General features: G+C 39.4%; 1 pseudogene; it reads left to right on the forward strand.

Annotated features, from left to right (window-relative positions):
- Positions 1–17,429: 17,429 nt before the first annotated feature.
- On the forward strand, positions 17,430–18,809 carry LOC124974298 (N-chimaerin-like; annotated as a pseudogene).
- The last annotated feature ends 53,280 nt before the right edge of the window (positions 18,810–72,089 follow it).

A 72,089-nucleotide genomic window follows, 5' to 3' on the forward strand; every position in this document is an offset into this window, starting at 1 on the left:
GGCAGGGGGTATAACCTGGAAGGACAGAGGAGTGGTTTGCACTCTTGTGCCCACAGAAGTGAGATGAGCCAAGGGCAGAGGCAACCAAACTTTGACCCAATCAAAAGAGTCTCATTGGAACCTATTCCACCCCTGGTTGTCAGGCTGTGGACCCTCTCATTGTGCCAATGGACTGTCATGAGGTGAACCACCGGAAATGGAAGTAATCAGTAATTACAGGCAGGACCATGGTGGGATCCTGGGAGAAACTCAGTAACAATTTGTCTGTCAGGTGAAGGAAGAAAAGGGAAAGCTTTGGCTATTTGATCCCATGTGCTTCAGAGAGCTAGTGGGTTCCACCAGTGTGCTCTTAACAGACTGATAAGCCATGAAGTTGCCAATGCAGATGATTCCATATGTTCTAATTCCTGGACTCAAGATCTCTACAGAAGTGAAAATAAAGCTGCTCCTGGGACCCAAGTGAGGTTGTCTTGAGTTTTGAGCAATGCAGGAAGTCACTGCTTAAGTGGCTGCCCTCCTTCCTAATCCCAGAGTGTGAGGCCAACAGAGGACAGAGTTGACTCCTGGACATGTTGCTCAATGGTGGAAGTGGCTAAATTACTTCACCTTTTTTGTCACACCCTATTCTTTGCAGCTGTGTATTTAATCTTGATATGCACAGCTTCTATTTGTAGCTTAATCTGACTTTCCAGAAGTACCCTGTACTGATGTTTACAATGAGGCATGCCATTACCATTAGAATAAGTAAAGCTGCCTTTCTCAAACAGGACAGTCTTCTGTTTTTCCTAAATTACAAACTATTTACACCTCATTTATGGTGTGGAAAGAGATCCCACAAAGCAAGAGCAATTTTCTACTAAATATCTACCATTATCTGTGAAAATTCTGACATGCTGGGATACACACAAATTTATTCAGAGGTCCCATCTTAAAACTAAGAAAATTGAAAACGTGTGCAAAGATGTCTCGAATGTTTCTCTCTTCTGCCAACATTTTTGACCTGGAATATTAGCCATTTACACTTGATTTTGTGTAACTGACAAGTTCAAAGCACACTGGCAATCGTGATCCACTATGTCTATCTATACAGTATCAGCATAGAATGGTCAGGGTTCTCTCCATATCTGCACTCAGTATTTGTTAGATTGCAAAGAGCATTCATGCAAAGCCTCCTAAGAGAGAGGGAGAAAGTTGTTTTGAAAGCATTTATAAAGTTAATTCCATTTTACACAGACATGAGCACACATTACGGGTTAGAACTAATAAGTGAATTCAGCAAAATTTCAGGATACAAAATCAACATGCAAAAATCAGTTGTCAATATATACTAATAATAACCTGTCAAAATTAAGAAAACAATACCATTACAACAACATTGAGAAAAATTAAATGCTTAGCAATAAATTTAACCAAGGATATGAAAGTCCTTTACACAAAACTATAAATGTTGCTGAAAGAAATTTAAAAAGCACTAGTAAGTGGAAAGACAGCCTCGCTGATGATCTGAAAGACTTAATATTCTACAATATCAATGCAGCCCAAAGTTGTTTACAGATTTATTTCAGTCTCTACCAAATCCCACTCACATTTATTTTTTGCAGGCAAAAACATAAATTCATCCCAAAATTTAGAAGAAATATCAAGGGACCCTGAAAATTACCAAAACAATCATGAAAAAAAAAAGGGGCCTCATACTTCCTGATTTCAAAATATGCTACAAAATTAGAGTAATCAAAACAAAAATGTAGTTTTGCTGACTTAAGACATCTTGACTAATGGAACCAAAAAAAAAAAAAAAAAGATCCAGAAATAAATTCCAACATACACAGTCAAATGATTTTCTGCAAAGGCGCTATGATGTTTCAATGAGGAAAGGACTTTTTTCAACAAATATCTACATGCAAAAGAATGAAGTTGGACCTTTACCTTTTACCACAATTGATTAACAATTAATTGGTATTTAATAACTCAAAATCAAGGACATAAACTTTATTGCACTGAATTTTACAATTTACCTCCAGAGCACTGTTGAACAATTTAACAACTATTTTTTTAACACAACACTGAAAATACAGGCAATACAGAAAAAAAATTGGTGATGAAACATGTTATATCAAAATTTAAAACTTCTGTGCATCAAAGGACACAAAGAACAGAATGAAAAGGAAGCCCACAGAATGAGAGAAATTATTTGTAAATCATGAATCTGATAAGGGATTAATATCCAGAATATTTAAAGACCTTCTACAACAACAACAACAAAAACTAGTCCAAACAGGCAAGGAACTTGAGTAAACATTTCTCCAAAGAATATACATGAATCACCAACAAGCACATAAAGAGAGGGTCAACATCTCTAATCATTAAGAAAATGTGAATCAAAACCATAAAGAAATTCTACCTCAAATAAATTAGGATGACTACTAAAAATTTTTAATATTAAATAAAAAAGCAGAACAGAAAATAACCAGTGCTGGTGAAGATATGGAGAAATTGTGAGTCTTAGGCACTGTGGATGGGAAAGTAAAATGGCACAGTCTCTATGGAAAGAGTATGATGGTTCCTCAAAAAATTAAAACACAATTATCACATGATCCCGAAATTCTACTTCTGAATAAATACCCAAAATAATTGAAAGTAGTCTCAAAGAGATATTTGAACCTCCATGCTTATAACAGCATTATTTACAATAGGCAAGATGTAGAAGCACAAAAGTATCCATCAACAGATGAATGAATAAGGAAAATTTGGCATATGCATACAATGGAGTAGAATTCAATCTTCAAAGGGAAGGAAATTCTGACACATGCTGCCATAAGGAAAGGTTTTAAGACATTGTGCTAAATGGAAGAAGCCAGATACAAATGTACAAGAACTAGATGGTTCTCCTTGTGTGGGGTATCTAGAACAGACAAATTCATAGAGACAGAAAGTGGGAGAAGGGAGAATTGTTGATGAATGGACACAGATTGAGTTTGGGATGATGAAAAAGTTCTGGAATTGAATAGAAGTTATGGTTACGCCATGTGAACATGATCAATGCCACTGAACTTATACACTTAACAGTGGGTAAGGTAGTAAATTTTATGTTTTGTGTATTTGACCACACTAAAAATTAAATTAAAATAAAAATTGTATTCCTTTTGAGCTAGGATTCCTTAACATGATTTTGTCTGAGGTTGGTGTGAATAACAAAACCAATGACCAGTAAGGTGACACCCAAAGTTCCCATCTTAATTAACGCTTGGATTGAGGAGACTAAGGCAGAACAACTCTTACTTTTCTATTTCTGCATTTTTGAAACTACAGGAAAGCAGATTTTGACTCAATTGGAATCATTAACATACCAAAACCAAAATCTAAATCAACACACAAAAATTAATGGAAAAAAGTTGATATACATCAAAACAAAGTAAATAAAGGCAAAACACTTAAGAAATCCTACAATGAATAAAGCTAAATGGCAGGTAGCTAGAAGAAGATAAAGTAGGCTTGGAATTCCCCTAGGTTTCTCTAGCACTGGGCCTCAGTCCCCAGGGGTGATAGAGACCTCCCACATGAATTCCCACCTTGGTAAGCAGGTTGGTTTGTAGCCCTTGAAATCAGGTCCACATAAGGGTGGGTTCCAGGTGGAAGATGGAGAACTTGCTTGCAGTCCACCACCCGCCTGCCAGGATGTGCAGCCGGTGTACATGCAAGCGGGAGGAGAACGCAGGCTGGCTCTCCTGGGCGCAGACTGCAAGGACTCAGCCGCATGTCCTGTGCAAGCAGTGGCCTGACCCTAACCTCCACCTACTCCCGCATATCTCTCTAAACCCTGCGATCCTGGGTAGGCCACTCAGCTGTCACAGCTCACTCTGCTGGCCACCACCTACAGCAATATAGGGCCTTTAAGGAGGCAACTTTAAGGAGGAGGTGGCAGCCGCTGCAGGAGGGACTAGTGTTTAGGCTTCTGCACAGTTAGAAGGAGCGCAAAACGATGGGAGGTTTGGTCAGCCAAGAGGCTAGTAATCTAGTACAGATTCCAAGAGTTGCTATTTGAGTGGGCAGAATGTCCCTCCCCTTCAAAATTTGCAGAATCAGCAAATACTTTCAGTTGCGCCAGGATCAGATTCATCAAATGGAGTGGTATCCAATGTTCAATATCAAGTAATTCAACAGATTTGTCAACACATGGTCAGCAGGTTCAGATTGGTTTCACAGGCTCTTCAGATAATGGTGGTATAAATCAAGAGAAAGCAGTCAAATTCAGATCATTCCTGGCTCCAATCAAACCTTACTTGCCTCTGGAACACCTCCTGCTAATATCCAGAATCTCATAGCACAGAATGGCCAAGTTCAGGTTCAGGGAGTTGCAATTGCTGGTTCATCTTTCCCTGACCAATGTCAAGTAATTGTTAATGTGCCTCTTGTTCTGCCAAGAAGTATTACATCGGTGCCAATCAATGTTGTCAATCTAGATCCTTTGGGACTCTGGGAAGTTCTCGGACAGTGACTGCAGGCATTAGTGCTGATGGATATTTGGTAAACACAGGATAAGCTGTGGATATTTCAGACAATTCAGAAAGGACTGGTGAGCAGGTTTCTCCTGATATTAATGAAACTAATACTGACACAGCTTTATTTGTGCCAAAATCCTCTTCATCATTGTTGCCTGTTACAATAGAGAGTACAAGTTTATTACAACAAAACACAAACAGCTTGACTACTTCTAATGGGCAAGTCCATTCTTCAGAACTTCAGGGAAATTATATCCAGTCAACTTTTTCTGAAAAGACCCAGGCTCAGAATATTCAGTCTAGACTGCAGATGTTACACAGGCCATGCACTGTTACTTAAAGAAACCCAAGCTTACCAATTCTCTAACTCCTTGCAATGTCTTAGAATTCAACCAGTCTGATGTAACATTGTGTATCTGTACCTTCCAATAAGTTCTCTCTGAGAAAACTGAAATGTGAAATGCCCAGCCAGCCTCTGCTGCCTGTGGCAAGACTCAGTGTTTACAAATCAACTCTGAAAAATATTGGTTCTAAATTGCCTTGGAACATGAAGGAACCACTAAAAAAAATTACAGATCAAATTTTAGACTGCAGCTCTTCCTCCTGATTTGCCTTTTTCCTTCTTTGAATGCCACCAAAGTCTCCTGTTGGCTATATTTTATTTCATGCCCTGGAAGTTCAGCATTTATCATATAGTACTGCCAAGCTTTTACTCCAGTGCTGTTTGGCAATGCATTTTTTTTAAATGTTAGTTTTTAATTTGGGGTGGGAGAGGAGGAACACCAATATCCTAGCTGTTATGATTCTTTGGTGAAGACATTGCATGTTGTTTTCTGTGGGCTGGTAGGGAGCCAAAGGGTGTGCTTGGTATGCCTGGAGAAAAACAGGAAGCTGTTACAATTGGCTACATGTATGCTTGAACTTCGTGATTGCTTGACCTTTAACAGGATTGGGTGGACATATCTGATCAAAAATGCTTATGCATGAGACTACTTATATATTGAAGGTGAGACTGCTTTTGGGGGGTTGTTGTTGTTGGGATCCGAATAAAGAAGAAGCTGCTTCATGACAATCTCAGGTGTACGTGTCTTTATGTCCCGCTGGACGGCGACATTTGGTGGCCCGTACGGGAAACGGTGAGAACTCAGGTAAGTAATAAGGAAGAAAATTTTTCACTAGCACAGTCAACTAGCAGTCAACTAGCAGGCTTTCCTATTCAAGGAAACAGTGGTCTTAAGATACTAATGGAAGGCACCCCTAGTGAGGGAACTTAACAGAAGGCTGTCCCAAGAGACAGCAAAAGACGTCCTGTAGTAAATGAATGTGTGTAAGGTGTTAGTTGTGTTAATATTTTTGTTACTTTTTCTTGTTTGGTTTCTTTTTAAATTTCACAGATTCACATGGAAGGTTCTCCTAATGACTCTCCCTCTTGATACTTTGCCTATATGAACATTAGTTCCTTTCTGTCTGACTTCCAGGGAACCAAAATTTCAAGAACAGCTAAGAGAAGGGGAAGAGATATTAGAACTTGTAGAAGAAGAACAATGAAGTCGAGCTTCTGAAAGAGAAAGTAGATGTTCAGACTCAGAACAGGGATGTGACTCTGAAGAAGAGGAACTATCTAAGACAGAGCTAGAAAAGAAGTTCTCTGAGTGGCATTTAGTCCCTACCATGCCACGCCCTCCGGCGTATAATCCAGGTCACCACTCTTTTCCAAGTTGTAGGGATACATGTACTTGTTGCACAGGGGTGGCCCCAGACAGTGGGCTGATGTAGAATCTCGATCAGTGTTCCCAATATTCCCAGTATTCGAAGATCAAAACAATCAGAGATATCATCAAATATTAGATATAAAATTAGTGAAACAGTTAAAAGAGGCAGTTGTGTCTATGGAGTACAAGCTGCATTACCTTTCTTTATTAGAGAATGTTGCAAGTCAAAATCTTACTCCATACTATTGGGGTAATTTATCAAAAGCATGTTTATTTGGGGGACAATATCTTATGTGGAAGGTGGTCAACCAGGAGTTATGCTCTGATACTGTCCGATGTAATGCAGTTGCGGGTAATCCTCAATGGAATCTAGACATGCTGACAGGCCAACGACCATATGAAGGGCAAGGTAATCAGATTAATTTCTACCCCAGTGTGTATCAACAATTAGTGCTGCTGCCACTAAAGCTTGGAAAACGTTTCAGGTGCTGGTGATATTCAGGGACAGTTATCTAAGGTTATTCAAGGCAAGAATGAACCCTATGCTGATTTGTATACAGATTGATTCAAACAGCAGGATGTATAGTTGGAGATGTAGACCAGGCTATGCCTTTAGTCAAACAGCTTGCATATGAGCAAGCAAATAAATGGTGTAAAGAACCAATAAGACCTTGGAAAAACAAAGACCATGGAGTCTGTTTAAAGGCTTGTAGGGATATTAATGAGGCTTTTATTCAAGGTCAGGTGATGATTGCAGCACTTGCACAGGGTCTTAGAGGCAATGCTAAGTCCTGCCCAGGCCAACAGTGTTATTGGTGCAAACAATATGGACACATAAAAAAAGGACTGCCCCCAGGGTTCTGTGCCAAAATTATGTCCCCAATGTAAAAAAGAGAAACACTGGGCAAGTGACTGTAAATCAACTAGAGACAAAGATGGTAACCCTTTACCTCCAAAAAATGGAAATCAGAGCCCCTGGTCTCGGGGTCCACAAATACACGGGGCTATCCAGTCCATACCTCAGACCCATTACCACTTGAGTTCCCAATTGGATAAACAAGAGGAAGCACAGGATTGAACCTCTGTGCCTCTTCCAGAGCAGTATTAGGTGACATTAACTGGATTAGAACTTACTTTCAATTACCCACCTCAAGTTTGGGCTCCCTGTTTGACACTCTTAAAGAGGGGTTGCCAAACAAATTAAAACAGATAATAGTCCTGGATATACGTCCCAGGCCTTTAAAAAATTTTGTTCCACCTTTGGTATTCAACATGTCACAGGAATTCCCTGTAATCCTACTGGACAAAGCATTGTTGAGCCTGCCCATTTAACACTTAAAAACATGCTTTATAAACAAAAAGGGGGAATAGGGGAATCATACAGATCCCCAAAAGACAAATTATCTGTTACCTTGTTCACTTTAAATTTTTTAAATCTCAATTCTGAGGGCCGATCGGCTGCTGACCATCATTCAGAGCCTAATAAAAACCATCTACCTCAAGTGGTCTGGAAGGACATTCTATCGGGACAATGGAAAGGCCCAAATCCAGTATTAATCTGGACTCGAGAATCTGTTTGTGTTTTCCCGCAGGATGCACAATTGCCAATTTGGGTGCCTGAAAGATTGGTCAAGGTTTCCTCAATAGAAAACCAAGAACAACAAGAAGATGTGGAAGTTCCTCCAACTGCTGTTGTTGATGATCCCTCACCATGTTAATGGAGGAACCGTGCGTTACCTATGGGGGACAGTAAAGGGGTGACCTTGCCCTTTGCTCCTTACTAACTCTTCCAATCTATATCCTTCTATTCTTACCACTAATTCCACATTAGGATTACATACTGTACTCTTTTCTCCTGACTCAGCACCCTTCCTAAATGGCTCCTATAACTTAGCAAGTTATGTGGGACCCTCCCCCCAAGTTTGGCTATGCTAGACCGGTAGTCAGAGATGGGTAAGTTTCATGAAGAGCTCATACAAACCTAAGACAGGGAATGAAGATATAAGCTTCCTTTTCCGATGATGGGTAAGGATGTTTCTCTGTCATGGACAACCTAAGACAGGCACGGTCTTTTTATAAACAAACAGGGGGAGATGTGGGCTGGCAGCAAGCCAAAGGGTGTGCTTGGTATGCCTGGAGAAAAACAGGAAGCTGTTACAATTGGCTACATGTATGCTTGAACTTGTGATTGCTTGACCTTTAACAGGATTGCGTGGACATATCTGATCAAAATTGCTTATGCATGAGACTGCTTATATATTGAGGGTGAGACTGCTTTTTGGGGGTTGTTGTTGTTGTTGGGATCCAAATAAAGAAGAAGCTGCTTCATGACAATCTAAGTTGTACACGTCTTTATGGCCCACTCGACAGCGACAGTTTTCACTACTGTACACTTGACCTGCACATGCAAGAAAAAGGTGGAATGTTTAAAACACCATAATCAACTCAGGGTACTTGCCAATCTGAAATAAAGTGGGATGGGGAAGTGTCTCCTTCAGATCCAGGGTACTAAAGTCCCTTTCACTGCAGTGAGTGAAAGGCAGATCTTCTTGAGAAGCCATATATGAATAGCCAGTTCACTTGGTGAGCATGAATTCTGAGCAAGGGAAGCAAGTTGCCTCATCCATGCATCTCCCTGTGGAGATATTCCTGCTGATAATCATGTTTGTGGGTCAGGGTGCAATCTTCCCCTGAATGAGGCTAGAGATTTTCTGCCAGTAGTTACTTCCCCATGTTAGTTTCTGATTGACAAATCCATTAGATGTCATTGCCTTCAGTCTTGTTTCAGTTGAGTTTACCTAGGCTCCATTTCATCTGTGTGGGCTTACTTCTGCTCTGACAATTATGTTTGTCTAATGGTTTAATACTCAACAAATTAGCTTACAGTTTCCACATTCTCAGGGGGGACATCTTGGTGTTGCTTCTGTTTTACTATCAGTGTAATAAATCCATTGAAAAGTCATGTTTTGTTATGTATATGTGGGAATCACCTTTTATAGCCCTGTTTTTTAAATGGAACCTACATTCCTCAAACTATGAATTTTGTAGAAAAACGTGAGGATACAAATATTAAGATCACATTTTAAAAAAAATAAGTAAATATGGAACAATGTAAAATCCACATGAATTTTTAAGATAAAATAGAAGGTTTAAAATAATTATTGAGCATGTAACAGTCCTTTGATGCTCTTGGCCCAACACTTGACTGGTGAGGGAGTTTCTTCTTTAAGGTTAAGGTCCATGTGTTCCATCCAGCGGAACCGGCACAGAGAAAGGAGACACCATTAATCTTTAGTTTGACGAGATTTATTGTGTCCTCCCTGTTTCTCTGTCTTCTTTGTTCTCCCTCTATCTTCCTCCTTCTTCCCTCTCCCTCTCTCCTCCCCCAGGCTCCTAGCTTATCAGCCAATTATAGCAAAACTTTCTCTCACTCAGGAGAGCATGCAGAGGAATGCCAGCATAACACTATAAATCACCAGCTGTCCACATGCGGCATGATATTAGATAGCCAATCCTTGAGCTTGGTGTTAACATGTCATAAGTCTCCAAGGAACTAATAAGCAAGTAGCCTTTTTGGGTACTTCCTTATTTTGGTAGCCAGTGCCCTTTGGCTCACTGCCAGGCACCATCTTGTCCAAAATGGCCCTCAACATCCATGGAGAGAGAATCTTGACAAATCCTTGCTTAACAACAAAAATGGGTTTCTTATTAATATTTGTACTCACTGTAAATGTGATAGTGTTTAATGATCCTCTTTTTATAAACAGTAAAAATTACATTTTATGTCCTTTGCAAACATGGGAAATATCCTTGTACCTGAGGTACAGGTTAGATGTGCTAGTAACTCCTTCAAGGTTTCAAAAAGGGTTTCTTTTTCTCACAATGCTTTCTTGACTTTTATTAAACTTGTATTTTCTTCAAACTTTAAAATTTTCACATCAGAAGTTTCCAGTGTCTTCAAACACATTTAAGTATTTTAATGTATAAACTTTGCTTAATTCCCTATCAGTACCTGCTGATTGAGAAAACACACAATGACCAATATTAACTAATATGAATTCATACTGCTTTTAAGGACAGATACACACTAGTTCCTACAGCATCAACATACATTTAAAACACAGAATAGACATGTGCAAGACAGTTGCAGCCATATCCTGCTAAGGTTCTAAAGATGACCTGTAATTTTGAAAACCACAAAGTGTCCATTGTCTACAGGTGGGAAGATCCCTACTCTGTGGAGGGGGTGAGTTGGCAAAGGACACATAATGGGTCTCTATCTTCCTGGTTTCTGTGCTTAACTTAGGGCTGCTGTAAATTGGGCTATCAATAAATATTTGTTGAACAAATTAATGTTGAATTAATGTGTTCCCTTTTGACATTTCAAACTATCACTAAGAGAATTTATACTGAAACTAATCTGTTTGTGCTGAAGTCATGTGGTAAGGAATGCTGGGACTAATGACACATTAACTAACTCAGGCTGACTCCTTACTTCCTGGCGAGTGAGCAAGATCAAGGCCTCGAAGTCGGTTTCAAAGGTTAATGATGATAAATCGGACCACCGTCAGGGATTGGTTAACAACAGTTCCGTGAATGTGATCAGCTTGTGCTTGCCCTATAGTCTTATGGGACTCTCACCTGTGTGAACTTCCCATGCCTTGTTGACCTTTAAGCTGATTGGTTCCCACATAGCCACCACCCTACATAAAAGCTGTGTGATTTCCTCAATAAACAAGTTCCTGCTGTGACTGGTCTCCCTGATGCATCTGTCCTCTGCCAGGAGGACTGGGAGCAGGCGGTCAGTAGGCCCTAACTATACTGGTCTGACCTTGTTGGGGAGTGTCCCCTTCCCTTGTCACTGGTCAAGAAGAACAAGGGGCTTAAGACCCCAACAAAGCAATATCTGTGTTCCTGTTGTGTACAGAGCATGGCACTGAATGTAATAAAACAGGTATTAAAATTTTATAAAATCCTGTTGAAAAGTCATGTTTAAGATTTAATTTGACAAAATAATGTTTTGTTAATATTTTTTCAAAAATGAAGTTGGGTTATATAACCAGTGTTTTAAAAAGTTTAAAATGTATATTGAGGCATGTGGGAGGTAAGTAAATGTTATGGTGAATTATCCCTTTTCTTGAATGCTGGAGGACAAAAAAAATGAGGTTTATTGCACCTTAGCAGTGATTTTTGTCCAATCTTGTTTCCCAAAACCATATGTCTGCCAGGGCTTTAAGCCATCATGTAAATTATCATTAAAGGATATCATGCAAACAACAAAATCACTTCTATAGTATTGATACTCAAACAATATAGATATTAGTCATAGAAAACTGGAGGTTTTAGATATTTATAAAGCTTTTTTCTTACGTCTAGGAAGTCAGTCTGCATGTAAATACCAATACCAACCATTTTATTTATTTTTTTTTGCTTCTTCCCTTAAAATTAAGTTACTCCCTTGCCCTCCATCTTTAAAGGCATCCCAGGAAACTTCACATAACTCAAAGGAAAGTTCTTTTCATAACCTATGAGGTCCAGCATACAATATGCAGGTTTCTAACCTCCTCCCTAGCTCCAGGCCTCAACCAACCTCATCACATCCTGACTACATACTCCAGACAGCATTGTGAACCCAGGGCATGTGCACTTCCTGTGCACTTTGCCTGGAGTGGTTTCCTCAAGAAGTCACAGCCCCCTTCCTGCACTAATTCATGATTCCTTTCAAATCTCACCTCCTCAACAAGGCCTTTGCTGACCACTGTATCTAAAGACATCACATCTCACCATCTTCATGCATCCAAAATATGTTATATAACCAATTATTCACTTGGTATTTTCCCCTCTGAAGAGAAGCTCCATGAATTCACATACTCTTCATATTTTAGTCACTGTATCCCAAGACTATTTGGAAAATACTTGATGAGAGAATGAATGGATGATAAAACTCTTGATTTGATTTCATGAACAGTAGTTGACTCCACCCAAAACTTGTACAAATTGTCCTTTGAGCATAGAAAATCAGGTTTACAGAGAATGGCATCCCTCCTCTGCATACAACATTGTATGTCACACTATCCCATATACCTACCACATATATCCCATCTTGTACACCCAGCACAATGCCTGTTCTCTTCCTTGTACTGTGCTGTGACTTTGTCCTTTCTTCCTCAGCCCCCTGGATTCCCTAAAACCCTTGGATAGGTGATAGGCAAACCATCCCAACCAGGTAACTGGGTTATCCCACAGGAACAGGCTATCCCATTTCAGAACCTAGCAGATGTCTTCAGGGAGAAGTACAGGGGAAGCAGAGAGAGGAGAACAAAGGACTATTGGTCTCTCTCCTTCACCTCTCATCTCCCCTGGACCCAAGATTTCTCTGAAAATAAAATACTATTCTCAATTGCAAAGCTGCTGCATTTGGCTAAATGTAAGAAAGAACATATCACTAACCCAAACTCTCTGAGTGAGATGGACTGCCAAGGAGAACTGGGGGATTCTCTGCCCCAGGAAGCCATGAGGCAGAGTGGTGTCAAGGGATTCCTGCATCAGGCAGGTGGCAAAGTACAAGCTCCAGGGGCACTCACATTGCTAAAATGCACCAGTGTTAGCTCTCTGGGGAATTGGCTGCAGCTGCTACTTTATAGGCTACTAATTGTTGAGCATTAACACAGCCCCATCATCACCACATAATAATAAACTCTTTCCTGCCTTTATCAGCTAGTTTTTGATGCACAACTAACAATCCCAGAATTTAGTAGCTTAAAACAACAACCATGCTGGGCACTATCAGTGGTAAATGCCTGTAATCCCACTGACTCAGGAGGCTGAGGCAGGTGGATGCAAGTTCAAACCAGCCTCAGCATCTTAGTGAGACCCTAAGCAACTTAATGAGACCCTATCTCAAAATAAAATTTAAGGACTGGAGATAGACCAAGTGGTTAAGTGCTTCTGGGTTCAATCCCCAATACAAAAGAAAAAATATATTTCATTTTCAGTCCATAGATTCCTGTTTTGAGCTAAGCTCACAGAGGCAGCTAGTCTCTATTCCATATGATGGTAGGAACACTTGCTTGTGTATTTGCAATCAGCATTCAGTGGTCTCATTCATGTCTGGTAGGTGGAAGAGCCAATGGAGAAAACCAGATCTTGTCACTCTCATCTAGCATGGTTGGTGTGGATCCTTCATGGTAGTGAAGCAGTGAGAGGCAAGTGCCAATTTCCACTTACTTCTCAAGCCTCTGCTTGATTCACATTTACCAACACCACACTGGCCAAGTCACATGGGCACACCCAGATTTGAGAGTAAAAAATGCATAGATCTCCTTTTTTTTTCTCTTGGTACTGGGGATTGAACTCAGGGCCCCTTCACCACTTACCTCATCATCAGCCCTATTTTTTGTATTTTATTTAGAGACAGGTTCTCACTGAGTTTCTTAGCACCTTGCCTTTGCTGAGGCTGGCTTTGAAGACATAATCCTCCTGTCACAGCCTCCCCTAGACATCATTTCTTGACCAGGAAGCTGCAAAACTTATGTTGCAAGGGGTTTCAACATGAATGCAAAGAATCTGTTACAAAGCTTGCAATCTACCAAAGTGCCTATCTCAGCACAATGCCACATCCAAAAGAAACATAATCCTAACCCTCAAAGAAAAACTTTAAACTACAAAACATGGCAGGAACATCTCCTAGAAACTCTTTTACCCATTTATATCCCTGAGGTCCCAAATTTCAAGGCAACTGCCAGAGCCTTCATTCCATCTTATCCCAAATTCACAGTCCCTAAGGACTCCCTTATTCCATGTCCCATCCCACTTCCCACCTGCCTCCTGCCTTTCACATTGCTTTCTGATTTTACCCTTCTTCCCCACTGACAACTTCCTTCCATTCATGAATCTTAATCAGAATCACAAGTGGCCAGCAGCAGAGAAATGCAGACAAAATCCTTCAGAGGGCTCAGGAGGACTATATGACTGACCATATTGGTTTGCATATAGCCAGTGAATTCAGAAATTCTAAATGACAAATCAATCCCTTCCTTTCTCCCTCTCTACATCTTTCCTTGTTCCACTCTGTATTTTCTCCTCTGTCTCACTCTCCTCCTCACTCTATATTTCTCCCTTTATATATATATATTGCTCACTCACTTCTCCTCCCTTCTTCTCATTTGAGCATTGTCTTCTTAAGTATTTATTACATTAATTAAAAATATACTGCTATGGAGTTGAATATCTTATATATGATTAGAAGCCAGCTTTTTTACTGCTTTGATGAAATGCTTCAGAACTTTTGTTCATTTTATATTTAAGTATTATTTGCACACTAATTTGTACACATTCTTTACACATTAAGGAAGATTTATCTTTAATCAATGATAATAAACTGCACATGATTTCCCAGTTCATTATTTTTGTTCATTTATGATATTATTGTATGAGACACAAACAATTTTTGCAGAAGTTATCAATGTTTTATTTTATGGTTTCTCAGGTTTTTGTTATACATAGCAATGCCTACATTACTCTGATATTTTTTTTTCATTTTTCTTCTAGTACTTTTCTGAGTTTTTTTCCTTCTACATTTTAGGCCTATCTATAATTTAATTGGAATATGTGTGAGGATGGGATTCAAGTACATAATTTTTTCCAGCAGCCTCTACATTTCAGTTTCATTTCTTGGATAAGCTTTTTCCTAGTGATTTGAGCTGCCAAATTTTGTCATATCCTAAATATATCATTGATATATTTCTGAATTTCTTATTCTTTGAAAAACTTCTATTTATCCACAAATACCATGAATTATTAATTGAGTATCACTTCACAGTGTACCTTGACATCTGCTCAGATTAGTCTTATTTATTCACCATCATGCCCAACCCAAAACCCATCTGGCTGTTTTTAAGTTCTCTTTGTCTAAACATTCTACAGTTTTCTTGTGATGGGTCTTGATGGGGATTTCTTTTCATTTATCTTTACTATTTACTATTATTCTTTCATCAATCTACCACCCCATTCTTTTCTCTTCTCACTTTCTGAAAGACCAATTACACTTTTGAAATACAAGAGACTTTCTTGTAAAAGAGACCTTTTTCATCTTTCTTCTCATTTTTTATTTCACTGCCTCTCTGCACTATAGTTCTTTATAATTTACTTGTTACTATCTACAGTTTTTAATTCTCTCTCCCACTATGTCTAATTTTCTGCCACACTCATCCACTGACTCCTTCAATTCTTTTTGTTTTGATTTTTTTTAGTTGTCAGTGGACCTTTATTTTATTTATATACATGCAGCATTGATAATTGAACCCAGTGCCTCACACATGTTAGGCAAGTGCTCTACCACTTAGTTACAACCCCAGCCTTGGTCCTTAATTTCTATTACTAAATTTTTAATATCTAAAAGTTCTGTTTGATCTTTTTTAAAGCCATCATTACAGCTTATTACTGTTTCCTATTTCTGTAAGATATTTTAAAGCTCATTTGTATTTGTTCTTATTAGTTATACATGAGAGCAGAATGCATTTTGACTCATTGTACACAAATGGAGCACAACTTCTCATTTCTCTGGTTGTATATGATACAGAGTCACACCATTCATGCAATCATACAGGTACATAGGATAATAATGTCAATTTCATTCCACAACCTTTCCCACCCCCATACTCCTTCCCCTCTTGTCACTCCCCTCTGCCCAATCCAAAGTTCCTCCATTCTCCCCTTGCCCCCCCATTATGGATCAGCATTCATATATTAGAGAATATATTTGCCTTTGCTTTCCATGGGGGGGTTGACTTATTTTGCTTAGCATGATATTCTGTAACTCCACTCATTTACTGGCAAATGCTGTAATTTCATTCTTTAAGGCAGAGTAATATTACATTGTGTATATATACCACAGTTTCTTTATCCATTCATTTATTGAAGGGCATCTAATTTGTTTCCATAGTTTAGCTATTGTGAATTGAGCTGCTATAAACCTTGATGTGGCTGTGTCACTATAGTAGGCTGATTTTAAGTCCTTTGGGTATAGATTGAGGAGTGGGATAGACAAAAGGTGGTTCCATTCCAAGTTTTCTAAGGAATCTCCATATTGTTAAAGCTAATTTTTAAAATTATTTAAATAAAATTATTTTGCATGTATATAGTCTGTGTCTGGAAGCTCAAATAGCTACAGGTGTTTGACTCTCCTGTTTAATTTTGCTAGCATTAATTATTGATGACTTACTTCCCAGAATTTGGTAATCTTTGACTATGTTGTTTACTGCCTTTGAAAAATCTTTTGTACAATATCCCTGCAGCCTAGGATGAAAGTGTCTGCCTACATAACTGACTAGAGTTTGCTCTTCCTTTCCTTACTTTGTGTAGTGTCAAGGTAATTCTCACTGTGGCCTCCTGGGATGGGGAAGGTAGCAGATTTACCTCTGGTTAATACCCTGAGAGCAAGTTCCTTTCAGGAGGTCCTTTGAGGAGTTCCAGCTTAATGGGGGGGTGGGTAGTTTCTTGAGAACCCCTTTTCACCTTGATTAGTTCAGGTCTTTGACTTTTGTCGTCTTCATCCTGAGTCTATTAAAAATGCAGCCAACTCATCAGAACCTGATCAAAAAATGTGGCCAGGGAAAAGCTAGTCCCTTGGTTACCTTGTTACCTTGTCAGCTTTTCAATGCCTTCAAGAAGAATTTTATTTAATTTTTAATATACATTATCATTGTTTCCAATGGAAGGGTTTATCTCAATAACAGAGCCTCCTACGATTATAAATGGAATGTCTTAGTTTTTCTTACAAGTTTTAGTAATACCACATCTAGCTTTTTAAAATTCTGTATTTTTATTGACTTCACATTCCATTAATGGCTTTGTTTAGGGAAGAGTTTAATGTTTTCTTTATGTCTTCCTGTTTAAGAAGATCGTGTGGCCAGGCCATGGATACTGAGTGTGATGTGCCTCGCAGGCATTGTAGCCAGCGTGCTCGCCCCATATAGTCATCAGTTGACAGCCACAACCACAGGCTCATCAAGGCTAGCAAGGCTCCCTGCGTCCAGGTGTGCCCAACAATAAAGCATCCCTTTTTCTTGCAGCAACCCCAGCATCCAGACCTGCAGCTTCTCCTACCATGCCCCTGAGGCTACCCACTCTCTGGAGGACCATGCGGTGATCTCTGACCTGCCTGGGAGGAGCGCATGGACTGGCCGGAGGAGGCCAGCAGGCCATGAGAGCCTTTACAATGGTTCTGACCCTGTTTGATACAGAAGAACATAGACCTCCTATTTGGAAATCTTACCTAATCAGCTGGAACAGGAAGCTCCTCATCCATGAAGGATTGATTACCTGTACTTGTGAGGTAGAAAGCAGACCAAAGTATTATGGAAGAGAATTTCATGGCATGCTCTCCAAAGAGGTAGTTTGGCCTGCTCTTCAGTGTAGTTGAAGGGAGCTACCTCATTCTGGAGAGTCAGCCGCAACCAGGAACCTACACTCTGACTTTAAGATTTGGAAGTCAAACCAAAAACTTAAGATTCTACTACAATGGAAAACACTTTGTTGGGGAGAAATGCATTGAGTCCATCCACGATCCAGTGGCTGATGGCTTGATTACTTTCTATATTGAAACCAAGGCAGCAGAATACATTACGAAGATAATGATAAATCCAATTTATGAGCACATAGGATACACAACCTTAAACAGAGTGTCAGCATCAAAAAACACATGGCAGCCCTGAAAGAGACAAATGATGAGAGAGAGATGCTGCAGACCAGGATGGGGTATCAGAGAAAAGTTTGACATCACTTGTTAGAACAGCAACTCTGAAAGAAAATGAGCAAATTCCAAACTATGAAAAGGGTCACAATTTTAAGGTCCATACATTCTGAGGATCACACTGGTGTGAATACTGTGTCAACTTCATGTAGGTCCTCATTGCTCAGGGAGTGAAATGTGCAGATTGTGGTTTGAATGTTCATAAGCAGGGTTCCAAGATGGTCGCAAATGACTGTAAGCAAGACTTGAAGCATTCAAAGAAGGTGTACAACTGTGATCTTAGGACACTGCTGGAAGCCCACTTCATTAAGTGATCAATGGTGGTGGACAAGTGCATCAGAAGATGGAGTCTAGAGTTCTTAATTCTGAAGAACTATATGGAGTATCAGTATTTAGTGACCTATTGAAGATGTCCAATGACATTTGACAGAGATGGTGAGAAAGCAGATATTTCTGTGAATGCATTTGAAGATTGCAGCATTATCACTAGTGCACTTAAACTGTACTTTAAGGATTTGCCAATTCCACTCATCACATATGATGCCTACCCTAAGTTCATAGAGTCTGCCAAAATTATGGATCCTGATGAGAAATTGGAAACCCTTCTTGAAGTACTGAAACTCCTATCACCTGCTTACTTGGAAACTCTCTGATACCTCACAGTGCATCTAAAGAGGGTGACCCTTCATGAAAAGAAGAATCTTATGAGTGCAGAAACCCTTGGAATTGGTTTTGGTCTAAACCTTATGAAATTACCAGAAATGGCAGCATTAAACAATATTTGATATTTGATACCAGAGACTGGTGGTGGAGATGCTTATCAAAAATGTAGACATTTCATTTTAATTTTTGAATTTTAGGAAGAAAGAAATGTTTTATAGATGAAGGAATGTTTTATAGTAATTTAATAAACTCCATTAACTGAATTATTTCTTGGTTAGAGGTTTGGGTGAATAACCAGATTAAAATAAAGAAACTTTCTCTTGTTTTTGTAGTGCTGCTCAGCTGTCCTTGTAAAACAGTGAACACATGCTTTCTGCTTCTAGTAAACCTGGGTGTTTATCTTAAGAGAAACTCAAACTTTTGTATGATTACCCGCTACTTGTTAAGGAAACCCCATACCAAGAAAACACAGATCCAAATCGCCTCCCCATCCTGGGTAGTCTGTGATTGTGATTCAGCATGTTTCACAGGGTAAACCTTCGTACTTTGCTTTTGGGGTTCATGCCTTTGGTTTTTGATGCTTGTACAAACATGCACACACAAGTGGATATACAGCACCCCTGTCTGTCACATTACCATGGACTGTATCATATACTGAATTTCCACAGGTGGTTTATTTCCAGTTTTTCTTAGCTCTTTCCTAACATAGTACTTCCTTTCCAACAAAAGCAAAATGTGTTTTCATATTTGTTACTTTGATAAGTTGTCCTACCAATAAAAATGTACAACACAGACCATCTTCTGTTAAATGATCTTTGGTTTTCAGTTGTAATTTTGTATTTCTATCAGGTGTGCATTTATTAGTTTATTAAAATTGGTTTTAAACATCTTTCTCATTAGCATTTTGAAGTTGTTTTCTACATAATTTATATTTTTTTGTTAAATTTTTACTTTAAGAAACTGCACATGGTGCTTTGTTTTCTTCTGTTATCTTAATATAAATATTAAACCTTTGAAATTTTCCCAGAATTCTTCTTTAACTCTATCCTATAGGTTGTGGTATGTAGTAGCTTAATTATTTTTATTTTAAAAATATTACTTAAATCTAAACCTAATGAGAGAGTTGCACAAGATTATTTTAACAGTACCTTATGGCAGATTTTTTTCTTCTAGTTTTGTTACCCATTTCTAAATAAATTACTGTGTGATCAGAGAAGTATAAGTGTACTCATTCTAATTTTGAGAATTTTTTTGATGTTGTCTTTGTGATCTTGTATATGATCAACTTTTGTGATTTTTGCAAAGATACTTGACCAATTGTATTCTCTGCTTTCAGTGTATAGAATTCAATATATATCAATTACATTTATTTTATTAGTTACATTATTTTGTGCCTATTTGCACTAAAACACACAACTGATAGGGAACCAAAGTCTTACATAAGAGACAAAGTTTTTGCTTTTGTGAATTCAAAATTCGTCTTCTGATTTTTGACTTGACAGTAGTGTGAGTATAAAATTATTTGGTCATATACTGCAAACATTATTCAAATATGTTTTTTACCTACTAAGAGTATTCTTGGGGCAAAACCTAAGACCAGTCTGCTTTTTATCCTCAAGGTAATTTGATCTTGCTACCAGAGTCAAAAATATGTATGAATATTTTTAAAGTCCAATAACTTTTCTAGGATATACCTTAATTTAAATCCTTCTGTGTTAATTTTTTTCTGCAACAGAGTAGTTCCTTTCAATCTCAGTAGTCCCATCTTTAACATATGGAAAGTTTTAAATTTTTTATTTGTTAAAGTAGTATTACATTGACAGTTTCATTTTTTTCAGGTATATTTTACCTACTCTTGGACTACTAATCTTTTATAATCCTTAGTTCATTTCCATTTAATTTCACTAATTTTCCTCAATCCCATCCTGTGGTTACTTGCCTTGATCTCAGCAGAACCTGTCTTCTTGTGCTGCTTCATTGTAATCTTTATTTCCAGGTTGCCATCTTTGCTAAGTTCTGCCAAGTTTTTGCCACTGCATATTCCTCCTATTGTCTTACTATAATTTCCTAAACTATTACATATGTGATTTTTGGTGATTGTTTTTATTTGTTTTGAATTGAGCTCCTTTTCAAAGTGATCAATTTATTAAGTTGCTTTTCTCTCTTAAAATTCATGATGTGTCACAAATTTCATATTTTGTGGGAATATTTTTCTAGTGGAATTTTTCCAGCTCTAACTTGTTTCTTTTATCTTGTTTCATCAACCTTATTTCAAATACAGATAGTGTGTTTCTTCCTTTTTGTACTCAACCACATGCTCCCTGCCATGATATGCTGTTTCACTGTGGGTCCATGGGGACCAGTGGGTCATGGATTGAAATTTCCAAAAGGGTGTGCCAAAATAAAACTTTTCTCTTGTAAGTTAAATACTTTTCTTAGGGGAAAAAATGTTAACTAGCACACATTTGCTCTATTTGAGTCATAAAATCACTTAGTTTTCCAGAACTGTGGTCACTCACTTTCCTTAAGAAGTGGTACTCCATAATAAAAGACCTCATTCAATCTGCATGTGCCACCATCACCACCACTGCCATTGAATTCAGTAGCTTCAACCTACTCTTTTAATTCAGTAGGGCTTGGAAAATCAAAAAGTGTGAAGAAACTTCCAGAATGGGACAAATTCTATAAAGGGCAGGTTCTTAATGGTCATCAGCATACTTGAAGGTACACATCTTCTATTTGAGACAAGGAGTTCCTGTATTGTTCTTTTTTGGAAAAAAAATCATATTTTGTAGTTTCCACTTATACACTTTTTGTTGTTTATTTTTCTTAATTTTAATTTTTACAGACTTCATTTTGATTCATTATACACAAATGGGGTACAACTTTCATTTCTATGGTTGTACACAATGTAGATTTACACAGTACATGTAATCATACATATGCATTGGTCAATACTCTCTGTTTCAGTCTACTGTCTTTCCTTCCCCAACCCCCTCCAGTCCCATTTTCTTCTACACCAGCCAAAGTTCCTCCATTCTTCTCTTGCCCCACAACTCCCACCCCCATTATGTATCATCATCCACTTATCAGAGAAAACATTCAGTCTTTGATTTTGGGGGGTTGGCTTATTTCACTTAGCGTGCTATTCTCCAACTCCATCCATTTAGCAGCAAATGTCATAATTTTATTCTTCTTTATGACTGAGTCATATTCCACTGTGTATATGTACCACAGTTTCTTTATTCATTTATCAATGGAAGGGCATCTAGGTTGGTTACATAATCTAGCTCTTGTGAATTGAGCAACTATGAACACTGATGTTGCTACATCACTGTAGTATGCTGATTTTAAGTCCTATGTGCATAATCCAAAGAGTGGGATAGCTGGGTCAAATGGTGGTTCCATTCCAAGTTTTTTGAAGAATCTCCATACTGCTTTCCAGAGTGACTGCACCAATTTGCACATCCACCAGCAATGTATGAGTTCCACTTATACATTTTTATACTTTATAAGAATTTCACACTTAGCATAGTACTATCGTTTGGATCTGGAATATTCCCCAAAAGCCCATGTGTTAAAGACTTGGTCCCTAGGATGGTGCCCTTGGGAGTCTTTAGGTGGAGGAGCCTAGTAGAAAGTCCTGAGGTCATGGGGTGTTCCTCTGTAGGAGATAATGGGACCCCACTTCTTCCCCCTCCTCTTTGTTCCATGGCTTGTGATATAGCTGATTTTGCTCTACCATGTTCTCTTACCATGGTGTGCTGCTTCACCCCAGGCCCAAAACAATGGGACCAATTGATCATGGACTTGAACCTCCAAAACTATGAGCCAAAATGCCCTTTAATTTTTATAAGTTTTTATAAGTGAGTTATTACTTTAACTTTTATCTTTATTAGTTAGTTATCTCAGGAATTTTGGGGGCCAGCTAGTCAGAACATAAATGTTGTGGAAAGTTGCACTTTGGTTTTACTTTAGAGTGTTAATATAGTCTACCTTTAATTTTCATTTGATAAATACATTTTGGGGGGCATCAGATATGCTCCTGGTTTTAAGACAATCTGCACAGGTATTTACTATTGTATTAATTCTAGAACAATCTGTGAGGTTGTCATTAGCAGGGCAGCAACAGGTTACTAAACACAATCACATTCACATAGGTAAACACACTCTTCTCTATCTTGTTTCTCTCAGATAAATACCCTAGGCTCAATGTTCTAACCAGTAGTTCTAGGAACAACTTCAACAACTGTTTCACCAAAACAGGAAAACTCTTTATTCTTTTAAGAAAACAGATATAAATTCAAAATTTTGTTGAGAAGATACAAAATTCATGTAGATCTAAATTATATTTTATAGTAAATTGCTTGTGAATCCTTGTAACCTTTTCCTTGATTTAAAATAAAAGGCAACAGGTAATGCAGACTCTGCCTCTTCCTCAACATATTTTCTCAGTCAGAGATTTCAGACTGACACCTTCAGCCCCAGGATCACTGAAGCATGCCATGAGGTAGTGTGGGGGAGTGAATGATATAAAATCTTCACTCCGTTCAAATAGAGAAACTCCATATGTATTTTGTTTTATGTTTTTGTGTCTTTAAGTTCCATGCAAAAACCTTAAATCATATATGTCAATCCTGGTTATTGTCATCTCTATTCTTTTATCCTCAGTATACAAGTTTGTGGTGATACTGAGGGTCACAGGTACATATCTGTGTTATAAAGAAGTATTTCTAATTCTTTAATTCCTCTCAGGTTAGTATTTTAATTAAGAATGAGTCACAGATATAAACAAAGAAGAAGAGGTTAAAAAATTTACTCTCAAGGTCTTTGCCGACTTCATGAATCTGAACTCAGTGGTGGATTCATACTCAATTGCTTTTCTTCTTGCCAAACTATTAATTCTACATTTGGGGACCCAGGATAGCAAGCTAATGAGCAAGCTTATTCTCCAAAGAATCCAGATAGGGGTCAGCATACAGGAAATCACTCTCCAAAGCAGATAGTTGATTTTATCTTTGCCAGTGAACCAGTGCTTGAGCACCAATCACTACTTACTCTTATTTGTGGCAATGGCATAAAGGTTTAACATATGAGGCATACATCTCTGTCTGTGTGTTCTGTGCCTGGGGTAACTCCATATCACTTTCTAGGAATAGTATTGAGATTTACTCAACTACTCAAATGAATTTTTAAAATCAGTCCACTTCCAGGTGCACGTTTAAGATGGCACATTTAAGGTGAAGGTCTTTACCATGAAATCATTGGTTCACTTTCAAATAAAAAAATATTGGAAGTCAATGTACATATACAACCACTTAAAATACACACAAATGTTAGAGTATACATGATATATCTCTGATTTTTTTTAAAAAATCACTTAACGTGTAGGTGAAGATATTTTGAAATATTTTGGGTAAATTTACGTACATAATTTGCCAGACATTGACTATTTTGTGATAAACAAATGTTCGATATTGCTTATGACTTCTTTGAACACAAAATTCTGGGTATTTATACAGAATACACCAAAATAATCAGTAGTTATTATAATAGCAAATGGCAATAACAATGGGAGCTCATTTTTATTGAGCAATTATTATGTTTCAGTTGCTGTTCTAAGTACGTACACTCAGGAAAAAAAAAAAAAGCCATGAATCAGGCACAGCTTTTTTGCATGTTTCACAATACAAGGAGACTAAAGCAGAGATTAGATTTTAATTAGATAAATATACACAGTTAATAGGTTATAATGTCATATTCAGGGTCTCCCAGTGTGGTAGGTAGTAATACACATGCCTTTTGTGCTTCTTAAATTCATCTCTTAAGGCTTAGTTTGTGACTTATCTATATCCTTAGAAATGAGTTGTAGTAAGACTCAAGGACATTGTGAAAAATGTTGACAATATCCTCTTATTTAACAGGGACTGGAAACATTTCTAACATAGTACAACACCACTTGAATGACTGAGTCAAAGTAAAATAAAGTTTTGTGAATTTCTATTTCATTTAGGTAATAATTTACATTAATGATAATTAAGCTTTAGAGAATGTTGGTGATACCTTTCCCTAAAACTCAAGGAAAATCAGTATAAGGAATTCTGTTTCAGTGCAGTATTTTTGACACATATTCTTCATTCTTTCTTGTTTTTGGAAGGGGGACTAACTTACTATTAATATATTACAGAACTTTACAATGGTTCACATTGTTCCAGGCACGGTGGTGTAGGCCTGTATTCCTAGTGGCTCAGGAGGCTGAGGCAGGAGGATCGAGAGTTCAAAGTCAGCCTCAGGGTCCATGAGGCCATAAGCAACTCTGTGAGACCCTGTCTCTACATAAAATACAAAATAGGACTGGAGATGTGACTCAGTGGTTGAGTGACTCTGAGTATCAGACCCCCTAAAAAAGTGTGGCTAAAAATTCATTTTAAAAAGGTTTGATAATTTCTGGATGAACTAGGAATTTTTTAATGTGCATTTGAAAGTGAAATTCTACATGTAGCTTTTGTATCTCTTTGTCGAATATAGGAATCAAAAAAAGTTCTTCAGTTTTGGCTTTCCCAAAAGGTCTTGCTCCTTGATGGTTCCATTACCCTGAAATACACAGTGAAGGGTTAATGAAGCCTCTGGAAGGTATGAACCCACTCACCCATCTGCCAGAGACCAGGGTCGGACAGCCTTTCCAATCATACTGGAAGAATACAAATCTCATTAAAGGGTCAAAACATATCATTCCAGTGACAGTCACTCTTCAACAAGCATGTCTGCTGGCATTGCACATTCAAGAGGAGTGGAGCAATATGGATACTGAATGACCCAAGTATAGGCATACTGATGAGGGAAGTGGTTTGCTAGGTAAGCAGGGTTTAAAAGCATGTGCCAAGTTTATTATTTTTCCCACTGGAAACCAAAACCAGGATGCCCCAAACTGGCCAGGAAATCACAGCAGAAATCTAAAGAGCCCACCAATAGAATTTCCCATGTTTGAACCATTTGTTAATAAATTCCTATTCCTAAAACAGATATCTGAGATGCAAAAATTTTTCCAACACCCATACAAGTACTTTCTTTTGCCTATAGACAATATTTGACAAAAAAAATATGTGTTTGTGTGTGTGTGTGTGTGTGTGTGTGTGTGTTTACAACTGTTACTGATCGCTCCCAAATTCCTGGGACTCGTTCACTGTAGTCTAGTAAGTGCATCACATGGAGAGGAAATGCACATCAACAGTTCCACTGGCATTCTGAGCTTCTGATGTGGCAGAGGAAGATGAAAGGACCACATCAGCATTTCTCAAAACATTTCATCAATTTCTATCATAATTTATTTATCAAAAATCAGGCCTGTGTTCTACCTCCCTGTCCTCAGGGTCAGTTGGACATTTTAATTCTAAGCAGCAAATTAGGAGAAATGAATCCTCCATTCTTTTCACAGTGACAGCTCAGAGGGGCATACCTTCCATTGACATGGTCCAGGGATGGGCCCCAAACACACAGTGCTAGAGGGCTGCATGTGTACCCTTTGAGAGGGGTATATCTCTTGCAAGGAACTCTTCTCCTAACCATTACCTCAAAGTTTAGCGGGGAATGCAGGTCCCTCTGGGATTCTGGTGGCAAACTGGACTTTGTGAGTTCTCTTTGGGGAATGCTTCCTGCTGGAGACTCACATTGTTTTTTCCCATTGAAACACTAGTTTTTGGGGAAAAAAAACAAGATGGAAGAGTGGGCATATGGAAGCAGCTGGCACTCCTCCTCCATCCTGGTTAGGATGAGTTGCTGGGTGCCCCTCTTTCAGCTTCAGGGAAGGAAGGAGGTGGCCTATGTGCAGGAGTCCAGAGGGGCCCCATTCATGGCACCCATGACACTCTTACCCCAATGCCTGGACAGCACTTTCTTGTTCAGTAGTGAGTGAGGGTGGCCCCCTTCTTCCAGGTGCTTTTGTGTTTCTGCAGGAACATAAGGTCATTGTGTGAGTGACTCATGCCTGGGTCTTTCTGTAGGTGCCAACAGCAGAAAAGTATCTTGGCACTCCTTCTTAAAATTCCTCTTGCAACTTATTGGCAAAACTAGACTGTGAGTTGCTCAGGGAGATCTTGTTTAGCTTGTCCCCATTGAGTTCAAGCAGGGTTGGCCCACCACATGCTCTTGCCAGGTGATGCTTCTCCAATGCCTTGGGATCCAGATCATTCTTCTGGGTCTCCAGGGCAGATGAGACCCAGCCTGACTCATCTTCCACTGGGGGACAGAGAGCACAGTTGCCTCTGTGGAACTCAGGCCAGACAGAGCATCCTGGCAGTTGCTGTCTGTGGAGAGTTCATTATTCTGCATCAGGGCAAAATCATGGTGCTGAGCATGAGGTCTTGGAGATCCCTGAAGTGATGATAGTGCTCTTATTCCATGGTGACTTGAGTTTCAGCTTTGAAGATTCAGTGAGCTACCAGATGGCAATTTCAGTGACCTGATCGAAGGCATTCAACATGAGCAATTCTGTACCTGAAGAAGAGAACGTCTTGCTGAAAGGTGTACCATGTCATGAGATGACCTGGATGGAGATGTCCTTCTCAATTACTTTTACCTAGATGGGGATCTTTAGAGGAGACTCAGAGCTTAGATGGGACACCTCCCCACTTTGTAGAGAGGCTTGCTCTTCACAGCAGTGATAGTAGTGACCACATTCCCACATGGCATCACTGTGAAGTCCTTTTCTATCTTGAGAGCAGCAACAGGGGAGGGGTTTTCAAAGGTTTCAATTCACTGATTTCTATGTAAGAAAAGTGCTGTGACTCAGCTGAGCTTTGAAGTGATGATGGTGGTCCCAATGACCAGCGAGAATCTCTGCAGTCCAGGAGGCTGCTTCTTCAACAAGTCCAGAGAGAAAGTGGTCATGGTCAGTAGACTTTCTGAGGACCACTAGACCTGTGCAGTCTGCACGTAGAACTCATTGGACTTGCTGTTCAGGTCTGAGGTGAACTCTTCCTCCCAAGTGAGTTGAGTAGTGTTCTTGGTTAGGGTGCTGGTGAACCTCAGAGCAGGATCATTCAGCTGGGCAATGCACATAGGGTTCACACTGCATAAAGCACCATTATCACTTAGCAATGAGGCAGGGATGTTCTTCACCAGTGGTTTTAGTTCATGAGCCCATGGACATTTAGGAGAACAGGATTCTTGAGCAATAGATGAAGTGCTTTGTAGACTCTGCTTCCTTTATGTCCATGGGCTTGGTACTGAGATATTGATGGTCATTCTTGGCATGTGGATGGAGGACCACCTAATATGGATGTCTTCTTTCTTTACTTTCATGTAAAACTCCAGTTATAGATGAACAAGTGAGGGCTGCACTTCATAGAGATGGTGTCCGGAGCCCACCACTGACGGCACTGCACTTACCACGAACTGAAGGGTCTTGTCCACCATGTGACAGGCCACCACCTTCTGGACCATGCTAGAGACTTATCCAACTGCCAGCACCAGGAACTGAGGCCTTGAGTCCTGCTGAAAGGAGAACTATAGAGGGAACCCATTCCTTTTGGCCTCATGATTCAGGGAGATCACCAAGACCACCTGCCACAGGTTTCTTCAGATGTTCAGACTCAGTATCCAGAAAGCAGAGTTCCAACTCCAGGCACTTTTCTTCTTCAGGCTTGATGGGCCATGGCAACAGGAGTCAGGTCCTGACCAGTGCCCATTGCATCAGGTAAAGGCACACTGTGACCAGTGACATGATGAAGAATGACACCAACATGAAGCACTGAACCTCACCAAGCCATCAGTCCAGGTGGGTCATGGTTGTGGTGCATACTGACCCTACTTTCCCCAACTTCCACAGCAGTACCCATGCCAGAACACAGAGCATGTGGGTGGTGAGTTCAGGACATTTTCTGTTGGTCGAGGACTGGAGGGGATGTGGCAGACCCAAACAGGATGAGGCATAGAGCTCAGAGATCCAAGACCACATTAGGTGAGCATGAAGGAAATTCACATCTGGAGTCCATGGGTTCATGGATCACAATTGCACCCCAAGTCTGGTACACCTGGGAAAAGTGAATGTGGGAGCAGACCCTGTAGTTGAAGTGGCTAAATAGTGCATCTCTCTTCATTCTTTTATGAAATAAATTTTGGGAAATATCATTGTTATTAATAATTCATAAATGATTTCAATTAAGGCACCATCCACCTAACAACATTCTTTGTAAAACTACAAAAACATCATCAAATGGAAGACCAAAGACACAGGACAGTAAAAGCAATCCTGAGCAAACAGAGCACTGCTAGAGAATTCTCAATACTCAATTTGAAATACACTGCAGAGACATGGTAACAAAAACAGCATGGTCCTTGCATAACAGCAGACAAGTAGACCAACAGAGTGAAAAAGATGACAGAGCACCTAACGTACACAACTACAACCATCTGATTTCTGACAAAGGTGACAAAAACACATATGGGAGAGAAAGGACAGCTCCTTAAACAAACAATGCTGGGAAGACTAAATATCCACATATAGAAAATGGAAACTACATCACTATCTCTCACCCATCAACTCAAAATGGATCAAAACCATAACAAAATATCTGAAACTTTGAAAATAATAGAAGAAAACATGGGGAAAATACTTTAAGACTTTGAAACAGGCAATGTCCTCCCAAATAGTTCTCTAGTTTTTGCTCAGGAAATAAAAGCAAGGATCAACAAATGAGACTCCATTGATTTAAAAAGCTTCTGTGCAGACAAACAAGTAATTTCTACAGACAGACTACAGAAGCAGAAAAATCATTGCCAGTCACTCTTGAAAAGAGAATGAATGTACAGAATATATATAGAACTCAAAAAAATTAACACTAAAGAAATCAAACAACCTAATCAATAAGTGGACAAATGAAATGAACGGATACTTCTCAAAAGAAGTGCAAATGGACAATAATTATGTGAAAAAAGTTTCAATGAATTTAGCCATCAGGCAAATGCAAATCAAAACTACATTGAGAGTCAAGGAGCGAGCTGGTGGGTGAGTCAGGCCACCTGCATTGCGGAGCTAGCTGAGAGGCACCCAAACTACATGCCTTGTGGAGTCAGGCGGTGGGCAGCCAACTTTCCCAACCACCAGGCCAAAGACAGACTTCATTACTGAGCGAAGCTGTCCGACCACAACACCGAGGTCTGTTGCCATTGCAGAGCAAGCTGGTAGATGAGCCATCCTGCCTGCATTGCTCAGCTAGCCAGAGGTTTCCTTATAGGCTGGTGCAGGCATTTTGAATTTTTTCTGAGGACATGGCCATCATCATTGGAAGGGTAGCTCCCTTCCTGAGACACTTACAGGAGGCTAGAGGACCTTTGACAAGACCCAGGAATCAAGAAGAGGAGGTATTGAGAGACTTGGGACAAACTCAGAGCACCAAATGAGTCTCTCCCACTGGTCAGCCTCCCTGGATGGGGCAGGAGTCCTGAACCACATGGAATTTCATGGAGTAGAGTGGCCCAGTGAGACTCCCCTGCTGGACCTAAGAACCCAGTCAACTGAGAACATTGCAGAGGAGGGCCACAGAGTGAGAAGCTTTGATGCAGAGTAGGGTCTGAGGCCCAGGCAGTAGCTCCACTCCCCAGAGAACATAGCAGGGGAGGGTCACTCAGCAAGGGAGTCCCTTGCAGGGCCATGCTCCCCAGCCCAGGTGGTAGGTCAGGACCCTGGGTATGTCGCAGAGGAGGGCTTCCAAATCTAGGTGGTAGTTCTGGACTGAAGGGAACATCTCAGAGGAGAGCTGACCAGCAAAACTTCCCCACTAGGTGAGTCTTCCCCATTGGGCAAGATTTTCCCACCAGAGCAGTAGAACCAGAGACACAGGCCCAGATCAGACATGCCCCAGTCTGCAGTCTAGTCCCACTTTGGCTGATGATCAGTCAGCAAGTGGAGGTGCCTCTGCCCACTGACAGGGAATATACCCCACCTGAAGGCCAACACCCCTAGGGGGGCAGCAACCTAGGGGAGCACTGCATTATCAAGTTCCTCTAAGATTTCATGCTACTGAAGGCTAAGAGGTGAGTTATTGGAAATCTACAGAGACAATATTAGTCAATAAAGGATATCTGCAGTATTTCAGGGTTACACTACTAGAGGCGAAGATACCTGAGCAATATGAGAAAACAAGGGAAGAAAATGTCAGAAGCAAACCTAGATGGTATAGCAATAAAATCCAATGACAGCATGGATTAAGAAATGTCAGAAAGGGAGTTCAAAATGTACACAATTAAAACAATCACAGAAGCAAATGCAGGCTTTGAATGATTGCACCACTCAACAGTTAAAAGAGCAAATATGGGAAGCAAAAGATCATTTCAATAAAGAATTAAAGATACTGAAAAAAAAGACAGAAATCCTTGATATGAAGGAAACAATAAACCAAATTAAGAACTCCATAGAAAGCATAACCAATAGGATAGAACAGCAGGAAGACAGAACTTCAGACATTGAGGAAAATATTTAAACTTGAAAACAAAGTTGACCAGAGAAGATGGTAAGAAATCATGAACAAAATCTACAAGAATTTTAGGATATCATGAAAAGCCAAATTTAAGAATCATTGGGGTAGAGGAAGGCACAGAGAGACAAACCAAAGGAATGAACAATCTATTCAATTAAAAAATATCAGAAAATTTCCCAAATCTGAAGAATGAAATGAAAATCAAGTACAAGAGGCTTATAGGACTCCAAATATACAAAATTACAATAGACCCACACCAAAGCACATCATAATGAAAATTACTACCATACCAAATAAAGACAGAATTTTAAAGACTGTGAGAGAAAAGAATCAAATTACATTCAGGGGGAAGCCAATATAAATATCAGCAGGTTTTTCAACCCAGACCCTAAAAGCTAGAAGGGCCTGGAACAACATTTTTCAAGCTCTGAAAGAAAATGGATGCCAACCAAGAATCTTATACCCAGCAAAACTTACCTTCAGATTTGACAATGAAATAAAATCCTTCCATGATAAACAAAAGCTAAAAGAATTTCCAAAATTCTTTTGTTAGCAGAATATTCCATGAGGAACAGAAGAAAAACAATGATGTAAATCAGCAAAGGGAACCCTAAAGGAACAGCCAAATAATGGAGAAACCACATAGTGTTAAAAAAAAAATTAGCCAAATGATCGGGAATACAAATCATATCTCAATAATAACCCTGAATGTTAATGGCCTGAACTCATCAATCAAAAGACATAGACTGGCAGATTGGATTAAAAAGAAAGATCCAACAATTTGCTGCCTGCAAGAGTCTCATCTCATAGAAAGAGATACCCATAGACTAAAGGTGAAAGGATGGGGAAAAACATTCCATGCACATGGACACAGCAAAAAAGCCAGAGTATCCATTCGCATATCAGATATTGTGAACTTCAAGCCAAAGTTAGTCAGAAGGGATATAGAAGGACATTTCATACTGGTTAAGGGAAGTATAAATCAGCAAGACATAACAATCATAAATATCTATGCCCTAAATAGTGGCTCATCCATATACGTTAAACAAATCCTTTTCAATTCCAGAAATCAAATAGAAAACAACACAATAATACTAGGTGATTTTAAGACACCTTTCTCACCACTGGACAGATCCTCCAAACAGAAATTGAACAAAGAAACCATAGATCTCAAAAACAATCAATAATTTAGACTTAACCGACATTCATAGAATATACCATCCAACAAAGAGCAAATACACTTTCTTCTCAGGAGCACATGGATCCTTCTCTAAAATAGACCATTTTTTATGCCACAAATCTAATGTTAGCAAGTACAAGAAGATAGAGATATTACCTTGTATTCTATCAGATCATAATGGATTGAAATTAGAAATAAAAGACAGAGTAAAAACAGAAAATACCTGAACACCTGAGGATTAAATAATATTATTTGTATGATGGATGGATAACAGAAGACAACAGGAAGGAAATTAAAAAATTCATAGAGGTAAATGAGAACAAAGAAACATCATATCAAAATCTCTGGGACACTATGAAAGCAGTACTTAGAGGAAAATTTAATTCATGGAGTGCATTCAATAAAAGAAGAGAAAATCAACAAATAAATGACCTAACACCACAGGCCAAAGCCCTAGAAAAAGAAGAACAGAGCAACACCAAAAGTAGTAGAAGACAGGAAATAGTTAAAATCAGCTGAAATCAATGAAATTGAAACAAAAGAAATCTTAAAAATTGACAAAATAAATAGCTGGTTCTTTGAAAAAATAAACAAAATTTATAAACCCTTAGCCACACTAACAAAGAGAAGAAGAGAGAATACTCAAATTACTAAAATTTGGAATGAACAAGGAAATATCACAACAGACACAAGTGTAATACAAAACATAATTAAAATCTCTTTTGAAATTTATACTCCAACAAAATAGAAAATCTTGAAGACATCAACAGGTATCTAGAGACATATGAATTACCTAAACTGAACCAGGAGGACATACACAATTTAAATAGATCAATTACAAGTAATGAAATAGAAGAAGTCATCCAAAGTCTAAGAAGTCATCCAAAGCCTACCAACAAAGAAAAGTCCTGGAACAGATGAGTTCTCAGCCCAGTTCTACAAAACCTTTAAAGAAGAGCTCATTCAAATACCTCTCAAAGTATTTCATGAAATAAAAGATGAGGGGACCCTCCCAAACTCATTCTATGAAGTCAATATCACCCTGATACGTAAACCAGACAGAGACACATTAAGGAAAGAAAATTTCAGACCTATATCCTTAATGAATATTGATGCAAAAATTCTCAACAAAATCTTAGCAAATCACATACAAAATTCTATTAAAAAGATAGTGCACCATGATCAAGTGGGTTTTATCCCAGGGATGCAAGGTTGGTTCAACATCCGGAAATCAGTAAGTGTAATTCACCATATCGACAGACTTAAAGTCAAGAATCACATGATTATTGTCATAGATGCAAAAAAGTATTTGGTAAAATACAGCATCCCTTCATGCTCAAAACAATAGAAAAATAGGGATAGTGGGAACATTCCTTAACATTGTAAAGGCCATCTATGTTAAGCCCATGGCCAATATCATTCTAAATGGTGAAAAACTGAAAGCATTCTCCCTAAAAACTGGAACAAGGCAGGGATGTCCTTTTTCCCCACTTCAACATTATCCTTGAAACTCTAGCCAAAGCAATTAGACAGACCAAGGAAATTAAAGGGATACGAATAGGAAAAGAAGAACTCAAACTATTCCTATTTGCTGATGACATGAGTATATATTTAGAGGAACCAGGAAATTCTACCAAAAAGCCTTTAGAACTTATAAGTGAATTCAGTAAAGTAGCAGGATATAAGATCAATGCTTATAAATCTAATGAATTTTTATACATAAGTGATGAATCTTCAGAAAGAGAATTTAGGAAAACTACCCCATTCACAATAGCTTCAAAAAAAATAAAATACTTGGGAATCAATCTAACAAATGAGGTGAAAGACCTCTACAATGAGAACTACAAAACACTAATGAAAGAAATTAAAGGAAACCGTAGAATATGGAAAGATCTCACATGTTCTTAGATAGGCAGAATTAATATTGTCAAAATTGCCATACTACCAAAAGTGCAGATTCAATGCAATTCCAATTAAAATCCCAAGGACGTACCTTGCAGAAACAGAGCAAGCAATCATTAAATTCATCTGGAAAAATAAGAAACCCAGAATAGCTAAAGTAATCCTTAGCAGGAAGAGTGAAGTAGGGGGTATCACAATAACAGAACTTCAGAACTTCGACTGTACTACAAAACAATAGTAACAAAAATGGCATGGTATTGGCACCAAAATAGACAGGTAGATCAATGGTACAGAATAGAGGACACAGACACAAACCCAAATAAATACAGTTTTCTCATACTAGACAAAGGTGCCAAAAATATGCAATGGAGAAATGATAGCCTTTTCAACAAATGGTGCTGGGAAAACTGGAAATCCATATGCAACGGAATGAAACTAAACCCCTATCTCTCACACTGCACAAAACTCAAATCAAAATGCATCATGGACCTTGGAATCAGACCAGAGACCCTGCATCATATAGAAGAAAAAGTAGGTTCAAATCTTTAACAAGTTGACTTAGGATTTTCCAATTTTTATTGGTTGATTTGTTTTTTGTTAAGTGGTCTTGAGTTTTGTCAGATGTACAGCTGGCAAAGCTTTTCTCTATCTGATGATCATCTCTTCACTTTTCTGATTGCTTCCTTTGCTGTGCAGAAGTTTTTTTTTTTTTTGGTTGATGAAATATCATTTATGAATTATTTTTCTTTGTTGCCTATGCCTTTGTAGACCTAACCAGGAAACTACCAATTATGCCAAAATCTTAAAAATTTCCATCACACTTCCCCTAGCAGTTTTGGAGTTTTGGGTCCTACATTAAGGTCTTTGGTGGCTTATGAGTTGATTTTTTTGTACAGAATGAGAAGTAGGAGTAAATCTTCAGTCTTCTGCACGTGATCATCCATTGTTTTCCAACACACCTTGTTGAACCGTATGTCATATTCTCCAAGAATACGTTTTTGGCACCATTACTGAGAAGCAAGTGGCTGTACATGCATGGGTTTATTTATGCCTTCTCTATTCTGTTTCATGGGTCTGTTTGTTTACTAAAGCCAATGCCAGGCTTTAGGTCACCATGCCTCTTATAACCTCTTCAAATACCTCCTTCCTATATCAACGTACATTGCTTCTGACAGGATTATAAATCTACATTTCAGACATCTTCTCAGCAATATCTGATTTCTCATGGGTGTGATTAGTTCATCCTTGGATGTACTAGTCTATTGGCAGATGAAGTGCTGTGCAAGGAGCAAGACTGGGGGAACCACCATGTCCTCCTTGCTACCTGACCCTGCATTGTGATACTAGCACCTTAAGACAGCAGGTCCATGGCAGGTACATTCTGAAGATACAGGCCCACTCTGTGAGAGTTACTTGGATTTAACAAGGCTATGTCATTAGCAGGTTACCATAGGGGTCACCAATAGTCAGGACTCATCACCATAGGCTGAGAGAGGATGATTCACAGACAGCCTACCCACAGCCCTTCTGTGTGGGAAACATCACTTTCCTGGGGACCACCAGGATCAACAAGGACCAGGTCATCCAGATTCTATGTGAAGAATAAAGTCCACACATCTTCTAAAATTCACTTGACTCATGTCCCAGCAGCATGCTGACCTGCTCCATCCAAACTGTGTGTCCCATCACAGTGGGGAAAATGAGGAAATGAGGAAATGAGAAAATGAGGAAATTGGAGAAATGAGTCTTTCAGGACACCAGACTCACTAAAAGACTGAGATCTAATCAAGGATAGTTATATCTTCCTTCACCAAGCAGAGTAAATGCAAAACAATCTAAGCAGCACTAACAAAGAACATACATACACGTTATATGCAAATGGCAGGAAATCAAAGGGTGGGGAACTAATTTTTAAAAGTCCACTAGAGAATGGTGATTATCATGGTCTGGATCTAGGAATGTCCCCCCCAAAGTACATGTGTTAGGTAATGCAGAAATATTCAGAGGAGAAAAGACCATTTTCTAATAAAAAAAAAAAAAACATGAAGACTGGATTTTGGGATCTTCAACCTCATATGTGGACTACTCCTTTACATGAATTAATAATTTGAAATGACCACAGTCTATTTTCAGACAGGTGGGTGTAGCTGGAGAAATTAGGTCACTGGAGGTGTGCCATTTGAGAGCATAATGTAACATTAGAAAACATTTTTCTGTCCCTGGGTATGTGAGAGTACCTTTCTCTCTCTCTCTCTCTCTCTCTCTCTCTCTCTCTCTCTCTCTCTCTCTCTCTCTCTCTCTTTCTCTCTACCCTGTCTCCCTTTCTCTGCTTTTATTTATAATTTTTTGTACCATATATTGAACCCAGGTATGCTTAATCACTGAAATACATCCTCAGCACTTTTATGATTTTTTTGGGACAATGTCTTGCTAAGCTACTTAGGGCCCTGCTAAGTTTCTGAGGCTGGCTTTAAACTTGCAATTCTTCTACACCACTGCCTCAATCTCTGGAGCAACTGGGATTACAGGTGAGTGCCAACATACCTGTCTCTCTATGATATTTGTCTGCAATGAACTGAGCTGCTTTCCTCTGCCATGTTCATTCACTGAGGTTGTAGCTTACTAGTGCCCAGCATGGAGATGATAGAACCCAAAATAAACTTTCTTCCTCTAAGTTGTTCTTATCATGTATTTCATTCACAGGGAAAAAATGCTGATTAATATAGGGATGATAGTAAATATTATATTGCATATTTCAATATTGCTAAAAAGTAGGGTTTAAATTTTCTCACAGCAAAGAAATAATGTATCACAACATCACATTAGGCCTATTAAGTCCTATAAATATGTGTGATAATGTTTCAAGTAAAAATTACTATAGGGACTGTGGCTGTAGTTCAATGGTAGATTAACCACTTGCCTAGTAAGTGTGAGGCACTGGGTTTGATGCACAGCACTGCACAAAAAATATAAATATTTTAAAAATCACAAAATCTATGAGCCTCTAGGCAATATATCAAAGAAAAAATATATAAATGATGAGGATCAGAAAGTAATAGGGTAGCATCAATACTGATTCCATAGACATTACAAAGATAGGCAAGGAACACCACAAAGAACTCAATGTTTTTAAATTCAAAAAGTTCCATGAAATCAATTGATTTCTTGCAAAACAAATATGTTATATTGAACTCAAAAAGAAATTACCAATCTGAACAGAAATGTATCTTATGAGATACTGAACCAATAAGGCTATTCCACCAGTATAATATACGTTTCTAATTATCGCTTCGAGAAGATAAAAGCAAAAGAGCTACATTCTAACATGTGTATCAAGCCAGCACAAAGGCAGTAACACAATCAGAAAAAGATTACAAGACAACTACAGACATAAATCTGTCATGAAAGTAGAAAAAATGCAATGAAGTATTAGCAAACATAACCCAGAAACAGATGCACATCACTAGCCCACTGGTGTATAGTAAGGGAGCAGAGCCAACACAGCAGCACAGGGTAGAAATCTTTCCAGGAAGTGGCGCCCATGACCTGCACATCCCCATCAGCAAGGCTACCTACACACATGCAAAGAGAGACTCAGACACAAAGTAGGGAGAAGGGGAAAAAAAAATCTTAGAAAACAAAAGCTAGAAACTTACCAAATTTAACATAAAACACAGACTTATGGATTCAAAATTTCCCCTTTGTAAAATTAAAACAAACACCCATTATTACACATATTATAGGATGCATACTTGATATGCATATCAGACATGAATAACTTTGTTTGTGTCTTGGTGTGTGACTGTGTATACAGAAAATCCTGAAACATTCTTCTGCAATTGAATATTCATTGAAGTTGAAGAAAATATACTAGAAACATTAAAAAGATTCCATGCGTGTTTTTTTCTATACCTATTCTTCTAGATTGGAATAATCGTGTATTTAATTAGGTTTTTGTTGTGTTGTTGAAGATCCTCTACATGAAGAAAATAAAATTAATGAGAAAACAATCATGAAGAAATTTCATTCAAAATGCACAAAACGAAGTAAGTAAAGAACAGATTTCAGTTCTATGTCTGTATTGATTGAAGGAAAGAAAATATGTGAGAAAGCAGGAACAGCAGAGAGAACATGAAAGCAATAATCCCTACAAAGTAACAACTACAGAAACAACCCAATATCCAAGTAGGGTACTGCTGATGAAGATAAGGAGAGATCTAAAAGGAATTTGATCATGTCTGGGTACTAGGCAAAAATAGGAAATGAATTAAGGCCTCCTAGGACAAGATGAGCAGGTAGAGTTGGGAGTAGGGACCCTGAAGACCCAGGAGGGTGGAGGACATGCTGGACTGGAAGGTGGGGCGGGGTGTGATGAAGCCTCTTCTTCTTGACCCTCACCTGCTCTCAGGATTCCTTTGTGATGAGACAGCACAGCCCTGTGATACAGGCCTGGGCCGTACTCCCCCTTGCTGCAGAGACCTCTCAGGACTCATTTGTCCAAAATGGACAGTGCAATTTAGATTATGGAGAATCCTCTCTTTTCTCTGAATAGCATTAGTGCCTCATGGCTGAGCCCCAGCTTTACCACCTGGGCAATGGATATGATCCTTGGCTTTATGTGTGAACTGGGGCTCTTTCTCCTCCTGTTTCACTGCCTCCAGGGTAATCCATCTTTCCTACCACCAAAGAAAAAGGGAAAACCCAAGGTAAGAAACCCTCAGGCCAGACCCACCAGAAAAATAGATTATCTATTATCTCCCATTCTTTCCACTTTTCCAAAATAACTAGAGACACTTCAAAAAATAGAAATCTCAGGACAGAACAGAGCATCATTCTGGGACAAGAGGGGCAAGACAGGGAGGGAGTTTGCACTAGGTCTTTTCCTATCAGAATCTCCCAGACTATCCAAGTGGTTAACTGCAAAATCAACAAAAAAAACCTCACATTTTGACTCAGGGTCAGAGGTCTGGAATCCTGAGGGAATTGGGAACCTCTGGAGAAGGACAGGCTTAAGGAGTGGTCCATCAGTCATCTTCTTCTGGGTGGAATCTCAGAAAAAATAAGTATTTCCTTTATGCTTGACTGATATGAGGGCTGTGGTGAGCCCTGAGGGCCTCCATCAAAGGCTGGAGTCACTCTGGACTCAGGGAGCAGAATCTTGCCTGGCTGCCTAGAAGAGCCTGTGGAAATGAGTCTGATCCTCAGTGGATGAGCAGTGATTGAGGACAACCATGGTACAGATTAGAGAGAAAATTCCCTTTGGTGTTTTCCAAAGAGAAAAATAGAATATTTTACCACTTCAAAAACATTCTTAAAGTGGTCCTCACTAGCTAACTGTACATAGTTATGCTGTTCAGAAACATGGAATGTGTATAACTGGTCTAGGAGAGCAGAGGGTCAATGGGGTACCAGACTCTTTTTCTTTCTTGTTGATCAGCATCAAAAGGTAAAGAAGGGACACAGCAAGACCAAGAAGAAGAGTAGCATTCTGAAAGGTAAGGCCCTGCCCTCCCAGCCCAGAGGTGACTTGCTGTCTCCTGACCCAAGAAACTGAAGTCATATCCCAGAGAATGTCAGTAGCAGAGACAAAAGAGGGAGGATTCAGGGAGGAAATCATCATACCAGAGACACTTCTCAGGTTCTGTGATCAGAATGAAGCTGTAGTGGGCCAGGGATGGGTGATGTCCAGTAAGATGACATGGGCCATCATACAGCCATGCTGTCTGGATTTGGAGGTAGGACTTACTGGTCAAGGTGTGGACAAGCTCTTACTTTCCTAAGACCCATTCCTCTTTGAGATTGTCCAATATCTCTCCCCACAGGGTGATTATGAGTACAGTGGGGCTAGTGGAGGTGAAAGGAAATGACAAAGTGTAACACTTCTGTGTGACTTCCTATCCCTGTCACCTATCATGTGGCCTTGAACACTGGTGCTTGCCCTCCAGAGACTACTCTTACATAATCTTCCCCATATGGACATTCTCCTCATCCTCCCTCTCCACAATTACCCTATGTCCATTTTCAGGTTACAGAGATTGCTGGAGAGAAGTGGAAGAGACTGAAGGTCTGCTCGCCCTTCTACAGAGGTAAGTAACATTCCACTTCTTCCTGTATCCTTCTGTCTGATGCCTATGATATGATCCCAAAACACAAAGCTCTCATGGGGCAGGATCTCACTAAAGCTCTTGGGTATGAAAGAGTAAGGGCTTTGTAAACATGGACTATGTAGCAGTGAGAGGTTATAAACCTCAGGTGCCTGCCCCTTCCCACCTGCCCTACCTCCTGGCCCCATCTGTTCCAGCTACAGCCTGTGCCTCCTATCTCTTGCAGCCACCTAGGGAAGCTTCATGAAGATAGCAGCTTTCCACATGTCTTACAAGATGAGCCAGGTGAAAAGTGCAAACCAGAGAAAGACACAGTCCACAAATCATGAACACTGCCTGTGCAGGATGATCTGGCCACTGCCTTCTTCCCCTCACCTTCCCCATCTTCTGTGCACAAGCACCCTCTGCTTCTGACTTCCACCTCTTCTCCAGACTTAATGACTTCCCCCTTGATTGAGGGGTCACTCCCGTCCCTGAATGCCTCTCATTCACCACAGTCTGTGATTCCTCTGGAACAATCACTTCAGTCACATGGACTTCCTTGTCCCCTGTCTCATCCTCCTGAACCCATGGCCTGCCATCCAAATCTGCTAGGTCCCGGCCTGACTCCTCATTGTGACTCAAGGACACTCTCATGGAGAACCACCCCACAGAGCTCCTCATCACCCAACTGCTTATTCCCTGCTTCTGTGCCAGTGCTATCTCCTATTCCACTGCCTTCTGTCACACTACCTTCTGTCCCATTGCCTACTCCTGTCCCATTACTATCTCTGGACCCATTGCCTTCTACTCTTCTAGGGCCTCTTCCTGTCCCATTGTCTCCTACAGAACCATGGCCTCCTCCTCTCTCATCACCTTCACCTGTCCAATATCAGTCTCCTGTCCCATTGCCTTCTCCTGTCCCTGCAATCTCAGAACATGTCCTCTCCACCTATCCCATCTTTTCACCCTCATAGTGGCAGATGACTGCCACACTCTGGTGCCACTCCCATGACCAACAAAGTGAAGCCCAGAAGGACCATGATTCCCACACACCAGAGGACTCATACTCGGCAAACCATCCCCTCTCTCAGGTAGAGGCTGAAGGAACCTCTTTCACTAACCCTGATGTCCAGAAACTGCTGGAAATACTGATCAACCAAGCAGAAGAACAGAATATTTGTAATGAGAAGACCACCCCTTGAATTCTCTGAAAAGTACAGCAAAGTCACTGGGCAAGGAGCAGGACATCACCATGCCACAACCCTGGAACACAAAAGGAAAGTCACAGCAGCTTTCTTTCCCTCAGCACCTCTTTGACACCATCATGCTGGGGGACCATTTATAGGAGAAATACAGCCAGCTGTATGGGGGCCTCCCCATTCTTCACAGTGAGTCCCTGGTAGCTACTCTCAGAATTTCTGGAACCTCAGCAGACTTTTCCTCCATTTTATTCAATGAACTTCCTAATTACATTTCAGAACTGGTGCTCACTAAACCTGAACAACTCTTCCTCCCATTTGTTGCTCCACCCTTTTATCAAACTCCAGCCTGTGACTCTGAATCAACCTGGTCCAAGTCCCCATTACTGGCTCAGATCCAGAACCAGGACCATCTCACATCCTCTCTCACAAGCATGCCACTCCACCTTTCCCTGAATGTTGCCTGTGAATCTTCAGTCCCTACAAGTCATCAGGGGACCCATCTGCTTTCCCTTTCTTCTCTTCAACACCTAGATAATCACCTTTACAGGAAAAAACTACAAAGTAGAGAGGCCTTACCTTTTTTTGTCCAAAAGTCTCAGAATGTCTTCTGTCATCTCACATTGGAAAACAGGGCCTTCTATGATCTTAAGACCATCAACAACACCCCAGGGTATTTTCTCAGCTTTGAGCTCCAGGAAAAACTGGAGCAACACCTTCAAAGGAGCTTCATGAACCACGAATATGGACAACCACCCCACATCTATCCATATCACTAGGAGTCCTGGGAGAGAGTCCCAAGAACAGATCAGGCAGAGAATAATTGTGGGTCTTCCTGCACCTCCATGTTTACACATGGCAGCAGCCCTTCTGTACAGGAGAATGTTTCAGAGAGTCCAGACATGTTTCAAGAAGGCATGATTCCTGTGGGGTTTGGTCTTTCCAGGTGTGAAATTCACCATGTCTCTGCCCCAGCTGGAAAGTCAAACACCCACAAGAAAACGGAATAGACCATCCTTAAAAGGTGAGGAGGCCTTCAGGAACACCTCCCAGGAGGACTTCCTGCTTGATGCTGGTATTTGGCATGCACTAGAGGCACATGTTACAAGTCAAAGGGTGAGGAACAGGTGGGGACTACCTCTCAAGATCCTCAAGTATATGAATCTGTTCAAGATGAAACATTCTGAGGCTTCACCACTTCCACAGCCTCCCCTTCCCTCCTCAGTCTCCTATAACTCCAGGGCTGACATCATTGCCCATGATACCAATGTCCTGGTAAAATTCATTCACAAAGGTCCAGGATTCAAGGAGGTTGCAAAACCTTCATTTCCCACCCTCAAGTGTCCTCTCTCTGGCCCTTCACTTGAGTCCCTGAGCACAAATGCATCTGGTGACATCATTGGGCTCTCAGATGCTTCAACTACTACACAAGAGGGCAACCTGCCCTCTCAGCCTCCCAGTTACATTCTTTTGGGAAGAAACTGGCACAGTGATGCTCTCCTTGGTTCTGGAAGGGACACCATGGAACCAAGTCTCAGCCTTGAAATGGGCATAGAAGAGCCACAATGAACTACAGGTATGAGCTCACATAGCTCATGCCACAGTCTGTCATCACTTGGGGTAGGTTTCCACTTTTTAAAACCTAATGAAATCAAAGACCTTGAGGATGATGAAGAGTGTTCTGATTGGGGAGTCTCCATGGAAATCAGGAAGACAACAAACTCTCCAAATGTTCATATTAATCTGGGAATTCAGAATCTTGGGGAAACAGTAAAAACCCCTTCCCCTTTAGAAGTTCTATTTCCCAGGACCAGTGATACTCATTCCTGAAAGCACACACTGAGTCACAGATCCAGATTCAAATTCTGGCTACTGGTGTCATCCTACAAGACTATGCCACTGAAATGTTTGGTGAGGACTGTGACTCTGAGGTACTCTTGGCTGTAGACATCCTAGCCTCCCTGGAGAGACTGTCCAGCTTCCTCTGCAAGTCCAGTAGCAGTGTACCAACTACCAAGGGGCTGTACAGACTCTTAACCAGTGAAGAGAGCATCCAGGACCTGCAGGAGCCCCAGATCCCTCAGTTCCAGAATACAAGGAAGTACAAATAACTTTAGGGCAACTGCCCAGAGAGGGGAAAGTGTACAGCCCAGGTCACAAGGCCAGAAACAGAGTTTTGCAGAAGAGAGGCCCCCCTGTGCTGGGGAAATTGGCCCCTCTGTCCCTGTAATGAAGGTACTGTGGGGGAGAAGTCCTCTCTGGTTCCTTCAAAGAAGCACTTTGGGGACAGAATAAAGAACTTTCTTCAGTATATATTCCCCTGGAGAGGCAAAGGACAGGACAACTCCCTATCCAAAATCATGACCCCACCAACTTCTACCCAACTTCAACATTCAGTCACAAGACAACTCTACAGAAAACACAGCATCAGAAGCACAAGTACTCATGAACACTGTTGGATGGCTCATAGAGCAGAAAATGGGCTTTCATGATGACCCTTTTGCCTCAAAGAAAAACATGCTCAAAGAAGAAACCCAGGCCCCTGAAAGTAGGCAGTCCTATTATTCCAGGGGTTTCACCTCCCTGAACAAAATGATAGTGATGGAAGCTATGACTTCTGGTCACCAGGCCAACCCCAGGGGCCACAGACATCCTATGAACAGGTGGATCAGAAACAACAACAATCAGGCCTTGCTGCTGAAGGATTCCACACCTTTGACCAGCCCCTGCCAGCAGAGGCACAGTGTGGCAGGTACCTCGGGCCACAATGTCCACTGTCCAAGACACTGTGCTCTGCAGAGATGTTTCTTGTCTGGTTAACATCAACACGTTTCTTACTCCTGTCCTGCTGGGACAAAGTTTTCCCCATAACTGAGGCCATACCAAAATAATTGTTCCCCTTTGAGTCCACCCTTCGATGATAATGGTTTTGTCCTAAATGCGGTGACAACTGCTTTATAATAATATTGTTTTTTATTACCAGAAAGTGTTCTGTCTGTTGTGCTGGATCATAGGGAATGAGGTCATGTTGACCCCACCCCCTAAGGTCAGAATCAGACTCCCTCCACCCTCAACTTTGTGGGTTATAGGGACTGGTGTACAGGGTTACCATGGGACTTAGTAGCTTCCCATGCCACAAAATGGGCCCATGAAAGTTGGAGAGAAGGTGGTCTCCTGGCCTTGAATTCATAGGTGGTTAAAGAGACTTGGTGTCTGTGGGCACATGTATGCATGCAATCACAATCTCCATATTTGCAAGGTGGTGCACACAGGTAATCAATCCCAGCTGAGGCAGGACAACTACAAGTTCAAAGCCATCCTCAGAAAATTATTGGGGCCTAAGCAGTTTAGGGAGGCCATGTCTGTAAATAAAACTATAAATCAGGGCTGGAGTTGTTAATCAGTGATTAATTTCCCAGGGCTCAATCACTGAAAATAAAGATAAAACTATCTACAGTGGGGCACTGTAGGCAGAGAGTGGGATGTGGAGAACTGGTAAGGATGGTGCTAGGAAAGCAGACAGAGTCGCATGAGCTTCACATACAGGCTGTGGTGAATGGGAAGAACACCAGCCTGGAAAATGACAAAGGAAACATAAGGGAATGTGACACTCATGATGACACCACCTCCTCTGCCCCATTTATTCCCTGATGGAGAGTCTTATGCAGGAGGTGCCATCAAGGCAGATGACATGGGCAAAGAACTGTTCTCATTCCAGACAGTAATGCATATGTGGGTTCAGACAGCCACCCCTGGTGCAGAAGCAGGTCCTATAGGTCCATTTTGAACCAGATCCTATTCCTTCACTAATCAGAGAAGACCCCAGGGTGGGCCTAGCATCAAGAATAGTCCCAGAAATCAGATGGACTACAAGAGAGTTGGGTCCTTGAATCTGGAACTGCTGTGTACTCCAAGACTCAAAGAGGCAGATTTCTGGTGCAGAAGAGCTAAACATGGACACAGGGATATGGAGGAGATAATGACACACATAGCAACAGTGATGGACAGCCAGAAGCATTAGGGAAGAAGACATTGTGCCCTCTGCTTTCTAACCCCTGTCATCTATGAGGGGCAGTAATATCAACAACAAGGAGACTCCACAGAAACACGAGACCCCTCACAACAGATTCTCACAGACTCCTATGTCAGACGCAAGTGAGACCCACCCACAAAGCCCTCCAAAGACCCAACTACATGACTGCCCCAGATACCAGTAAAGATCCTCCAACACAGTAGTCATAGAAACACAAGAACCTCTGTCAGATATAACACAAGTTCAGGGTCCTCAAGGAACCCCTGACACAGACTTCCCACAGGGAATACTAACACAGACTTTTACAAAGAGACACCTAACACTACCACAACCTCTCACTGCCACATCATCCTCATGCAGTGATCCCTCACAGAGACCTCCCACAGAGTTCCAGATATTGGAGAAACAATCTCCACAAAGATGTACAACAGATTCCTCACAAAGAACTCATCACAGATAGTAAGATATAGTACACAGAAACCACACAGAAACACAGAGACCTCACAGATAGTCTGCAAAAAGAGACCTCATACACACTTCACATAGATTTTGAGAGATCACACAGATGTCACACAGACACCTCGAAAAGTTCTGATGGAGACTTGACACACAGAGACTTACATCCCACAGATAGCCTACATTTATTCCTTTTTCCCAGTGGACCTGAAACCTCTTAGTCACCTAGAAGTAAAAGAATGTGTACTTCTTGGTGGCTAAGTACACCAGCTTTTCCCTGCTACTAAAAACCTGAGACACTGATACACTATTAAGATAACCTCCCAAATAGTGTTTTCAGCTTGGAAAAATCCTCAGGAAATTCTGTACCTTTGTAATTTCACTGCCTCTGCACAGAAAAACAGTGGATTCCAAGTGAAGACCTGCAAATTTCCTTCATATACAGGTTATACTACACTCAGTTCACACTCAGAGTTAGAGAATCACCATTTATAACTCGAATAAATTCTGCCAGCCTCCAGTGAGAGTGATTTCCTATTTGTCCAATTCTAGTTATTATCTTGTCAATTAAAAAAAATTCCTTGGAGACAATAACTGAATTCAGGAGGTTGACTACTTGGGAAACATGATAAAGACCTGTAGCAAATGGACACTAGGAATGAAATAAACCAGCAAAGAGGCATCTAGACTCACTGTACCTCCCAGGGGTTGTTCACACAACCATTATCCTTGCCATCCACACAAACAAAATATGCAGAAAAGATGATGAGGTGTTTATAGAATTACAAGTATAAAGTGAGAAACTGGGAAAGAAAAAGAGAAGTTTCCACTAAGACAAAGTATAAAGTTAATCTGTCTCTCTTCCCTCCCCATTCCTCCCTCTTGTTCTTTTTCTCTCTCACACACACATACCAAAAAACCCCCGTAATTTGATAGACTGTTACACACCATACACAGTAAGAGTGGAATAAGTTTTTTTTAAAAGAGAAATAATTTTCTGTCACTATGAATTCTACAATGCAGAGCAGAAAACACAAGATTATTAGTAATCCCTCAGTCATCCAGCTACATATATGAGGGCTCATAATCCCAGGCTATAAAAAGGGAACAGTCAGACTCTGTCTGCACTGAGACTCTACCCTCTGTCCTCTCCTTCAGAACAGTGCTCCTCAGGTGCAGGCCTGGAGCACATTACAGACTTATGGGGAGACAGAGGAAGTGGCTCAGTCTCCCATATCTGGAAGCATATTGGAATGTCAGAAACAGTGGGTGACAGACCCCATGGACACCCTGCAACACCCTCCTCATCAATAGCCCAGCTACTTTCACTGAACTCCTCCATACTTCTTTTCCTGTTCCCAACAGAAAAAGCAATGTAAGCTACTGATTCCTCAAAATCCTCCTATGCAGTCCACCTTGTTATAATAACCTCAGGTTCACACTCAGTGCCCCAAGTTTTAAAAGGTGTGACTAGTGGGCCTCTCAACCTCAATCTTACTATGCCCCTCACCCATGGCACTCCATCCATGCTGTGGGTTTCCTTGAACCATTCTGCATGCTGTTCCTTCCCAGAAATCCTGCTTGACTTCCCTGTGCTTGGAATTTGCACCCCCAAATCTACAGGGATCCTTTCATTCTCAAAGGACTTCTCCTTGAATGCCCATCCCAAAGATCTTCCATGGTTCCCAGGAGGGCCAAGTCTGTTCTTCCTAGTCCATGCGCCTGCCTGGCCCACTGCTATCTATGGTATTTAAGTATGAATTAATTGTCACTCCCCCTTCCTCCAAATACAATGTCACGGGAAGCTGTGGACCATAATCAGACACTTGGAATATGCCCACAAGTACTGGTGAGTACATGAATAAATTCTTTGGGGAGTGGGAACAGAGAGCCACAGATGCAAGCAGAATGAGACACTCTAAGAGGTAATTTCCCTGAATCCAGAACCCCCTGGCACCTTGGGTTAGTGCTGTCTCTGGAGGCAGAAGGGTAATGTCTCCAGCAGATTTGAAGGGGCCACTTTAGAGAGGTTGCTGACCTTGTGGGATCCTATTTTACTCCACTGAGTAGCCAGAGATGGATGGAGATGCCTGGAGTGAAAGACATGGGAAAGTGCTTTGTCATCAGGACCAGCTGAGCCTAGTTCCTGCCAGAGCCCAGCTTTGCTGACTGAGAACCAACAGCAACCAGCACTTCTCACTTGTGATTTTCATGAGGAAGGAAAGCAGTGGTTATGAGATGAAACAGTGGTTATGAGATGAAACAAGGAGTCAAGGGATACATTGAATGGAAAAATACAAACCTGAAAGAATGAAAGACCTAATTCAGAACATTTAAAATGTTATAAATACAACATTTTCTATCTTCAGTTGCTAATAAGAAAACTACATGAAGTTGTTATGCTCATTAATCAAAATAATATTAAATTTTCATAACTTACTGAATTGTGATGATGACTATGAGTGTGAGCAAGGTGAACATTCTGATGTCTTCATCTTATTAACCTTACTAAAATTCATGAATAAAATGATAATGGGAAAATGCAATCTAAATATATTTTATTCTATTATATTAAAATTTGCATAATAGTGCCAATGGGATTCAACTCTTGATTTAAATTTACTGTGTACTTTCCAAAATATTATCTGAAATAATATTAGTATTACAATACTAAACATATATGTAATGAAAATGATTTCTTCAAATTTTCTTCCAATAATGCATTGTAAGCTCAGGATCTCTAATGAAAAATTCTCACAATCACAATTATACAGAGGGAAGGCATATTGTCTTCTGAAAAATATTCTCTACCCTGCACACTTACACCTCATTTAGTATTGCCATAGATTTCAGGATTATTGAAAAATATTTCTTAATCCTTTGCAATAAAGGAGAGTTCACCACCACAGCCCAGTGGAACAGTAGATTCTCCCTTCCATCCTCTGACATCAGACTCCCACAAAGACACCTGCACAGTGCTGGTACCTCCCTGGCTGTGAATGACACACTCAACATTTTCCTCCCAAGGGCAAGAGGAGTCGTTGCACAGTTCTCTTTGCAAGAGGGGCTTTCCATGCTCAGGTGTTCACAAGAACCTGATGAAATGACTACTGTGTGAGGGGCTTAAGTGTTTGCTGCATTTAAAGTTAATGGGGAAACACTAGTCCCTGCCTAGGGCCTCATGAGCATATCTGGAGGATCAGGAGTACTGACCACACTCCAGATGGCCCATAAACCCATAGTGAGTCTGGAAAACTGGCCATGCTGACAGGTTCAAGCACTCCCTATCATTCCCCACCCCAACCCAAGCAACACCACTGAGTGATTCAGAGCAAGCCTCTTATTTCTATACCTGAATCCTAAGGACATGTCTCAAGAGACGCCAAATCAGGATGCTCCCCAGCCCAAGGGCCACAGTCAGACTGCACAGAATGAGTATTCCCAGTGTGTGGAAATGCAGATACTCTGGGAAGCCTTGTGCCCTGCCCCCTCATGATGCCCATGGGCTTGGTAAGTAGTTATTACACAGTACTGTTTAGAGAATAATAGCAAGGGGAAAATTCTATATATGTGTTCAATATAGACACATTATTCTTTCTCAATATTTTTGATTTGAGGTTAGTTGAATCTGTGGATGAGGACTGCAGCTAAAGAAGATTAACTCTATATTATATAAACCACAGCATGTTGTACAAAAGGGACTATTTGTATTTAATTCAAATAAAAGCCTCTGTTCCTAATGGTTCCGCTATGACCCTCAGGGCAAGTTCCTTGCTACTGGTATGATAATAACTGTGTTTCCAAGGTCCTCTCAGCAATGCCTCATTTGATGCAGTTGTAAATATTTTACCATTTGTTTCACTAGTCAATTAGCAGATGAAGTCCTCCTACATACAGCAGGATTCCATCAGGATCCAGCTAGTTCCCACCAGAGTCTGTACGTTCTTGGCAGGAACCTTAAAAACCACAAGGAAATTTTAGCTTCTTCAATTATAACTAGAAAATGTGCCCTACAGTTGAGGGGCACCCACAGCTGGGGTCATTACACTCTGCTTAGAGGGAATACCTGACAGAGAATGATGCTTCAGACCTTCTGCATGAAGGATGCTCCCCTTACTGTGAACCCCAGGATCCACAGAGACCGAACTGCCAATGGCCAAGGAGGTATCTTTATGACATGCTCACTAACAATGAGGAAGGCAAGGATGCCCCTTCTGCTTGATTTGCACATACAGGTTCAAACATTTTCTTTCTCATGCCACCTGCCTATACTGCATGTTTCCTAGAGCTTCCTTGGGGACCTCTTTAAAGAGATACTGCTTTATAGGAACAATCTTCAACTTGATACTTTTATGGAACCTCTAAACAAACAAAACACTTGATAGTCCTTGATAGTCCCAAATCAAGGTGTGATGTACTTTCTTTGTTTTCCCTTGGCCAAATAAAGAAGTAAAGGTATTTAAAATAAGCAGAAAGTTAAAACATTCAAACTGGTGCTATGCATTCAACTACTTAAAAGTAAGTAAATTTTATTGCAAAATTTAAGAAGGGCAGCCTCAGAACTGAGGACAGAACTTTTAATCAGACACATTTTACTTAAGACAAACCTATCACATCATTCTTGCTGTTCTCACTCCCCATAGACATGGTCCCACATTGATCTTGGCTTCTGTCTTGGCCATATAGTAGGAAAATGCAAAATGAACCAATTTTATGGAACATTGTTGACAAGAATCACTAAGGCTCTACCACATCCTTTTGGGATAACTGATGTTGGTGGTATTGACTAATATAGAGAGATGTGAAGCAATGTGTGTTTACCTTCTAGCAATATCTCCAAACAGATGACATATTTGAAGTATTGATTACTCTCACATCACTTTAAACATCATATTAGCCTCATGGATGAATTAAATCAGTATTTTACCTTCAAGGAGGGTCATCACTCTAGTTCTGTTTTCTAGGTTATATCACGTGGATTCAAATTCATAATATTTTACACAACCCCTTTGATTTTGAATTTATACTCTACGTATGACTACTAATAATGTACACAACAACATCATTTTTATCAAGCAAACACTTGACAAGTCTCAGAGACACTGGTTGTCCTCGGGCTGCTTACTAACTGACTCATGAAGGAGGTCACTTATTGACATATTATGGGGAAACAAAAACAGATTCTCCAGCCATGCCACCCTACCCTCATCCACAGGCCCAAGGACCACCCCTGTTACAAACACAGTAGTGACCCTGAGGTCACTGCTGCTCACCAGAGACAACCAAACTCTCCACACCTGCCTACTATGGCTATGTGCCCCCAAATTAATATGTGGTCTCAACAATCATTACTCAAGAATGTGAATTTATTTGGTAATTGGTCCATTAAAGAATTAACTAAGGGATCTGGGGTTGTGGCTCAATGATAGATAGCCTGCCTGGCATGTGTGAGGCACTGTGTTCAATGCTGAGCACCACAAAAAAATAAATTAATTAAATAAAGGTATCAAGTCTACCTACAACTAAAAAAGTATTTTAGAAAAAGAAAATAATGAAGGTAAAATGAGGTCCTTATGACTCACTATAGTCCATTCTGATTGGTGACCTTTAAAAAGAAGAAAATTGTCTGGGTAAAGGAGTGGAGTGTCAAAGAAGTCTGTTATACCCAGCAGTGATAGTCTTCAAGAAAAGAAGGAGAGATAAAGACCTTGGATGAGAATAAATCAAGGGAATGCATGACCACTTGATCAGCATCACTGAAGACCCTTGTTATGGTTCGGATCTAGCATGCCCCAGAAAGGCTCATACTCTGAAATCTTGATCCCAGTGCAGTAGTATTCAGAGGTGGGGCTCTTAGGAAAATATGAAATCATGAGGACTCTGATCTCCTAAGAGGATTTATCGATTGATGGCTTTATAATTTGAATGTATTACTCAAAGGGGGTGGATACTGTTGGAAGTGGGATACAGCTGAAGGGAGAAGGTCCTTGGGGGAAATACCTTGGGGTCTGAATCTTGTCACATTCTCTGCTTCCCAGCTCAGAGGAGGTAAGCAACTTTCCTCTGCCAAGTTCATCTCCCATGATGCTCTGCTTCAGCTTATGCACAAAGTAATGGAATTCACCAAACACTGAAGGAAACCTCTGTAACCCTGAGACAAAATAAATCTTTCTTGTTTTTCTTAGGTATTTTGTCACAGTGATGAAAAGGCAAAATATTGCAAAAGGAAATATCCAGAAGAAGAAAGATCAAATCATCTGTAAATGTGAAAAAGTAGATCTCACTAGTGGCATAAACATGCAAATAAGAAAGAGTAAAGAATCATAATTATCAATATAGTAAACAATCAAATTTCTAAGATGAATAAAACAGAAAGAAAAAAAACATGGCATATTCAAAACCACTACAAGAATAAAGAGCACAATGACAGGAATAACAACATACCTTTCAAGAATCACGCTGAATGTAAATGTTTTTAATTTTCCATATGAAAGAGGCAGATTGGCTAAATGGATTAAAAAATAAGATCCAACAATAGCTTCCCCAAGAAACTTAACATGTGCAAATACATACACACACTGAAAGCAAACAGATGGAAAGTTATGTTCTAAGCAAAGGGAATCCAAAAGCAAAGTGGAGTAGATATGATTATAATTGCAAAATAGCCTTTAAAACAAAATCAGAAGGAAAAAGAAGGTCACTATCAAGGGGACAATTCATCACAATGATATGTTTTAAAAGTTCACAAGCAATAAGTCTTGAAGCACCCAATTTAAAAAAAACAAACATGATTAGATATAAATGAATAGATAGGCCACAATAAATACATAATCCAAGCACCCCCCCAAAAAAAATCAACAAACGTCAGATTTACATTATACTACAGATCAAATGGACATAACAAAATCTACAAAGTATTCCACACAGCAGTTGAATATACATGTTATTTAATTCAGTACAAAAATATTTTCCAAAATAGACCATATATTAGGCAATTGAGCCATTCATAACAATTTTTTAAATTTCAATACATTTTGTTAGTCGTAGATACAAAAATACCTTTATTTATTTTTTAATGTGGTGCTGAGTATTTAACTGAGTGCCTCACACATGCTAGGCAAGTGCTCCACCACTGAGCCACAACTGACCACTGACAAATTTTTTTAAATGCAATAATATCTTGTATTTTATCTGATCACAATGAAAAGAAGCTAGAAATAATGGCAGAAATTTCACAAACACATGGAACCTGAGCAACTACTAAATGAACAGTAGATACACTACTTTCCTCCATGTCATGTATGAAATTATGGGGGAAATACTAAAATTTCTTTCTTTTTTTTGGTACCAAGGATTAACTGAGGAACAGTGTACCACTGAGTCACACCCCAACCCTATTCTGTAGTTTTCTGAGAAGGGTCTCACAGAGAAGCTTAGGACCTCACTTTTGCTGAGGCTGGCTTTGAACATGTGATCCTTCAGTTTCAACCTTCTGAGCCGCTGGTGTTATAGGCATGCACAACTGTGCCCAGATTAAAATTCCAAAGAAATGGAACCACAACATACCAGAAAGGGGAAAGTAATGCGGAGAGGCACGTTTCCAACAATAAATGCCTATATAAACAAAAAGAATACAAATCAATAATATCATGATTCATCATAATGTCTTATAAAAACAAGAACAAAACAACTACAAAATTCTTTGAAGGAAAGAAATAGTAAAATTCAGAGAAAAAATAAATAACTTAGAGTCTAAAAGAATAATACAACCCTGATACCAAAACCAGACAAAGACACATCAAGGAAAGAAAAATTCAGACCAATATCCTCAATCAACATACATGCAAAAATTCTTAACAATTTTACCAAACTGCATACAAAAACATATTAAAAAGATAGTGCACCACAGTCAAGTGGGTTTTATCCCAGGGATGCAAGGTTGGTTCAACATCCAGGAATCAATAAATGCAATTCACTACATCAACAGAATTAAAGTTGAGAATCATATGATTATTTCAGTAGATGCAGGAAAAGTATTTGAAAAAAATACAGCCTGCTTCATTCTCAAAGCACTATAAAAAATAGGGATAATAGGAACATTCCTCAACATTGTAATGGCTATCTAAGCTAAGCCCATGAACAACATCATTCTAAATGGAGAAAACCTGAAAACATTACCTCTAAAAACTGGAACAAGGTAGGGATGCCCTCTTTCACCACTTCTATTCAACACTGTCCTTGAAACTCTAGCCAGAGTAATTAGACAGACCAAAGGATTTAAAGGAATACAAATAGGAAAAGAAGAACTCAAAATATCCCTATTTGCCAAAGATATGATTCTATATTTAGAGGAACTGAAAAATTCCACCAACAAACTTCTAGAACTCATAAATAAATTCAGTGAAGTAGCAGGATATAAAATCAATGCTCATAAATCTAAAGCATTTTTATTCATAAGTGATGAATCCACTGAAAGAGAAATTAGGAAAACTACCCCATTCACATTAGTCCTCAAAAACAATACATAGGAATCAATCTAACAAAAGAGGTTAAAGAACTCTACAATGAGAACTACAGAACACTAAGGAAAGAAATTAAAGAAACTTTAGAAGATGGAAAGATCTCCCATGTTCTTGTATAGGCAGAATTGATATTGTCCAAATGGCCATACTGCTAAAAGTGCTATACAAATTCAATGCAATTCCAATTAAAATCCCAATGATGAACCTCATACAAATGGAGCAAGCATTCATGAAATTCATTTGGATGAATAAGAGATCCAGAATAGCTAAAACAATCCTTAGCAGGAAGAGTGAACATGGGGAGTATCATAATACCAGATCATCAACAATTCTACAGAGCAAAAGAAAATAAAAACAACATGGTACTGGCACCAAAATAGACAGGTAGATCAATGGTACAGAATATAGGACACAGCAAGAAACTGACATAAATATGCTTTTCTCATACTATACAATGGTGCCAAAATCATACAATGGAGAAGACATAGCTGCTTCAACGAATGGTGCTGGAATACTGGAAATCCATATGCAGCAAAATGAAAATAAACTATGATCTCTCACCCGGCACAAAACTCAACTCACAAAGGAATAAGGACCTTGGATTCAGATTAGAGATCCTGCAACTTATAGAGGAAAAAGTAGTACCAAATCTGCATCATGTTGTCTTAGGATCATACCTTTTTAAATGACTCCCAAGGCACAAGAAATGAAAGCAGGAATCAATAATTGGGATGGATTCAAACTAAAAAGTCTTTTCTCAGGAAAGGCAACTATCAACAATGTGAGGAGAGAGCCTCCAGAGTGGGAGAAAATATTTGCCATACGTACTTCAGATAGAGCACTAATCTTTCGAATCTATAAATAACACAACATTTACACCAAGAATACAAAAAAAGTCAATAAATGGGCCAAGGAAATGAGCAGACACTTCACAGAAGAAGATCTATAACAATCAACAGATATATGAAAGAATGTTCAACATCTCTAGTAATAAGAGAAATGCAAATCAAAACTACTCTAAGATTCCATCTCACCCCAATTAGAATGGTGATAATCAAGAATATAAGCAACAATAGGTGTGGTTGAGGATGTGGGGGGAAAAGTACACTCATAACTAGCTGGTGGGATTGCAAATTAGTGCAGCCACTCTGGAAAGCAGTGTGGGGATTCCTTACTAAACTTGGAATTGAACCACCATTTGACCAAGGTGTCCCACTCGATGGCCAATACTTGAAGGACTTAAAATCAGCATACTATAGTGATGCAGCCATGTCAATGTTCACAGATGCTCAATTCACACTAAATAGATTGTGGAACCAACATAGATGCCCTTCAGTTGATGAATGGAATAAAAAACTGTGGTATATATACACAATGGACTATTATGCACACATAAAGAAAAATTCAATTATGGCATTAGCTGGTAAATGGAGGCAGTTGTGGAATATCAGAGAAAAAAAAGAGTAGAAGGGGGTGGGGGAAGGAAAAATAACGAAATGAGACAAACATCATTACTCTATGTACATGTATGACTACACAAATGGTGCAACTCTACTTCATGTACAGAGAAACAACTCTTGTGTCCCATTTGTGTACAATGAATCAAAATAAAAATTTAAAATCATACAAAATAAAATTTAAAAAGACTAATACAAAGCATCCATAAAACAAAGAGTTGGTTTTTTGAAACAATATTATTGACAAATCCTTAGCAAAACTGACAAAAAGAAAAAGAGAAAAGGCCCAAATAAACAAAATTAGACTTAAAAAACAAGTCTTAAGCCAGATACAATGAAATTCAAAAGATCATTAGGGAAAATTTTGAATTACTCTATGCTGAATAAATTAGATGTAGAAGAAATGGAAAAGTTTCTGGATACATATGACATACCAATATTGAACCAAGAGGATACAAAATACCTTAATAGATCAAAGACAAGTATTGAGTTTGAAGCAGTAATAAAAAGTCTTCTGAAAAAAAAAAAAGAAAAAGATGCATGATCCTAGGACAACATGGAATCATTGCTGAATTTTACCAACATGCCATGGGTGATCTGGATTATATCTTTGTATTCTCTTTATTATTATAAGTATTTTTTCATGTACAAGCATACAGATACTCTAGTGCTGGTAAAATACTTGCTAATTAAGATTTTATTTTCAAATTCTGGAAAGCTTCATATAAAGTGGTAGGAAAACATGTAATCTGATACCATGCAGTCTGCTGACTTAACCTACCATAAAAATGCAAGCCTGTCATTTAAAAGCATAGCAGAGGAGAGAGAGTAGAATATTAATATAATGCCAACACAGTATAATGCCACCATGTTGATATTGTGCAGAATGAATAAAGCTGAGAGTGTTCTGAAAGAGCAAAGCAGTGACATCATTTTTATTAGAAAGCCCTTATATGAGGGAATGTTTCATGGTAAACAATGCCTTAGGGATCATTAGTGATATAACTTTGGTCATGATGATTAAAACTACACTCACTTTAATTCTCTTCACCTGTTAGACTGCACACAGTATTCAGAATATGAACAATAGTAAAAGCCATCATTGGGGCAGAAAAACAAATAGTAATAAAGAAATAATGAACACAGAAAGCTATTTAAGAGAATAATAATCAGAAACTAATCAGCCCCTGGCACCTTCAAAGGGATAAGCAAATTGAAAATGACTTAGACATTTCACTAGGTCATGAGAAACTGTCAGAATGTAAAACTTCTTTTACTATATCAACACATTTGGAGATTCTGCTTTTGATATCTGAGACAGACAAACTTGTACCCGAGGTTTCCTTGTAAACATTTGTTTGGATTCGTTTGGGGCTGGAGCAGGTAACTGCCCAATCCTTTTCTTAGTTGATGCTTATGTTCAGTCCAAGAAACCCTCCTTAAAAGCACAGTTCTATGGACACACTTGAACCAGAGTATTTCACATGGCTCTAGTGACCTCAGTTATATCTTCACTAACTTGTCACTAGTGTTTCTAAGCACATGGTCCATTATGAGATTGTGAGTCTTTTTAGTTACATTCCATTTGATCTTAATGATATTTGTTCTGTTTTGGTGAGTGTAGAATATAGATTGTGTTTTTACTGATCTGATGCATAAAGTAATAAATCCATGTTACTGTCAAATTCTATCATTTTTTGAAGACTTCAATTGACCTATAGAGGGACTTAATCCCTAATAATTTTTAATTTGTAGAAAAATTATTAATATGAGCAAATATGTACTTCTCTACACACCTAAAAGAGTTTTTCTAACTAATTCGATGCAGATACCTATAGATCAGCTACTATATACCACAACTAAGCTGAGTGCTGTGTTGTTCATGGTATAGAACAGGACATCAAAGACTGAAATAAAATTCAAACTCATTCACAAAACAGTTCATTTAAGAAACAAACAGAAAGAATTGGGAAGGCTATATAGGAGGCCAGGTTTTCCATTTGTCTGCACGCTGCAGACCTCCTAAAGCTCCTTTATCTAATGGATAAACACGTTATGGCTGTAGCACAATGAGGGATAAAGTTTATATGCTTATGTTTTATTAGAAATGTCAGTCACAAAATTCCGAAAGTCAAATATGTTTGGGTATATTTGTGTCACTATTTTTTCTGTATTTTAATGCAAACTTTTCATTGTTTTCCATTTTTGCACTCTGGGTGGATTTGGTGGTACAAGCATTAATATAGCAAGGTAGCATGATTCTTTAAGAAGACATTTCTTATAATACATTCTAGGCATTAAATTAAAAGTTCTATTTGTTGCAATAAAGGAAGGTACACCTGGCAGAAAGACATTGAAACATGCACAAAGAAGACTGCATCTGAGGGATTGAGATATGCAGAGGAGTGCAACTAACTTTTCTTTAAGTCTGTTGACTTGCAGTCAACTGAGGATGGGTTTGGAAGTCAAACAAGGGGAACATGCTTGCATTAAGGACTGAAACTTGACAGGTCATAGCTGGTTGTGGAGTGCATGAGATCTGCTGTGCTCACTCCACCCAGGATAGTTGGTTACCCTGCCCAACAATTATAATTCTCAGGAGTCACATGAGATCCAGATTGGCACCAGAGATGATAGTCAGCTAGGACCCTAGGGATGTGTTGAGCTAATATCTATGTAGTAGACTCCACCCCAAAACTTATACACAGAGTTATATCTCAACCACCATAGCTTTCTGTTTAGAACTCCATGTCAGTCCCAACCAGGGGATGCATCAATCTAGTCTGTCCCAACCACACTCCAGCAGACAACAGTACTTCCCATTCCATACTACCTTATATAGGTGCACAGAAAAGGTGAGAGATATTTAAATGTTTCATTTTTTATTATGAATTTTAAGTTTTTGTTTTGATTATATTTGCTGATTGGTGCATGTTATGTATATTTAAGAGATTTTTGTCTTTTCTGTCATTTTTCTCATATTATTATCCATTTACTATTTTCTTGTATTTTGAGGATTAGGAACTTATTACTTTTTACTCTCTGCTTAATTTTCAGAACTTCTCCCTCCCTCTAACAGTTAAATACTCTAGTGTTCCATCCAGCGGAACGGGTGCAGAGAAAGGAGACACCACCAATCTTTAGTTGACCAGATTTATTGCGTCCTCCCTGATTTTCTGCCTCCTTTGTTCTGCCACTATCTCTCTTCTTCTACCCTCTCCCTGTGTCCTCCCCCAGGCTCTTAGCTTATCAGCCAATTATAGCAAAGCTTTCTCTCACACAGGAGAGCATGCAGAGGAATGTCAGCATAGCACTATATGAATCATGAGCTGTCCACGTGGCAGCGTGATATTAGATAGCCAATCCTAGAGCCTGGCGTCAAGACGTCATAAGTCTCCAAGGAACTAGTAGGCAAGCATCCTTTTTGGGTACTTCCTTATTTTGGTATCCAGTGCCCTTTGGCTCACTGCCAGGTGCCATCTTGTCCAAGATGGCCCTCAACAGGCTCCCCCTCTTTGTTATAAAAAGAAAAGGACAGCGACTGTGCCTGTCTTAGGTGCCAGAGTCAGACTTTATCCTTACCCGTCATTGGGAGTCAAAGAGCTGTTGGCATGCTTTGATCCCTGTCTTAGGTTGGTATAAAGTCCACCCTGTGCTTACCCTGTCATTGACTACCAGTCCTGTAATTGGGAGAGCCAAATATGAGGATCAGAGCCTTGGTCCATGGCCATAAGGGCTTGCCATACCACTAAGGCTTGCCATCTTTGATGACTCCTTAGAGACAACAGATATCTGAACAGCAATAATAACAGCAAGAACAACAATCTCATCATAGCAAAACTTCCCATCCATTGTTTATCAAATTGTAACGCTGACTGTAAGAAACTAATGGCTTCTGCACACCCGGGACCTAGACCTGAGTACTATTTATCACAAATATAGAATTTCTTAATGGGGTAGTCAAATTAGTAAACTCATTAGTCCATGTCCCATTAAGCATGCTACCAAGCCATTTGGACAGATTGGCAGCAGCAGTAATATTAGACTAGGGTAATGCACAGTGCTTGGGCATGCACTAGACAGCCCATCTGTGCAATAACAGTCAACATGTCCACTTGTTCTTGTAGTAAGTCCACTCTTTGGTTTAGAATCAGGATTCCCGTGGCGAGATGCACATTGATGTTTTCCTGGGTTGTAAATGCTTCGGCAGTGGCTTGTGACAGATTGTTGAGCATGTGAGCAGTAGGAATAGCAGTTCCTAGGGCAAGTCCAGCAGAAGTGGCAGCAGCTGCAGCAGCCACCACAGCAACAGTGATGGCTATAATGGCTGAGATACCAAAATCTCTTTTTGCTTTCACGGGTAGGAAATTCCACTCACTATGAATTAAGGTCACTGGGACTAGAATGAATTTTGGAATCCTGGCAATCACAGCCAGAGGAAATAGTGAAGCATCCCAACAACTAGACACATAACACTCTTAACACATAAAACATAACTCTCTTAACACATAACACAGTTAAGGACCTCAGTATCATTATTGTTGTTATTAGTAATGTTAATATTAAACTTAGACTGTTAGAGAGAATGAACACAAACAGAGATGTGACACATAGGGGAGTAGGGGGGAAAGCCTGATAAAAGGAAGAGTAATTGGCCTCGCACCCTGTATAACTATAAACAGGTGTATTACTTCCCTTTATATAGGCTTTCTTTGGACTGCACCTTTATTGAATGAGAGAGAGATTGCCTCCCTGTATCATGGCAGTTTCTGAGGTGGCTAACCAGAGGAAGCAAAGACTACCTCTTAACTTGAAGTTTAGACTAATAATAAGTGGCTATACAGTGGAACCAGCTGGTAGGTAAGGAATACCTAGAAGTTCTGTACTAGGAAATAATTGAGGGAAAACTTGTGTGCCATGAGTGATATATCCCCAAAAGTTTTAGGAAGAGCTAACAACAGCAGGCTTACCACCATCACCATCATTTTGTGTTTTGGTGCCATTTTCTTTCTTATGGATAGTTCTTACCAAGCGCTCCGGGACCCAGATAGGTTGTTGTTGGTCCTGAGGAAAAACACAAATAGATCCTCTCCCCCAAATTAATACTGGGTCAGGTCCTTTCCAGGACTCAGTCAAGATGTCTTTCCACATTGCTTGTGGATGGCCACCAGACTTTCCACTAAAATGTCTATCAGTCGCAGTACAGCCCATAGCATCCAAAGTTAAAAAATTGAGGGTGAATAAAGCAACATTAAGTCTGTTCTTGGGAGGGGCTAATGCCCCTATTCCCCCCCTTTTGTTTAGTTAAACAGACTTTCAATGTTTGATTAGCACTTTCCATGATAGCTTGTCCTTGTGGATTGTAGGGCAATCCTGTAGAATGATAGATATTAAACTTTGAGCAAAACTGTTGAAATGAAGAAGAAATATACGCAGGCCCATTATCTATTTTAACTGATTTTGGCCTTCCCATAGTAGCTAAGGCTTGAAGGCAATGACTGATTACATCTTTCATCTTTTCCCCTGTATGGGTGGTAGCAAATATATATCCTGAGTATGTATCTACAGTTACATGTACAAATCATAAAGTACCAAATTCAGGGATATGGGTGACATCCATCTGCCATAGATGATTTTAAGGAGTCCTCTAGGATTGACTCCAAAATGAGGAACAGATAAATGAGTCACACAGGCAGGACACTGTTTTACTATATTTCTGGCTTGTTCTTTTGTAATGTTATATATATTTTGAGAATAGTAGCATTGACATGAAAATATTTATGGAAATTAATTGCTTCTTGTACAATATTAAACACATGAGGATCTCAAGTAGTTGAGTCTGCAGTAGAATTTCCTTGAGCTAAAGGCCCAGGTAAACCTGAATGTGTTCTGATATGGCCTATATATAAAGGTTCTTTGTGAGCCCACAGAAGAGTTTGTACTTGATGAAAGCATCGTTTCAAGGTAGATTGAGGACTAATGCATCCAGCTGTCTCAAGCCGTGGCACAAGCTGGGCAATATAGAGACTATCAGTATAAATATTTAAAGGTTTCTCAGGACATGTTTGTAAGGCAGTTATACTTGCTTCTCATTTAGTTTTTTGAGCAGACTTATGACAAGTAATAATAGTCTGTACTTTATCAGAAACTACTGTAGCTGTACTGGAGGAGGAGCCATCTGTAAAGATTGTATTTGCTGCTGGGATAGCTTGAGTCTTAACAATCTGAGGGAAAATAACAGGATGTCTTTTGAAGAAACTGACAATAGGTGAACTTGGCAAGTGATTATCAAATCTGGCCATGGTGGAACAATAGACAATTGCCCAATCTTCATTATTGTTAACTAGTATTTCAATCTGTTTTGCCGTGTATGGGACAACAACTGTCTGAGGATGAACTCCAAAAACTCGAAGGGCTGTCTTAAGTTCTAATGTAACTAGATTTGCTATCATCACAGGATACAGGGAAATATTTTTGGGGGACACTGGCAAATGGATCCATATCAGGAGTCCAGTTTGCCACAATAGACTTGTAGGAGTATATTCAGAATCTAATACTATGAGATTAAAAGGCAAGGATAGATCAACTCTATCACTATGAGCATTTTCTAAAGCTTGTTCTACTAACCTCAAGGCTTTTCTACCTTTAGGAGTTAAATTTCTTGGGGATGTAGGGTCTGAATCTCCTTGGAGAATATCAAACAGAGGCTTAAGTTGACCAGTGGTGATTCCCAAATTTGGTCTTACCCAATTTATATCACCTAATAATTTTTGGAAGTCATTTAGAGTCTTAAGCTTTCCTGTGACTAATTGAATCTTTTGTGGCCTAACACAGGTATCTAATATTTGATTTCCTAGTGCCGGGGTCCAGCCCTAGCAGGAGTCCATGGGTTCCACACCAGTAAACGGGGCATGGGGAGACAGCGTCAGCGATGGATGGAGAATGAAAGACACAGACTCTAGTTCTGGTGCAATCAATCCCACTTTATTCTGGGGAAGGCTGGGTTTATATACAATTTTCTTCAGGCTATAATGTCAGTCTTGTGGTTAATATTAAAGAAGTTTTCAAAGCATAGGCAGAAAACAACAACCTTACAGATCATCCTTACCTAATCACAATTGTTTTAAGAATATCTAACTACATTGATGAGCTAATACAATGTTTATTTCCTTAATATCTAAACTCTATGTGACCTAAGACTATTCTTATTATTCTCGCGGTTAAAGTGATAGACAAGTAATCTCATGTGACCATTTCTATTAGGTCCCTCTGGTTAATATCTAAATTGCTGAGTTAAGGGTTACAGGAGGGCAGCGGTCCCAATGGTTATTGTGTGCCAACATTTATTATAGGGGTGACATATTCTTTGTAGGAAGGAAGGAATGTTTTGGAACCTTATTCTCTTACGTCACTACCACACATAAACAAAACCACTGTTAAAATTTAACCAGCCTGTTGGAAACAAAGGCAGATCTACAACTATTTTCTCCAGAGGCTTTCAGGGACTCATTGCACAGTTGCAAACTTATTTTTAATTTTGCTAGTGGTAAAGACCCATTGTTTTTCAGATTGTAGGTAATATTTTCTGGAATTTTTGTTGTATTCTCTTCATCCCCTTAAGCAATCCGTTCAGACTGAAATGAGTAATATATTATCAGAGAAACACAGCAGAGAAAACACCATGCTTTGGAGCAAAACATCCAGCAATTCCTTTTAGGATGAGCCTTTGCAATCATCCTCCAGAGGATCTTTGTCAAGCACTGGATGGAATTCTGGATGCCCCCGCATCCTAGAAAGGTAATAGGGCTGTAGGTTTGCACCTTTTCTGGGGCCACATGTAATCCCCATTTTTCTAGGGTTTTGATAATATCATCAAATACCCCTAATAAGGTCTCCTGTTCCTTATTTGCCAAAAGAATATCATCCATATAATGGAGACAATAAAGTCCTTTACAATTTTGTCTAATCTGTGATATAGCCTGGCCAATATATATTTGACACATAGTGGGACTATTTGCCATTCCCTGGGGAAGGACCCATTGGTATCTAGTATTAGGCCCTTCATTATTTAAAGAAGAAATGGAAAAGGCAAATCGAGGGCTATCCTCAGGATGAACAGGAATGGAAAGGAAACAATCTTTTATATCTATAGAGATGATATGATAATGTTTTGGACAGCAGCTAATGAGGGGAGACCCAGTTACACCGGGCCCATAATCTGCATACTGGAATTTATGGCTCTCAGATCTTGCAAGAGTCACCATTTCCCAGACTTCTTTTTTTTATGACAAAAATGGGTGTATTCCAAGGGGAAGTGGAAGGAATGATATGATTTTCCTTTAATTGTTGATTAACTATTTCCTGGGATGCCTATATTTTTCTTTAGAAAGGGGTCACTGGGGGACCCAGATAGGATAATTGGATTTCCATGTTATCTTTAATGGTTCAGTGGCCCCTCCAGAAAACCCAGCCCCTTAGTCCCTGTTTGTCCTTCGGCTTGAATGGGGCAGGTAATACCTTGTAGATTCTTGCCTAGTCCTTTTCCAGGGATATAACCTTTCCCATCATGACTGGTTAAATGGTTGGGTTTAGACAGGAAATATTTTGTTCAACTGAGGAAGAAATGACAACATCCATCTGTGTTAAAATATCTCTTCCCCAAAGAATGACAGGTAGGTGAGCTAATACATAAGGTTGGAATGTTCCCCTTTTCCCATCAGAGTCCTCCCAAGATAATACAACTGAACTTTGTAATGGGGTTTGGGCAAATCCAAGTCCCCATAAGGTAGTACTGGATGCTTTTACAGGCCATGATTTGTTTCAGTCCTTCTCTCTTATAATAGAGATGTCATCACCTGTGTCTATTAGACCCTCTATGGGAATACCATTAACTTTCAATTTAAGCATGGGTCTATTTTTTGTTAATTGTGCCCAAAAAACACCCAATCCTGTGGATCCAAACCCGTTGTCTCCTCCAGTCCTTTGTGAACTGGGAAAAGTCTCATGATGGCCAGGCAATATCAATATTTGTGCTATTTTGTCTCCTGGAGAAACAACAGATACCCCTCGAGGGGAGGATAACATAATCTTTATTTCCCCATTATAATCAGAATCAATGACTCCTGGAAATACTTGTAATTCTGACAGGGTTGTGGAACTCCGCCCCAGCAATAATCCTAGTGTGCCATCAGGGATTGGTCCATGTATGCCCATGGGGACCACTTGTACTCCCATCTCTGGGGTTAGAATGAGTCAGATGGAGGCACAGAGGCCCAATCTCCCACTTCCTGATGTTCCTCAGGACAGCAAGGAGATAGTCAGAAAGGATTGTGAGTGGGGATCTGGACTATGGGATTCTGAAAGGCTCCGTATATTTGAGGGCCCTGGGTTGGTACCCCTGGCCATTTTTTGACTGGGTAGGAAGAGGATTTCTCTCTATGTCAAATCTTGATATACAAAATATCACCCAGGGCCTTCATTTTCTGCACCGGGGACATAGACCTGGGGCAGATTGATTTGTCCCTTGCTGTTCTCTAGTCTTAGGTGTTCCCCTGGGCTTTAATCCTGTGGGCCCTTCAGGGCAGTCCCTTCTGAAGTGCCCTTCTTGCCCGCACTTAAAGCATATTATTTCTTTAGTTCTTGATTGCCCCTGATTTGGCCCATGAAGAGCAGCAGCTATTACTTGTCCTGTAATGACTGCATCATTGATATCCCTGCAGACCTTTATATATGTACTTAAATCTTTATCTTTCCATCGTCTTATAGCTTCTTTACACCATCTATTTGCTTGCTCATAAGCTAATTGTTTTATTAAGGGCATAGCTTGTTGTGAATCCCCAAATACTCTAGCAGCCATTTGGATTAGTCTATCAACAAAATCTGCAAATGGTTCATTACTCCCCTGAATCACCTTAGACAACTGCCCCTGTAAATCTCCTGTCCCTTGAATTAACCTCCAGGCTATAGTGGCAGCAGCAGCAATTTGTGCATACACTCCAGGATCATAAATAATCTGCTGTTGAATACCTTCATAGTTTTCTTCTCCTGTCAGCATTTCTACATTTCTTTGAGGAAAGCCTGTGGTAGTGTTATGGCATGCTGTTTCTAATGAGGCTTCCTGCCATGCAGTTTTCCACACTAGGTACTTCTCCCCTGATAGTACAGCTTCACATAGCCTTTTCCACTAGATTTCTGGCACTAGATTTAGCCCCAATACTGATTCCAACATACTAATTGTAAATGGGACTGTGGACTGTACATAGCCACTGCTTCCTTAAAGTTTTTTACTGTTTTGAAATCCAGAAGTTGGTGGAATCTTTGTCTATTTTGGTCCTCTAGCACAGGGAAGATTAGTGGGACTGCTGAGGGTTCCTTAAGAGGGGTTTCTTCTCCCCATGGTGAAAAACACATCTGATTTATAGCATGAGATAACTCCTCCCAAGGGTACTTTGGGGGATATGGGGCCAGGCTGCTTGAGGGGGAGCGGCTGCCTCCAGGAAGGGATTGGTATTCCTTCCCGATATAACTGATGGGGGCGACTGTGTCCTTGATGCTCTTTCTAATTCCTCCCCAGTAAGCCCCTCCTGCTCTTCTTCCTCTTTATGAGAAGTTACACTTAGTTGTTCCTTTATCTCTTCCAGACACATATTTCCTTCTTCTACTAAAGTTTTTACTCTGCCTTTCTCAGATGTTAGACATTCCTTAATGAGCTGCCACATGGGAAAAGTACCTCTAGGTAATGGGGATTGTTTTTCTGCTTTGATAAGATCCTCTTTATGATGTTCCCTTTGTGGAATATTTAGAATTCCCTCTTCTAAAAACCAAGGACTAACATTGGCCAGTGTAGTTACATATGCTGTTACAGTTGATCATTTTACGGCAGTTCCATTAGCCTTAAGTACATCTTGTATGATTCTTATCATTTGATTTCTAGACACATGTTGACCCCATCCTGGAGTTCAAGACTCCTTTACTGGGGCTATGCAGAGTCCCTTCACCGGGGTTGTGGCCTCCCTTTACCGGGGTTATGCAGACTCCCCTCACTGGGGTTATTTGGCCTCCCTTTACCGGGGTTATGTGGCCTCCTTTACGGGGTTTATCCTACAGTTTTCCTATAGCTTACCTAAAGTTACTTAGCTTTCCTATGGCTTACCTTAAGTTACTTACTTGGGAGGATGCAGAAGGAGGAAGAAGCTCCCTGTCAGGGCCACCACTTGTTCCGTCCAGCGGAACAGGCGCGGAGAAAGGAGACACCACCAATCTTTAGTTGACCAGATTTATTTCATCCTCTCTGTTTTTCTGCCTCCTTTGTTCTGCCACTATCTCCCTCCTTCTACCCTCTCCCTCTCTCCTCCCCCAGGCTCCTAGCTTATCAGCCAATTATAGCAAAGCTTTCTCTCACACAGGAGAGCATGCAGAGGAATGTCAGCATAGCACTATATGAATCACGAGCTGTCCACGTGCGTGTTGATATTAGATAGCCAATCCTAGAGCCTGGCATCAACACGTCATAAGTGTCCAAGGAACTAGTAGGCAAGCAACCTTTTTGTGTACTTCCTTATTTTGGTATCCAGTGCCCTTTGGCTCACTGCCAGGTGCCATCTTGTCCAAGACGGCCCTCAACAATCTAGTTCTCTGCCAATGAATTTTCTTTCACTTTCAAACTTTTTTAAAGCCACCCTTTATTGTGGTCTTCACTTTCTAATTCTCCTCTTTATCTGTTTCATCTTCAGAATCGTCTAACCTTGCTTTTGCCTTCCTTTCCCATTTCATTCCTTCTTAATGAATTGTATTTTGCTACCTTTTAAAGTATTTAGCTTATATAATCTTGCTCCCGCCATTCATGATTTTGCAGTTATTAGTACTGAGGATTTTGGAGCTGACATTTAGTGTTTACCTTAATGCTAAATACAGTTCACTGATGTTTTTTATTGGTGTATCAATTTCTGACACCATCATTTCTCATTTTCTGATTATTAGTATTGTACATGTTATAATTGACACCTGGTATATACTTGAATGTTGCAGATTGTTACTCTAATTGTTGCTTTTATTTTTTCTCCCTTTTCTTTAGTTGTTGTGTATCAAATGTGATACTTCAAATTGGTGGTGATATGCTCTGTGGCTGAGTTACACACCAAGCCACCTAAGAGATTATGAACTATGTTCCACAGATAACAATGCTCAAACTTCAGCAATACATCAACACAAAGAAATGGGAAGGAAACCCCAAATTGACAACCATGGCCCAAGTAGGAACAGCTGAGAAGAAGGCTCAACTCACCCCTGGATATCTGCTCCTACAGCAACAGCAGAGCGAAATAACACAAAGACGTCAACATAGGTTACTCCCATACACTCTTGAAATACACAGAGGGAATAAATCTAGAAGAGCAGTCATGGACAGTAACTAGAAACAGAATTGTCTGATCTATTAGAAAGATCCAATGAAATCTACATAGAAAGTGGAATCCTCAAGTTGTGACATGTGACACCACTTTGAATGTTCACTTTGGTTACTAATCAGCACCAGAAAGTTAGCAGAGTAAATATACTACAAAATCCACTTGGAAATGTTTTCAACATTTTACAACAACCATATATCCCAGAACGCTTGGCCAAAAGAAGGCTGTGCCCTAAGAATACACTCATATAAACGTGGAATAGAAACCCATCCCAATGTAAGAATATAAATGATATCAAAAAACAGTGTAGTAAGAAAACTCTTAAGGTTTGTAATTCCAAAAATATGAAAGATGATGAAATATTGGGAAAAATACTCAAAACAAAGATTTTTGAAAAATTAATGGATTGTAAGATGATTCAATAAAATATATATGAATTAAGGAAGTCAGTATAGGATATAAATGACAAATTCAATGAACATACAGAAATTGAAAAACAAAATAAACAGAAAACTTATAAATGACAGACAAAATGAATAAAATAAAAAATTAAAGTGAAAGTGTCTCCAATACATTAGATTAAGTAGAGGAAAGAATGTCTGAGCTTGAAAATCAGTTGGACATCCTTGAACATTCATACAGTATTAAAGAAAAAAAATGAGAAACTATAATCAAAATTTTCCAGAACTCTGGGGCAAAATTGGTGCTCACAGTCATTGAAGAAGGATCAGAGATACAAGATTATGGAAGTGATGTAATAGCAGAAAAATGCCTGAAGCCTTGAGAATGAGATGAAACTCCTGACACTGAAAACATTTATAACATCAAAAAGACCTCACTGGAGAAGAACTTCAATCCTACCATAATTACACTGACAAAAATTCATTTCAAAGAAGGGAATCTAAAAGCTTGTAGAATTTTAAAGGCCTGTTCATGTTCACAGAAAAAATAATCAGATTAACATCCCATTTCTCAACGGAAACCCAAATGTCTGGGAGGGCTTCAAACAATGTATTTCTAGTCTTGAATAAAATAACAGCCAAACAAGACCATTGCACCAAATAAACCATCAGAATTGTACTATTGGAATTGAAGAAAAACTAAAAACCTTTCAAGGTGAGCATAAATGAAAGGAATTCATTATTACCATGCCAGCATTGCAGAAGACACTTAGAAGAATGCTACACAACCAAGAGATATTGGATGAGAAGAAATTACATTAGAAGTGTGGATGAATATGTAACAATTAGCATAGAAGCAAACATTAAATGTAAATCAAAATGAAAAGAAGTAACACATTTCTGTCTATAATAACACTGAATATAAAAGGTCTCATTTCTGCAAATAATAGACATAGATCATAAGACTGGGCTAAAAAATCAAGACCCAATTTTTGTTGTCTGCAAGAAACCCACCCATGGTCAAAGATATTTGCAAGTAAAAGAATGAAAACTAATACTTTCAGTTGAGTATTGTGCAGAGTAAGAGATAGGGGCTTAGTTTCATTCTGTTGCATATGGATTTCTAGTTTTCCCAGCACCATTTGTTGAAGAGACTATCTTTTCTCCATTGCATATTTTTGGCACCTTTGTCTAGTATGAGAAAATTGTATTTATTTGGGTTTGTGTCCGTGTCCTCTATTCTGTACCATTGATATACCTGTCTATTTTGGTACCAATACCATGCCATTTTTGTTACTACTGTTTTGTAGTATAGCTGAAGTTCTGGTATTGCAATACCCCATGCTTCACTCTTTCTGCTAAGGATTGCTTTAGCTATTCTGGGTTTCTTATTCTTCCAGATGAATTTCATGATTGCTTGCTCTATTTCTGTAAGGTATGTCATTGGGATTTTAATAGGAATTGCATTGAATCTGTATAGCACTAGTCATAATATGGCATTTTAACAATAGTAATTCTGACATAGGTGACAAAAACTTGAGCAGGAGAAAAGACAGCCCCTTTAACAAATGATGCTGGGAAAACTAAATATCCACATGTAGAAGATGGAAACTAGATCCCTATCTCTCACCTGTCAACTCAAAATGAAACAATAAAATGACCTCCCAAATAGAACTTCAGTTTTTGCTGAGGAAATAAAAGCAAGAATCAACTAATGAGGCTGCATTGATTTAAAAAGGTTCTGCACAGACAAGGAAGTAATTTCCACAGATAGGCTATAGAAGTGGAAAAATCATTGCCAGCCATGATTGAACAGAGAATGAATATCTAGAATATATATAGAACTCAAAAATTAACACCAGAAAATCAAAACAGTGCAATCAATAAATGGGCAATTCAACTGAATAGATACTTCTCGAAAGAAATACAAATGGACAATAATTATATGAAAAAAATTCAACAAATAAGTCCACCAGGGAAATGCAAACCAAAACTATACTGAGATTCCATACCACCCAGTCAGAATGGCAATCATCAGGAATACAAAAGAAAAATAAAAAAACAAAAAATAATCCTGGTGAGGACATGAAGGAAATGGAACACTAACACACTGTTGTTGGGAATTTAAGTTAGTACAACCATATGGAAATCAAGATATTTGTTCCTTAGAATACTAAATATAATACTACTTATGATCCAGGAATACCATTCCTTGAAAGAATTAAAGTCAGATACTATCCTAGAGCTTATTATTGTTTATGAACTGCAGCACAATTCACATAGATGAGTTATGGAATCAGACCTGGTATTTCTCTTCATGGATGAATGGATAAAGACAGTATCACATGTGCACACACACAGATACAAAAACACATAGAGTGGAGTGTTATCCAGCCATACAGAACAATATATCATGTCATTCATAAGAAAGTAGATGGATTGGAGATCATAATATTAAGCAAAATAAGTAGACACATGAACACAATGATTATAAAATCTAGGGGTGCATAAAAGACATTCAAGTAGCAAGAAGACATTACAGAACACAAAGGAGAATGGGGATGGAAAATCATGAGGTGAATATGATTAAAGTATGGTATTTGCATGTACAAGTATGCCACAATGAAAGCTACTGCTCAATATAATTAAAATGCAGTGATGATTCTTTCAAACAAGAATGCACTTCTGAGAATCACCCTAAGACTTCACAGACTATACAGGACCAAAAGCCACAATGACAGGATTAAACTCTGGGTAATTCAAGGATCACACTGCATATCACCCTTGACATACTTAGAAATGGAAGTACAGTTTCAGCTCCCACACTTGCTGAATAGAGTACTCTGGTGTTGCAGCCAAACTACAGAGCTATTTAGCTTATAAGCATATTGATGTAACTCCTGAGAACACTGGAGTCCAAGGTATTAGTCAAATGTTCCAACACAATAATAAACACCTGATGTAGTGAACCAATAGAGAGAAAAGGGGGGGTTTTGTTCACAGTGTTGGAGTTCATGAATGATCAGATCTATTGTTTTTAGACCTCTGGTGGCAGAAAACTCATCATAGAAAAAGGCTATGGCTAAGCAAAACTACTTGTATCAAAGTCAGAAAAAAAGAGAGGCAGGGAATGGGGTATTAAAATTCCCATTAAGAGGACACCTTCATAAACCTAAAGACTTCCCACTGGCCCTGATCTCTCATGGGTTACATCATATGCCTAGAGCACCACCTGGGGAAACACAGCATAACCTCATGGGGATTTGAAGGACATTCCAGATCCTAACTCTAAAATATCCAAAATATAATTCCACCCCATAGTGTACAATTACAGCATACTACTTTTG

Source organism: Sciurus carolinensis, unplaced genomic scaffold (assembly GCF_902686445.1).
Source record: "Sciurus carolinensis unplaced genomic scaffold, mSciCar1.2, whole genome shotgun sequence".
Taxonomy (NCBI): Eukaryota; Metazoa; Chordata; class Mammalia; order Rodentia; family Sciuridae; genus Sciurus; species Sciurus carolinensis.